The sequence below is a fragment of the Porites lutea genome, chromosome 2 (assembly GCF_958299795.1).
Source record: "Porites lutea chromosome 2, jaPorLute2.1, whole genome shotgun sequence".
In the NCBI taxonomy this organism is placed as follows: Eukaryota; Metazoa; Cnidaria; class Anthozoa; order Scleractinia; family Poritidae; genus Porites; species Porites lutea.
This window is the reverse complement of record NC_133202.1, coordinates 31654776-31725888: the sequence shown is the minus strand read 5'-3', so window position 1 is coordinate 31725888 and position 71113 is coordinate 31654776. Positions and strand designations below refer to the sequence as shown.

General features: G+C 39.2%; 5 protein-coding genes across 7 annotated transcripts in view; 3 read left to right on the top strand and 2 right to left on the bottom strand.

Moving 5' to 3' along the window:
* Positions 1-12056, top strand: part of LOC140926852 (organic cation transporter protein-like) — a 13093-nt gene extending 1037 nt beyond the window's left edge. Inside the window, exons 2-11 of the mRNA XM_073376530.1 lie at positions 2961-3222; positions 4289-4435; positions 5663-5943; positions 6793-7032; positions 7404-7538; positions 8435-8514; positions 8936-9044; positions 9942-10014; positions 10654-10862; positions 11912-12056. Coding sequence (XP_073232631.1) covers positions 2962-3222; positions 4289-4435; positions 5663-5943; positions 6793-7032; positions 7404-7538; positions 8435-8514; positions 8936-9044; positions 9942-10014; positions 10654-10862; positions 11912-12041 — 1665 coding nt within the window. The 5' untranslated portion in view covers position 2961 and the 3' untranslated portion in view covers positions 12042-12056. The remainder of the gene's footprint in view (positions 1-2960; positions 3223-4288; positions 4436-5662; positions 5944-6792; positions 7033-7403; positions 7539-8434; positions 8515-8935; positions 9045-9941; positions 10015-10653; positions 10863-11911) is intronic.
* Positions 12057-13713: 1657 nt separating this feature from the next.
* LOC140928324 (uncharacterized protein KIAA0513-like) lies at positions 13714-33576 on the bottom strand. Of its 2 annotated transcripts, none has more exons than XM_073378062.1 (11): positions 33416-33576; positions 28013-28109; positions 26451-26499; positions 26283-26327; positions 24733-24806; positions 19035-19114; positions 17907-17964; positions 17338-17412; positions 16397-16477; positions 14795-14889; positions 13714-14105 (listed from the first exon to the last, which is right to left on the bottom strand). In XM_073378062.1, the coding sequence occupies exons 1-11, from the start codon at positions 33471-33473 to the stop codon at positions 14044-14046; spliced, it is 774 nt and encodes a 257-aa protein (XP_073234163.1). In that variant the 5' UTR covers positions 33474-33576; the 3' UTR covers positions 13714-14043. The 2 variants fall into 2 exon arrangements, with proteins under 2 accessions (XP_073234163.1, XP_073234164.1); XM_073378063.1 differs by lacking the exon at positions 33416-33576 and adding an exon at positions 29596-29751.
* LOC140928165 (uncharacterized) lies at positions 20655-24053 on the top strand. The gene is made up of 4 exons (XM_073377873.1): positions 20655-21321; positions 21705-21746; positions 23849-23887; positions 23973-24053. Exons 1-4 carry the CDS (start codon positions 21115-21117, stop codon positions 24051-24053), a joined length of 369 nt encoding a protein of 122 aa, XP_073233974.1. The 5' UTR covers positions 20655-21114.
* A 125-nt stretch (positions 33577-33701) lies between the features above and the next one.
* Positions 33702-37169, top strand: LOC140928326 (dynein light chain roadblock-type 2). Its single transcript, XM_073378064.1, has 5 exons — positions 33702-33785; positions 33866-33941; positions 34094-34203; positions 36344-36401; positions 36849-37169. Exons 1-5 carry the CDS (start codon positions 33783-33785, stop codon positions 36893-36895), a joined length of 294 nt encoding a protein of 97 aa, XP_073234165.1. The 5' UTR covers positions 33702-33782; the 3' UTR covers positions 36896-37169.
* A 2051-nt stretch (positions 37170-39220) lies between these two features.
* On the bottom strand, positions 39221-48711 carry LOC140928323 (transmembrane protein 198-like). Of its 2 annotated transcripts, XM_073378060.1 has the most exons (6): positions 48572-48691; positions 47524-47585; positions 46171-46335; positions 45831-46068; positions 43110-43679; positions 39221-41132 (listed from the first exon to the last, which is right to left on the bottom strand). In XM_073378060.1, the coding sequence occupies exons 3-6, from the start codon at positions 46171-46173 to the stop codon at positions 40966-40968; spliced, it is 978 nt and encodes a 325-aa protein (XP_073234161.1). In that variant the 5' UTR covers positions 46174-46335; positions 47524-47585; positions 48572-48691; the 3' UTR covers positions 39221-40965. The 2 variants fall into 2 exon arrangements, with proteins under 2 accessions (XP_073234161.1, XP_073234162.1); XM_073378061.1 differs by lacking the exon at positions 47524-47585 and having other exon boundaries at positions 48572-48711.
* Positions 48712-71113: the final 22402 nt, after the last annotated feature.

Here is a 71113-nt window from a genome sequence, read left to right as displayed (position 1 = left end):
GTTTGCTGCACCTAAGTTATGGAATGCTGTGCCAAGACTTATTAGGGAATCCATTTCAATTGACAATTTTAAGAAAAAGGTGAAGACTCACCTTTTTAAAAAAGTATTTTGTTCCTCTTAGATTGAAAGATTGTATTTGTAGCTTACTAGATCATAAATAATTTTCAGCTTATGATTTTTAAGATTTTGCTAACAGATTCTATCGTTTTAACTTTTAGCCATTAGTTCTTCTATTCCATATCTATATTATCATCTTATTTTATCATTTTTGTTATCATAATTATTCATAATTTTTATTATTAGTAGTATTATTGTTTTGTTTTGTTTTGCCTTTTTCCCTGCGGCGCATTTGAATATATTTATATAGATATTTGCGCCTTATAAGTTTTGAAATTAAATTAAATTAAATTAAATTTTGTGATAAAAGTACGCTTGAATTTCTAAGCTTTTGCGTGACGTGGCATTTACATGAAGGCTGAGAGACAGGGGCACCCAACGACAGTTTTCGGAAAATTATCTGTTCGGAAGACGATTTGAGGTCTAGAATTTTCGGATCATTTTCTGAAAAATTTCTTGCTTGCCTGCCTCTCCTAGGATTTTCGAGCTTCAAAAAAATCGTGTAATTGCCCATTTTTAAGGGATTTTTACCCTAAAAAGGTCACCTAGAATTTTCGGGAGCCTTTTTTCTGGCTGAAATTTTCGAAAAGGTAAATTTTGATCCCTATAATTTTCGGATCACTATACTTTCAGCTAGGAAATCCGAACAGACAAAAAAATTTTAGGGGATAAAAATAAGCCTTTATCTACCGTTTAAATACTAAAGTACGTTCAACAATGCTATGTTTATGTGGTTTTGAACTATATTCTCGTTGGGTGCCCCTGGAGAGAGCTGTCAGGTAGGTTGAAAAAGTGTCTTATTTGGGGGAAATTTTTCTATCTAAACTGTTCATGTATAAGAAAAAGGATTACTTCAATGTTTATGAGTTCCTCGAGGAATAATCTCACGCTCTTGTAGAAAAACTCGCTAACAGATGTTTCTGTTGGTTTCCGTCTTCCATCTTGGTGCCCATCCGGATGGGCCCCAGCATGGCGTCTCCATACAAATCTCTATAAATTTGAGTTAAACATTTCTTCGGATATCTCTTATACGAGTCTTGGCCAGGGTCTTTGCATATTTACCTCCATTCATTTCCCAGATTCAGGACTTTGTCTTTGAACGGTTTTGATTTTTAATTTTGATCTATTTTGAATGGCGTGACTCTGAAAACCAGCAATAAAATGATCGTTGGAAACGAGAGGGGCCGGAACTGCAATATTGCCCGCTCAGAGATTTAAGCGGGAAACAGTGTCATTGTTAGATTTCATGTGACCTCAAAGTAAACACCAATGAGAGCACCTGCTGCTGGGAAAAAATTTCCAGCTATACCGTATTTATTCGATTAAATGCCGCCCTCGAATACACGCCGCGGCCTAACGAGAAGAATACGGTGTTTACTCGAGGATGATAAGAAAAACTTCGGTACAACTTGGTAATTTACACCATCCAGACATTTACGATTCTATCTCAGCAAAATAACAGTGACAATGGAACCTTTAAATTACATAATATTAATAAACGATTTACAGTAACTGTTGTCAGTGATTAAAAAAAGGGATTTCGAAATAAACGCCGCCCTTGAATAAACGACGCATTGGAAACGCTAAAAATTCAATAAACACCGCGGCGTTTAATCGAATAAATTCGGCATAACAAAATTCTTATTACCATGTTCCACTGTTTCAGTCATTCAACCCTGCATTTCCCCCTAAGGCCAAATACAAATTAGATATATGAATTTGGTAGACTGAATGTTTACCAGTTCTCAAGGTCCTTGCATGTCATTAAATTTGTGCATTCAATTGGTCAATACTGAAGCTATGCTGTCCATGCTTTCCATTATCCAAAGCCGACCGATCAGAGACCGGTGCAACTGTAAGAGGAAAAACGGAACGACATTGTTAGATTAAAGTAAAGGTTCCCAACGGATGAAAGGGTTCCATTTAGGATTCGACCAAATTTTGACAACTTTTAAGGGAATTGGGACTGGAAGCGGCAAGTTTCGGTCGGACACTAGGAACGGTCAAAGAGGAATATCTAAGGAGGAGGATAACTTTTTCCCGAAAATTTGCCCATGGACCGAGGCGTTCCATTTCTATTTCTACCGAAATTTCAAGAAATCTTGGCACAATGGAAAGCATTCTATAAGTCTTTCAAGTCACGATATAACAAACCCGAGAAAAGATGGTTCTTTTCTAGATCAAAAAAAAAAAAGAACTTTATTGAGACCCCCTTCAACAGGGCGTTTCAGTCACAGTGTTAATTAAAACACCGAGGAGAGATTTGTAAGATACGCCGAAGAGTATTTTTGCATAGAGCTTTGAGGTGTATGATATAGTGATGAAATACTGAGTCGAATGTTTGACACTCGGCTACATCTCAGACAATATGATTTTAGAATAAGGAATTATAGATACACTTATTAAACGTTAGCTTTCTTCCAATACATACTGACATTACACGTAGCAATAGACCCTTCTTCGGTTTTTTTAAACTTTTGACGTGGACGAATAAGGGAAAATCCGTCGACACCATTGGAAATAGCTCCTTAAAATAAACAAACTGCCCACTTTCAAGATGATACGTCTTAAGCGAGCGAAGATAGCACCGCAAAGTTTGCAGATAATGGTAAAGAAAATTTGCAGATGTGGTGGGGTGCACAAACTTGTTCCCCCCCGTCTGTAAAGTGTCGCGACTTGAGGAGCCATATTCTTCACAAAGCACTTTCAAACTTGGCAATTTTACTAAATTTAATGCGCTTTTTTCAGCAGAATTGACGGATTTTCTCTAATTTGTCCATGTCAAAAGTTGAAAAAAAAAAAAAAAAAAAAACGCGGCAAGTTCTATTTTTTTTTTTACATAGGATGTCTCGACAAGCTGATCAACATTTTGACGATATTTTGCGATATGTTGGCGAGTTTGGATTATGGCAGAAATTTCTGTACTTCTCTTCCTGTTTTTTGGTCATTGTATCCAGCGCCATACAAATAGCTTCACTGGTCTTCGCTACTGGCACGCCTAAATTTCATTGCGTGACTCCCAACGTCACGTGTGACGAGAACAAATGCTGTGCCGAATGTACAAGCTACGCTTTCGACCAGTCATTTACTAGCACCGTGACTCAGGTGAGAATTGGTTTCATTTCTTGTTTTGTTACAGTATCTGCGGTTTGGACTTGGAAACGAGGCGGACGAGTTCAGTTCTAAATACGCCATTTCCATGGTGATGACAGTCAACAGTAGTATAGAAGGGACCGGCTAGACCCCTTTTTTGCGGAGAAATCTCATTAACTTACAGTGGAATACATTTAGGACTTCAAGATCCAACGACGCGACGGCAACGAGAACGTAAATTATAGGTTTAATAAGCAAAACAACAACTGTACACGTGCAGCAAGTTTTGAACATTTTCTTTGCCGTTTTTGAACGACTGCGACGTAAAAATGCCTAATTTCGTGTTTTATGTAAAACGTAAACAAGCAACGACGAAATGTTATTTCTCTTTCTGAACTTGAAGGATGACCAAGTAAGTGGGTAGGAACAATCGCGATTAAAACTGAAAGAACGCAAATCCACTTTTTAAGCGACGTTCTCGTTGCCGTCGCGTCGTTGGATCTTAAAGTCCTTATTAACGCACATGACGTCGTAGCCTTTTGTATTAATCTCATTAATAGAATGCGGTGAAATCTCATTAGGATTAAGCCGTTCGGTATTTTTAGATGGTTGAAGCGGATTGACAGGTTTTAGATGGATGATGTCATAGCCTTTTTTGCCTTTGTTGTTATCTTATGAATAAAATGTGGTTAATGTTAAGGAGACTCCTATGCAGGAAATGTTAACGAGATTCCTCCGCAAGAATGGAGTCTAACCAGTCCCTACCATACTACTCTCAACTGCCAGAATTAATATAGTTTTTGCTATCCTTGTTTATTTCTTAAATCCCAGTGAGAGTTATAAAACAATTGCCCTGATTTGCACATGAAAACATAAAAACAGACAGACTGATAGACAAACGGAATCTGAGAATGTAAGATGCTATCCAAGATGCCGGCCTGCTTCTTTATATGACGTCACATTATGCATGAGCTTACTATTAATGAACAAGTTGTCTCGTTTTCAAAAAAAACGTCGTTTGCTGTTTTTGTTCGAAAACGTCCTTTTTGTTTTTATCTTTGCTTTGTTGTTGTTTTAGTGGAACCTTATATGCGAAAAGGCGAACATTGCTGCCACAGTGCAGTCGCTATTTGTTGGAGGTATGATGGCAGGTTCTCTCTTTTTTGGAGCAGTATCTGATTTCTTTGGGCGAAGGTTCTGTCTATTCTTATGCAGTGCGCTGGCGGTAGGTTTATCTATTACAGTATTGGAATCTATTTATACTGATATTTACGATTACGCTTTAAGTGCAACGATCTATTCCAGAGTACAGGAGCTCGTTACCTAGTTCAGAAAGTCAACTGTCAGATGTACAACGGCTTACAGTTATTATCAAATTTTTCCTCAGTAAATTTGATGTAAATCAAATTTTAAGTGCCGTGATACACAGACATTGTTTTCGGCGACAACGCCCTGAAGCCGGTCTCAGATAACAACAATCTTCGACTAAAAGTGTTAAGAATTTTGCACTTTATTTCTCATAGGAGGCCCACCCTGTGAATTTGGCAACATGGTGACCTCCCCCCCACCCCCTTCGTGGTCAATGATGTTTAATCGGGAACAAAAATGTTCCGGCCACCCTTCAACATTGTTTTTTTGAGGGGGAAGCGGAAGTATCTTGAGTGAACGGGGTTTAGAGGGAAGTATTCTAAAATTAGACATACAACGTGCATTTTTCTTAACATTTTTGTCCAAGATTGAAGGTTGGCGCAGTGATGAGAGCACTCGCTTCACACCGATGTGGCCTGGATTTGAATATCTGAGTTTACGCCATTCCTCGTTTGGTTTTATGGTCTCCCCAGAGAGAATATTTCCCAATGTCGTGGATGCACTACCACTAAATCTTTGTTTGTTTGTTTGTTTGTTTGTTTATTTAATCCTTATTTCCTTCCGTCTGTCCCTCCTTCATTAATGAAGGAGGGACATTAACTGACTCATTAATCAGTTCGCTACAATGTCATCCACCTGTTCTTATTAAGCATGGATACAGCAACAAGACAGATAAGTCTGCTGTTCGTCTTAAAAATGGAGGATTCACTAATGTCCGCCATATTGTTTTTGTGTGCAGGATATAGAGGAGCAGTACTGGGGAGAACAATTTTGTCAGGAACATTTCGGTCCGACTGGTAGGACCGGTCAAAGTACACCCAAAACTTCTGCTAGGACCAAACAGAAATGGTCCGTTCCATTTGATCTCTAACCGAACCTTCCGGCATTTTAGGCTTAATGGAAAGCGCCCCATATTTCAACTCAGAATCTCTACGTCAGGCCTTGGTTGTTCAAAGGCTGGATAAATCACTTTCCTGTGGATAGTGCAATTAGTTTCCCCCAATAGCGCTATCCAACGTTTGAACAACCGGGGCCAGATCGAAAGACTGTGCTATTATATGTAACATACGCTTTTATTTCCTAGTTTGGGTTTAGTTTAGCATCCAGTTTTGTGGACTGCCTGTCGTTCTTTACATTCCTGCGGTTTTGCTCGGCTGCGGCAATCACAGGCCTGTTTGTTGGTCATTATGTATATATTCTGGAACTAGTTGGGGCTTCATACCGAACCCTGGCAGGCAAAGTGCAGGATATCTTTTGGGTGTTAGGCGCTTGTATCACGATCATGATTGCGTACCTCGTAAGGGACTGGAGACATGTACTTCTTATCGCCAGTTTTCCACCTGGACTCTTCTATCTTTTGTGGAGGTAAGCATGTATATAACTTATGAGGGTTTCAATAGGGTGGTGTCTTACACCTAACTTTTCACCTTTTGCGGCTTAGAAGGATATTAGCCCTTGGGGCAGGTATGGTGAATCAATCGCCTATTAGTTAGGACTCTCCAGCCAGATCAGTCGATTCCTAAATAGCTGAGCCCGAAAGTTTCAAGATGATCGGCCAAGCAGGTCAGTTCCGACATTTGGCAAGCCCTTAGTAACTTGAAAGTCGTCTCTTCCTGATTGAACAAATTAGCACTAGTTGACACGTGGCCACCTGTAAAATGTTTCATAATTTCGTGAGATGCCAGTATTGTTTGTCTGACTGGATTCCACAAGATTGGCTGATAAAAGCCATAAAATCTAGCTTTTCTTCCGAACTATTATTTTCAAGCCAGGAGTATATATCACACCAGGAGCCATACGGAAAACATGCACAACAATTCCTTTTTAAGGGCAAATGTTGTTAAAAGAATCGAGGCCTTCCCCAGATATTAGTTAAACTGACAACCTGTTGACATTCGAGCAAGGTGGGTGGAAGGTCTTTCCAGATGCCCCACGTTCTTTTGACCTACGTTGCAGAAAAACGGGCGCCAGCCTGCTCTTCTGGTAACGGCCACTTAATTACGTCCTAGCTGCCAGAATAATCACCTATCCACGACAGCCATCCAGAAGCGACAAACTATATATAAACTGATTTATTTACTATCATTTCTTTATCTCAAGGAAGACCGCGTAGGTGAGTTTTGACTTCATATCAAGTCTCAAACAAGAATAATCATTTCTCCAATAATTGTTTTCTTTTACCATGCTAACACATTTCATATAAATTTTAATTAGAATGTTTCCAGAGTCTTTGCGGTGGCTGGTGGCTCAAGGCCGTTTAAAGGATGCACATGCCCTTCTTAAGACATACGCTGAAAAGAGCTCTGTGAACGTGGACTCAGATGCTCTCAGCTCCATTCTGGATAGATGCAGAGCAGCGGAAAGCGAACTAAAGACTGGGATCAAGAGATCCCCGCTCGATCTCGTGCGAACGTCGAGAATGAGAAAAAGAACGGTGATTCTTTGCTATAACTGGTAAGCCTGTGTTGGAATTGTATTGTTTATGCTGAGGCTTCGGCGTCTTAAAAAATCATTCCTCGCTCGGGCAGGAAGAAATCGCAAAAGCCGGTGCCAAAACCATTAACATCCCAAAACGTGACGAGGTTGTGACGTGGAGTCACAAATCTTTTTGATCACAAAATTTAACTCCCTGCAGGACGGTCAGCAATGATTTCTCCAAGAACAGAAGGGAAAATTGGGTTGCTTAGCATTGCGAATCTGGAACATCTGTATGCTGTGAACTGACTCTGTGATCTGAATTTTCTGTAATTTGTCCTAAGCTATGCTTGCGGCCTTACCCAATCTCATTCCTATATCATCTGCGTCCTTCACCCTTGTCTCCTCAGGCTTGTGCTGAATATGATTTTCTACGGAATCATGTTGTATGTTCCTGGTCTGGCTGGCAACCTTTACCTGAACCTGTTTTTGATGTTCCTGACTGACTTGCCTCACACTCCAATTGCATGGATTGTCTTCAGATAGTAAGTCTGGGAGGGCATCGGCGGCACAGCGGAGAGAGCACTAGGCTCGGTCTCCATCCGTGGATGTCTTACAGGCCCAATGGGCCGGCATCAAGACACCGACGGCAGCAAACCGAGCCCATGAGAGCACTTGCCTCCCACTAAGGTGGCCCATGGTCATATCCTGAAGTGAAGGCGAGGCCATGTTAAGTTCTCGTTTGATGAGGGATAGTTTTAGCCTGTAAATATAGCCGCCTTTCATCGCTACCTGCCGCCAGAGATATTCAACGAGAGGGTATCTCAACATGTCTCTAGCAGCGAGGTGAGTGGAGAGGCGGCGGTACTGACAAGCAACAATACGGTAGACATGAAGTCGTTAGGTGAATGCCGGTTGCCACTTAATCATTAAGCAGGAGATAGAAACTATTTTATAGGCTTGGGCCACACTCTGACCATTTGCTGTTCCTAAATAAGATGCCTATTTAAAAGGTTCTTGACGCGGTCAATTTTCCTGTTACAACGACCTTGTCAATCCATAGAGACAGCTTTTCTTAATGCATGCGCAACCATGCGCAAGACTTTGTCTGTCATGTTGTTTTCGTATAGCAAAGCTTTGAAGTACTTGTTGCTGCTGCAGCGTTGTACATAGTTGAAGTGTTGAGATTGATCAACGAGATGCGTCCGTCAAAACTCAAACATCCCACGACTCTTGAAAATACCAGTCAAGTAAGAGCTATGCAGATTAGATCGCAGATTTTACAATTTATTAACAAACTCAACAACTTTGCTCCTTAACTATCTACCCGTAACTTGTCTGACTACACTTGAAGTTTTGAAACGGTCGGCCTGACATAAGAGCAGAATTCTTGACATAACTGATTATTTTGTGTTGATTAATAATCTTTTACCTTTTTCAGTTTCGGCCGCCGTGTCCCATACTGCTTGTTCATGGTAGCCAGTGGCCTCTCTTTTTTGCTTGTGCTTGCTGTCCCAGAAGGTTAGGGCATGTAGCGTAGTACTTAATCTTACACCCAGCATAGCAATACAGCAAATGTAGGATGCTTTCCATTTTGCCAAACCGACCGGTCATAAATCAGACGAACTACACAACCAATAGATAATGAAACGACATTGCTCGTTTGAAACAAAAGTTTCCAACCGGGTCCACGCGTTTTAGCTACGTTTCAATCGAAATTTTTCAGTATTATTTCTCAGCAAAATGTAACTGGAAACGGGATTTTTCGAGACCGTCCAATCAAAATGAAACGCCTCTGGGGGTGAGCCACTTTTTTCGATGAATTTCCACTTGGAATGAAGCGTTCCGTTCATGTTTCGCCCGAAATTTCCGAGACTTTTTGACACAACGTAAAGCACCCGTTATGTGATCTAACATTACTTGCTTTTAATCTTTTATACAGGTATGAAAGGACTCATGACTGCTTTAGCGATGATTGGAAGGTTCTTTGGATCAGCTTCCTTCTCCAACATCTACCTTTACAGCACTGAACTGTATCCGACCACTGTAAGGTAAGACACGCTCTACGTCTTAGCAACAATAACTATCACATTCCATCACATAAGAGAGTGCAGCCATTGTCTGTAGACGTTACATGTCAAACACTCTGGCTGCCTCACACGCGGTAGCACAACAGGAAGTTGGACATAATTCGTAAAGTGGCAGAGTGAATAAAATCGTTCATTTTGAAACCAAGAAAATGTGAGCATTGAAAGGTCAGAAATCTGAATATGCAGACCCACCGCGCAAGGGATTATATCTTACGCGTGGCGTTTAACTGCGTAGCTGGTGGGATTGCTCTGCACGGGATACTTTCTTTGGGGCGGATCCGCGAGGGACTTTTTGTCAAAAGATTACAACAATCCGCCTGCTAATCCCGCCAGCTGCGCAGACTAGTGTGACGTTTGCTTGTATGAGACCAGGTGAGGTAGTTAACCATACTTGGTAGTGTGGATATGGGTCGCAAACGCACGGTGTCTGAGGAAGTAGCCATACTGTGGAAAGTAGGAATTAGAAGTTTCCCGTGGAAGATTTTGCTACGAGAGGTGAAAACTGCATCAGGGCCAATTAGGTGGTCGGTGCAGTCAAACCTTCGAAAGTGCTTCGTAAATGAAATGATCGGAGTGAGAAAAATTCAAAGAGCCCTATCAGACAGATGAGAAATTCTTTGCAGCACTACGGCCGGAATTTGGAGTAAGCCATGTGGAGGTGTCATTTTCTCTGGCAATGATTTCAACACTTACAACTACAACATGGATGAAATTCGATGATCGTCCGAGTATAGAAAACTTACATCTATATTTTCTTTAGTTATCTTCCGTCTTATTCTAAATAACACTAGGTTGTGAACTAGAATCACTCATTGTGTCAAGATGTTGCGACTTGTTTAAGGTTTGATTTTACTTTAGGAATATGGCACTTGGTGCATGTTCCACATTTTCCCGTATAGGAGGAATGGTGGTTCCGTTTCTTATTGCATTGGTAAGTTGCTTTATATTCTATAGGTCAGTCCTAAATATTAATTCGCACCGATCACATATCTACCAGTTAACATACCTATTTTGATATGTAGGTGAACACGATCTTCGCAGTAGAATGAACCTAAGCGGTTGAAAAAGATCCTGAAAAAATTCAGGCTTGACCGGGAATCAAACCCTGATCTTTGCGATTGACCAGACATAACGCTTTATCCATTTAGCTAAATCAAGCCAACTAGAACTCAGAATGGCCTGCCCTCCAGTTAGGTGGATTAGCTCAATGCAGTGGCAGATCCAGGACTTCCGATAAAGGGAGGGCCCGGTCATCCAGACCCTGCGATAAGGGGCAGGAGGAGGAGCTCCCCTGGATCCGTCACTGCAATGGATAAAGGGTTGCCTCCGATCAATTGCAAAGATCAGGGTTTGATTCCCGGTCAAGCCTGAATTTTTTCAGGATCTTTTTCAACCGTTTAGGTTGTTCATTCTAATGAGGTCATGTTCACTGTCATATCTTTATTCGCAGTTCAAAATATTATCCATTTCATATATCTCAATTCATACATATTTTGAATTACGAAAAAGATTGGAAACCCAATCTATTGAGTTGTTGTAATTGTGAGTTTTGTTTGTCTATCGTCTATAGGGTCAATCTCCTAGCGTGCCTATCACCCTGCCTCTGATTATCATTGGTGTCATGACACTCATTGCTGGTATTATGTCCCTGTGGTTACCCGAGACCCTTTTGTCAAACATGTATGAGACTGTAGAAGACGTTGAGACGTCCACAGAAAATTATGGCATCATTTGGATGGGGAAGCCACAACCATGTCCATTACGCCTGCCGTTCTGCGGGTGAGAACGTTTCCTCAATAAAAGTCTTGAACCTAGTCGTAATGAGAAACTAGACGTCCATCCTACTGGAAAAAGCAGTGGGGAAGGGTGTGGGGGTGATCTGGATAATCTGATCAGGGGTAGCAACAGTGGCGCAGACTAGTGAAACCACTCGCCTCCCATCAATGTAGCCATCCTACTGGAAAGAGCAGTGGGGAAGGGTGTGGGTAGTGATCTGCATAATCTGATCGGGGGCAGCAAAAGAGGTGCAGACTGGTGAGAGCGCTCGTCTACCATCAATGTAGCCATCCTACTGGAGAGAGCAGTGGGGAGAGTGGGGAGGGGCTATCTGCTTAATCAGATCAGGGGGACCAAGAGTGGCGCAGTGGTGCAAGCACTTAGCTCCTGTCAATGTAGCCATCCTACTGGAAAGAGCAGTAGGGAAGCGGGGGCGGGGGAAAGGGCTATCTGCATAATCAGATCAGGAAAGAGCACGGGCGGCGCAGTGATATAGGTACTAGCTCCCACCAATGTGGCCCGGGTTCAACTCCCGGCGTCGACGCCATATGTGGGTTGAGTTTGTTGTTGGTTCTCTCCCTCGCTCCGAGAAGATTTTTCTCCGGGTACTTCGGTTTTCTCCTCTCCTCAAAAACCAACAATGACAAACTCTTATTCGATTTGGAACGCACGGACGCGTTTAAATGAGTTCTTAATGACAAGTCTTAGGGCCCTTTCCATATGTCAGAACTGATCATGACTTGCCTAGACCATTCCCATCGTTACGAGAGTATTTCACTCTTAATCAAAACTGTTTAGCCTGAGATCAGTCAAATTCTTAATAGTATGCACGAAGGAGATGATTTTCAGCCAACTTTCTCGGTAAAAGCCCATTTCATTTTCAAAATGACTGGTTTGGCCGGCCAGTTCTGACAAATGGAAAGCGCCCTTACCCATGTTGAATCATTTGTTCTAGGCCTGTAACTTATGAAGTACATAAATTGATAGCTTCAGGATGGGATTTCGTTCATTTTGACAGTTTAACTAAACATGCGTCTGTTTTCTATCAATAGCTGTAAAGATGCCGATGCAGCCAAAAAGGAAATGTACGTTTTAGCGGAGCATTCCAGGAACAACCGTGTAAACGACGTAGAGAAGGCGAATGAAAATGAAACTGTCGCTGACGTTTCTAATAATGCGTAGAGCCTCTGTGTCACGAGTACAACAGTACATTTTATACACTCGCTACGTTTTAAGACATGGACATTTAGCTCCTATTTATTCTAGCCAGCAGACCTAAGGGGCCGACCATTTGACTTTTGAGGGGAGAGGGAGGGGGAGGGGGGGGGGTATGGGTGATTTGGTCTACGTACGATTTTTTTATCCCGAAACCTCTCGTGACAGCAAAAAGCCATTGTATGGCAGGTATTTCCTTGCAAGATTTTTTTTCGCTCGAAATCAGTCTGCAGGATATTTTTTTCTGAAACATCCATACCGCCCCCCTCCCCCTACAAAAGTCAAATGGTCGGCCCCTAACAGACCACTTCAGCAGCTTTTGAAACTCAGTTTTTTGTGTTCGTTTACGATCGTCATGCTAGAGGCGGCTTTTGCCTTTGATTGAAGGGATATAGTCCAGTTTTGGCCCTCTCCCTAGGGAGATGATGGTCCTAGGGACAATTGTTCTAGGCAATCACTATTGCGTATTTATCTTTGTACTGACGCGTTTAAAATGCGGTGAATGTTTCACAAGTGTTGAGCGCTTCTGACGGTGACAAACGGCGAAAAAATTCCCTAAATGTATTACACATTAATTTTAACATATCTCCATCAGCTTCGCGCCAGTTTTGGAATTACCATCAACTGTGATTTAATTTTCTCTACGTAGGAAGAGTATAGTACCTCGCCTTCCTCTGGAAGAAGGCGGCGTTGTGTGACAAACAGGAATTAAAAAGGAATCAAAGCAGATCAAAGTGCTTGCTTGGCTTTGGCTCCTCAGTCACGATTAGGGCATTTGTTTTGCAAATTACTGTCATCACATTATATGATTATGACGATGAAGTCGCATTTTTACCATTTGAGTTTTTTTTTTCTAGACTGCAAAACAGTCCGTATTTTTGCCTAGATTAAGAACTCGTGCACGAAAGCGGTCCAAGAAAAGGTCTGGGTGAAACTGGGGAGGTTTTGACCACACACGCTCTACGGCGTTGCGCAAACTTCGCGCCTTGTAAAATCGATTTGAGGAGAAAAAGCAACGACTGTTTTACAGTCTAGTTTTGTTCTTTTGGGTTAGTGGAAATGTTACGAAGGCTTTGAAATGGTCAGTGGCACCGACAAAAAAGTCATTTAAAGTATTAGTTGCATTTAACTTTATTGCCACCTACATAAATGGCGTGGTGTCTTTTTAATAATTCTTTCTGTGATGCTGAGTCGCAACTGCAAAACTAAATAACTTACGCAAGTTGCTTGTTACCAATAAATAATTTACATTTGTTTCGTTCATAGCTGTGTTACAAATACTTTAAGAGTGAAATAAATGGAATAAAATGATTAAAAAATAGTTGGTACAACTCTCAAATACATTAATTTAGTTCAAACTTCGTCAATTGAGGTTTTTTCTATATAAAATTTTAAAACTATTGAGGATTAAAGGCCATCAAAGAAATCTGTTTACGTTTAAACTGGAAGAAAGCCCGGACCACTACGCTACGTTCTACATTTAAAGCACGATGTCAGGCCCAGGATCGAGTGCTTGATTTGGTGCTATCAATCTCAACTACAATCACAGACTAAAGTTCTGGGGCTTTTTAAACCGCCCCCTTTCCCCACCCCACAAACAACGTCGGTCGCCTCTATCCAAAATTTGTCCCGAGTTTCAACATTGTATAAGGTGGAAGGGGGAGGGAGAACTGCAAGATATTTTCCAAAAGTTAGCACCATTTTATGAGGGCACCCAGAAATTACAGACAATTACGAGTATTGCATCACTGTTCCAAGGACTTTAGGATTGTAGAAGGCGATCCAGATACTTTGAAGTATAAATTGGTCTTTCTTATGATGTTTCAGCGTAATATTCATCGGTGCAGTAGTTCGGGTAGAAACACTCAGTTTGCGATTACTTTTGACAGCTTTAGCCACCCAAAACATTCTTTCTAGTGTAAATTAACATAGTTAACAGAAATTGAAAATACTGTCGGTGGGTGTTGTGTCACCGCCTCCGTTCGTCCTCAGTTGCTTGATCCAAGCTTTTCTCCAAAAGTAAAATTTGTTCTGTAAAACGAAACAACATTACTTTAAGCTCGATCATCAGCCCCGCGCTCCACCCTTAAACTCAATCAAAGTCCAAACTCCAGAAAACTCGAGCGAACCTAGGAAAGACTGGAAACCCTTGAATGAGGTAGAAAGTAGCCAGCCTTGGAGGGCGTGTAAAGAAATTTATCGAACTTCAAACAGTGAGAACGGCCACAACGTAAAGTGAAACATAAAAATAACTGCTTAAAACAGTAATAGAAGGCATAAACTCACAAAAAGGCACAGATTGACAAATTTGAAGAAGACAAACACGGATTACAATTGTGATTTTTGAAAACGTCTTTTTGCTGTTTGTAGCGTCTGATATAATGCATGGAAGATATTTTTTCGGGTCAATTAGGTTTCTTGGAAAGAGCCCGCCTACCCCTTCCCTAACCCAACATTTTGCCCTAAGTGAGCAGTAAGTGTTAATGCTGGCTTGAGGGTGGGGTAGGCGGGCAGTTTCCCAGAAACCTAACTTGATCCATTTTTTCTTGACAAGAAGCTGACTTTTTTCATTTGCAAGTAATTTCTTTGCTAACGTTAAGTTCCATAACAAATAAGAAAGTGTATTTGTTTATTGTGTTTTTAACAAAATGAACTAGACTGCCGAGACACAACCCCTTTTATGAGTCCGCTTCAGCGCACGTGTTGCTATGGCAACCTACCTTGTTTAAGTTCCCCAATGGTGCTCATTTTCAGGAGGAATTCTTTGCAGATGTCCTTGCTCAAGCCAAAAGCTTTCATGTTACTCAGAAATGTGCTGATAGTGGGAAAAAAATAAACAAATAAAAACCTGCGACAGTTGTGGCATGATTATAAAATCACAGACCCCTGGAATGATATCTGTTACTGTGAAACTAAAAAGCCTTGAAAACCAGACATAGTTCTGGAATGCTATCGTATTGTCAGGAAAAGGTAATTTAAAATTAGACGTGAGAAAACTAAAGCGTAAGTGGCTTTGTGATCTACATGTCTGTCCTGGTCTTTATTCTGATTGGCAATAAGCAGTCAACATTCCTACAATGTTTCAGATGTTAATGGTTTTCCCACTTTGACAGTCAGTGCAAAACTTATAGTAACGAAATCCTTAGGCCTCAAAAGGATCGCCATCTAGAACCCTATTGCAGGTAGTTTTAGCACAAGATTACTAACAGGAAAACTCCGCATTACGCTGAACGGTAGAAGTAGTATAGTAGGGATGAAATGAACCTCTTTTCAGGGGAGAATCTCATTAACGTGAGGGAAAATACATGAACGCCGATGACCTCATAGCCTACGTCAATATCTTAAGCGCTAAAGAGGCTAAAAAGGTTAATTTCATCCCTACTATTACACTACACGCAGTGAAGTCAACTTCAGATTCGACTACGAATACGACGTAGCCAGTTTTTTCAAAGAGGGCGAACATAAATGGACGTAAATTGACTGAGGCACATCAAATTCGTCGCAAAACTCCTACTCAATCCAGTCTAAAGATCTAATATGTTCGCAGTTGTACCTTCATCCCCCAACCCTCCATCCCAGTACCACTTTTCAATCTACCTGGTAAAACACCCTCGGCAATGTTTATAGCAAAGGCTAGTGTGGTCGAAAAAAATCAGTAACATGTTAAATCAGTGGCAGTTCCAGGGGAGGGGCCCGACCCCCCTTATTTTTAGAACAAACTGAGGCCCAAAGGGCCGAAAAAAAATTGAGACCGCCACCCCCCTTATCTCAGGGTCTGGATGACCGGCCCCCTAACCCCCCCCCTCCCGCCTCCCCGCTTAACTGAAGGTCTGGATCGGCCACTGCAAATGGCAGCCGTCTGATCTCGGGAGCGAGGAGAGACGGCTGTATTCGCAAACTAGACAACTGAGTTTGAGGTCCATACTGTTAGATCAAATCCTTATTTCTAGGATCTGTAACTTGCAATTTGCAGTATGGACCCAGAAAACGAGGTTAGTAAGATGTACATATCTCCGAGGTTAATTGGGCGCACAGTAGACTGATTCTCAGACATCTGAGGTGCGATCGCGGCCCCTTCGCTTCTTTTCGGAAGGGGCCGCGATCAAACCTCGGACGGACGTCTGAAAATCAGGCTGCGCGCCCAATTAACCTCGGAGATATATATATATCTTACTAACCTCATTTTCACGGTCCGTACTGAAATTTGCAAGTGTGTCTTATAGTAACATTGACCAACCCCGGCGCAACAGGAACTGGGTGAGAGATATAATACTGAAAAGTATTGCGGTAGGCAAAGCTAAGAGAGGGGCTCTGCTACGCACCCTAGTTTGCCAAACATGCTGTTCTTGTCACATTCCTCATACTCCATTTGTTCTTCTGGAGACCAGCTGTGCCACAAGTCACTATAAATAAGAAGTAAATGTAAATATAAAAATAAAAATAAAAATGCCAACCGGCGACAGCTAACTATGATATCAGGAATTTTGAAATGAAATCTAAGCAACTAATTGTCATATTTGCTCTTGTGTATTTTCAACCGAATAAGTCCCGGTAAACGATTTGAAAGTTCCAAATAACAAAGAGAAAAATGGACAGGCTGAACAGTTGACAAAAGCCTCATATTCAGTCTTTTTTATACTATATACACTATATACTCATTTGCTTCGCTAGTGGCGAAAGTTGGTTACACAGGTCTCCATGTAAAGCCCCGTGCAAACAGACGCAACATTTTTGAGTGTTATATGTTGCGTCTGCTTGAACATCCCGTTGCTTGTCATTGCATGTTGTTGGGAGTTGTTGCATCCGTTTGCACACCACTGCCAACATGGACGCAACAAAATCCAACATTTTTGGCCAACAGTGTTGGGGGCTGTTGCGTCCGTTTGTCGGTAGCTTAAGGGAATACCAGAAAGTTTTGATTCTGGAATCCAGAATCCTGGGATTTGGAATCCGAAATACAGCTTAAGCAATCAGGAATCCCACTTATGATTGAAATCGGGAATCCAAGCTCCACTGACGAAGAACCCGAATCCAGTAGCTGGAATCCGAAATCAAAGGCGTGGGATCCAGAACCCAAGTCTAACTTGGGTTCCCTTACTCGAGGCGACACAATCCTCGCTATCGGTGGCCAAACGGTATTCCTTAACTAACTGAGGCATTTTTTGAATGTTTCTTCTGTTGCAAATACTTTTTTTCAAATGATCGTGCCCCTCAAAAGTAAGCACCTATAAATATTCTCTACCACCCAGCTGAATCTACAAACCTCGGAATGGCTGGAAGTTCTTTTTCGCCGTGGACTGCATCGAAGAATGCTGCGTTCCAAAACCGGAGTGATTTCCTATATTTAAAACTCATATTAGCGATGGACTCGAGACACTAAAAATAAGACCCTGTTCAGCGGCACATACCGGACTAGGGGCCCGTTTCTCAAAAGGTCCGGAAACTTTTTGGACCCGAAGGAAAATTTTAAAATCAAAACCTGTTGAATAGTAACACAGTTCATAACTCACAAGCCAGTCAATTTTGCTTTGTTAACTGATAGTTCTATCGTATTATTTTCAAAATTATTGAAACTTTGATCGTGAATGTAAACACGGCGAACACAAAACAGATTTCCGGGCGCGAAACGTTACAGGGACTTTCGAGCAACGGGCCCTAGGCCGGATAAAGAGGCAACGGACTAACAAGAATACGAACAAGAAATTGTTTTAAATTGGCGTTTCTAAAAGAATTGGTCTGCCTGGATAAATGGTTCAACATGAAGGTATGGTATTGTATTTCAAGAGGGAGACCAACCAAACCAACAGAAAGATACAAAAAATATATTCTCACCAAATAGGCTGATCTCTCAAATACGGAACAATGAACTGTTTGGTCGATTCTTCACTACCTGAGGAAAATTTTGTATATCCTTTACAAAGCAAATTTTAACAAGAGAAGAGGAGATTCCTTGCCCCCTAAATCTACTTTGAGAAGGATACAGCTTTCCTTTATAAAGTAAAAGAACCACAGATAACAGAAAATAGCAGGCACAATTTTCTAAGTTTTCTTTTACCACAAAACTGCCTTTTTAATAGTTTTACAGGTCTGATCACCCAACGTTTCACTTTCAGTAAGCGTAACCCCCGGGACTACTTCTGGGAATTCTTGGTGGGGGTGTGCCGCCCGGTTCTCCAAATCCTGACCCTATTTCAGACCAAAAAAGGACATTTTTCTCACCCGTTTTCAGACCTGGCCTCTAAGAAATAAGGTCATCATTACTTAGACTAGAACAGCAACAATAAAGTTAAAATCCATTTTGGATTTGCATATCTCTCTTTCTTTCTTACTCATTTGGAATTGAAACGATAAGTAAGTTCATACACTCCCGTAGTTCCCTCGAAAACCATACCCGATTCCAGACCAAAACGGGCGAAGTCTATTCCAATTTTCACACCAAAACGGCTCAAAATCCGTACCCTTTGGGTGGCACATACCTATATGGCTTATATAAGGGATTACCCCGAAGATACTAAGATTACAAAAGTACAAAGAAAAGCTTACAATAACACTTAGTAACGCCAAATACAGAAAACACTAACAAAAGAAACCCCCCCCCACCCCCAACACGTCTTCCGTTTTCCGGTGAGTATAATGAAAACCGATAAGTAAAGAAAATAAACGAAACCTAAAATAGGAAACACACGTCCGCACCTGCTACCGACCGAGCGGTCCTGGGTCTAAGAAAAAAATACCGCTGGCCACGTAAATTAAACAGAGAAAAAAATAAGGAAAAACAGAAAAACAGGAACAACAGTGATTGACAGTTAGCCAAAATGTTGGTCCAATGTTGTGGATGTCCTGTTGGGAATATTGATTCTCTAAGCAGAGCTTACTTCTAAAACGTCATATGGGATCGTTAATCGATAAAAACGCATATCGTTTATATACATATATCCAGAGATAAAAAGATAGACAAACCTTTGTTAACTTCAAGAAAGAACGTAAAACACATGTTCATCAAAATCTTAGCAGGTTCAAAGTCATCAGCTTGATTACACCTTAGATAAAAACAATATCGTTAAAAATAAAACAATGAAAATAATGAGAACAACAATTAGAATCAAGGAATTAAAATACTTCTGGTAGGAACTAGTACCTAGTCTGGAAATAGTAACTGCCCCAGGACGCTCCCGTTCAAGTTGTAAACTTTGACTGCAACGATCGTGAATATTCGTTAAGGATTAGTTGCCCCTGGGCCTCCAAGGACTTCCAAATTTCAAAATGTCTAAAAATCATTCAGATTCAAGGCGCCGATCGAAGTTTTGTCTCGTCCATTTTATTCCTTAAATTGCATTTAATTAAAACAACTGTTCATAGTGGAAGTGTACTTAGCTACTGTGGCTAGTTTGTAAAACCATTCCCCTTAAAAATTCGCACACACACACAAAAAAACAACAACACAAATATAACATAACAGGATTTAAACACCCCAGGAGGCGAACAGATGACTATTTATAATCATGACCGAGGATTTGAACTCGGGACCAACGAGAGACAAATCCAGTGAGTGGTCAGAGAGTGACTCGAACTTAGGACCAAAGGGTTGAGAGTCCGATAACCTGACCACTCGCCCACGCTGCCACCATACCATATCATTTACTAAGGTGTTAATGAGGAGAGAGAGAGAGACATCTTATCATACTTAGTGATCGTTTCTAAATCCGTAAAGAAGTACAACCCCAATCCCATCTCCTACCCCCTCTGTAACAGAGGAATTATCTTACATAACTAAAGGAAATTTTGGAAGAAGAAGAAGAGTAAAACGCAAATCCCTTCTTATTCCAAATTTACTCAATAGATTTTCAAAACAAACAAACAAACAAAACAAAAAAACAAGCAAATATAATTGAAGTTTTAAAGAGCTAAGTGTCGTTTGATTTCTTGTGTAAGCACATGATAAGCAAGTACTTCTAGTAATTAGCAAAGGTAAAAAACGTCCCAATCGACGCGAATAAATATATGGTGTTTTATAAATACTTGTTGCAAATCACTTTGACAAACAATGGACAAGTTTTCGGCATTACTTATTAATGGTACTTGCCAACGATTTATATTTTTGCGAAAGTAAAAATTGTTTTCAGTGTGTAATTACACCAGGTGCCGAACACACTTAAAAAATTAAAACGATCCCGCTCAAGATATTCATCACTCTTGTTACAGATTTTTAGCAGACTATTTTGGCCTCAAGGTGAGTATTCACTACTTTTCGTGTTCGATAAATATTTTAAAACTTTCAGAGCTACTCAAATTGTTTTGCTACGCGCTAGGACATTTTCTGCGTTTTTCACTGCGAACCTCGATCGAAGATAACGACAACTTTCAGAACTAGAGTTGAGATTCTTGCAAAAACATGAAATTGCAAAATAAAATACTTCACTTGCTTCACTTTTTTTTACAATATGATTTCGAAAGATGAAATGAGACTTGGAATTATTACTGTACGCCTTGCGTTCCAAGACAATCAGAGCCTGTTAAGATCATTGATAATCAACAAAAACAAACAACACATTACTTCTCTTTTTAAGATAACAATCGGGGAAAATCCACCAAAGGACATGAACCTGGTGAGTGAAACCTTCGAGAGAATTTCTGATAGCATTTTAATTTTTGTATGTTTGCTTCTTTTACTTTTTCGTTGTGTTGGTTTACTATAAATCTTAAAATGACGTATATTTACCTCAACTTCTACATAAATTGTGTCAAATACCTGGACTGTGTAATTATCAAAAGACCGTGAGTATATTTTTGTGATTAATAATGAATTTAGTTTACATTTATTCGCTAATTAGGATCAGTGAAAGAAAAGCTAATTATCTCCCTGAAGGATTATAGACTCAAATCATAAAGGACTGTTATCAAAAATAGTCCCCATTTAGAGATAACGTGATTAATAATTAAACGACCAACTGTATGGGTATTTTTCTGCAGTTGATACTTTGTACAAAACATAATATAGCCGGGAATAAATCTTCTTCGTGTGTCAAAAGCATTGTCTAAAATGAGCCACTTGGGGAAGATAAAGCCGTCGTATTTGTATATTTACGATCGGTTAAACCAAAGAATTTCCGAGGACGATAATAGTGACATGGAACAGGCTCATTCATCCACGGACTTAATTCACGATTACAAGATACATCTAAAAGACGATGGGCTTGGAAAGTATAAAATAAGTCCTTTGGGACATCTTAAAGACCTCAAAGAGGCGGTAAGACAATGAATCTTCTGTCGCTTAGAAAGGAAGACAGCGTGATGTTTATACCGATGCAAAAAAATTCCGTCGTCCGATATTTATGCTTCATCTGGGAGAAATATTTTTCTAAAAAAAAGTATTTGAAAGGCAGGCACAAATTAAAGAATAGGAAGAGATGTAACACCTTTCAAATAAATGAAAACTACATTTTGTCCAACTGGGTATTCCATACTACATTGACGAACAAAAAAAGTTATCTTTGTTTGGCAAACTGCCGCAAAAGGTGGGACTGTGGGGTAGGCTTTTGGACAACATCATCATCCCATTTATTCAAACACTTGACTAGTTTTCATACTAAAACGACGCAGGTTAACTTACTGTTGTGGTATTATTTTTAGGAAACCAGCGCTACAAGAGTAGGAGTTCGTACCAGCAACGGGGTAAGTATTAAAGAACTAGCAGATTTAATACAAAAATGCCCATCTTATGAATAAGGAATGAACTGATCCTTGTAATTTTTTTCCCTTGCCTTTTTTCAAGCAAAAACAGAGCTTTACTTTCTTCTATATTGCGGCACTTTTCAGTTTGTATAATTCAACAAAAACGAAATTTAATAACAAAAAAAGAGCTACATTATATGGTAACAGCGGTCAAATCAAAATGAAAGAAATTTTTTTTAAGCTACGGTTATTTTCACTGTTGAATGTTGAAAAAATGACTTATACGTTGTTGATTTACTAAACTTTTTGAAGTTTAATAAAAATAGTTCCAATTGCTTGAAAACTGAAAATGGTGTTATTGTCGGCGCAAATTGCCAGCGTAATTTCACTCGGTCTCGAAGCGTTTTCAACGCAAAGGAAACTCAATATTTTAAGAAAAATGAAAATAGAGTACGTCAAGTAATTATTCTGAACATTTTTGCCCAAATTTCCTCTTAATGGTTAATGGAATTCCAGCCATTAAAACAAAAAAACAAAAACAACCCAAAATGTAGACGTTTAACCGCGCTGATCGCACCTTCTACTCTCCCTAGTCCTCCACTGTTCGGTGAGCAAAATGCCAGAAGACTCTGACGGAATAACGATACCGCTGGCCGAAGAAAACACCAGCACTGCAGGCTAATTACAGGATATCAAAAGGTTTTCGACAGATTTCAAACGTAACCGATTTATGTAATTTGTTCGTTAAAGTACCAGTCACAAACCAGACATAACCACTTTTCCGCTGTAAGGCAGACTACGAGCGCGGAAAAAGGCATAAGTGATCCCCACAAAAATTTTGGGATTAAAACTCTCACAAATGCTGGGCGCTTTCCATTTAGTCAAAATTTCCGGAATTTCCGGTTCGGCAGTAAATGGAACACGTTTCGTCGGTTCGTCCCACTGCAAAATTCCCAGAAAAAGTGGAAAATCTAAAAAGGTGGGCCCGTTTTCCCGGTCGGAATTTCCGAACGGAATGTCGTGTTCCATTTACGTTTCTCTTAGTTTGTACCAGTTCCAGGTCCACGGTCGGGCACTGCGACGTACAGGGGTCCCGGGGGGGGGGGGCACTTTAGGAATTTCTGGGTGGGGATGTGCCGCTGGGACCCTGGAACCCTTGACCTATACCAGAGTTAGTTCAGCTGAATTTTGCTACCCTATACTAGAGTAAACTCCCAAAATACCCTATCCTAGAGTAGCTGTTTTCCCAGTCTAGATGAAATCTTCAACCAACTGATCAGTTTCCTGAAAAATGATACCCTATTCTAGACCCAAACGCTCTGATTTATATATCCTATCCTAGAGTAAACTGCTTGAAAACCATACCCTTCACAGCGGCACATACCCGCATAGCCCATATATGGCAGTACCCCCCCGGGACAGGGGTTTACCACCAAATGGAGCAACTTTTTACCAATCGGAAATTCCACTTCTGCTCCCACCGAAATTTCCGGTTTTTTTCCTAAATGGAAAGCGCCCGCTGTTTCCACAATTTTAGAGACAGGAGATTTGTTTCTTGATTTTCGAATAATTAGGGTAAAGTTTTAGCGGTTAACGCTTTGTTTTAGCGTTGTTATTCCTAAGACAAACGCTTCATGGCTAAGTAAAAAAATCTTAAGTAAAAACAAACAAACAAACAAACAAACAGAAACAAAAACGGACACATGCAAAATGGCATCAAAGTACCGGACATTGCCTGGTAAACAACCAGACGAAACGTCCGACCTCCGGCCTTAAATGGAAACCCCGATATCCTCACGCGGGTTTGCAGGAAGGTACTCAGTAACAAAAAAAATACACACGAAAAACGTGCTACAAAGTACAGTATCGGCGCATAAAGCGTTTTGTAACGGCGGTATCAAAATACAAGATAGTTGTTCAATTTTAAGAGCTGTTTTTCCAAAAAGCCGATTCAGCCTCTTGGCCCTGGTTTAACTATAAATACTCGCTTCTCTAGATATTTGCCATGCTGCTTCCAATTTTCGTTCAGAAGAGAGAGAGGTTAAACTAACGGTCTACGTAATTTAAATTTCCTCTTGTTCACCTAAAAATTAATTTTTCAGGAAAAGAAGTCGACTACAAACAGTATCGCAAAGAAAAAGGTGAGACCAACTATTTTTTCTATACGTAAAGTACAGCACCTATATATTTTATCTGTACAGTAAATAAAAATTCTTGAATAATCAGTTAACCTTCGAAAACAGCCGTCTCTCCTGGCTTCTGGCCGCTAAGGACGTGCCGTCAGCGTCAGCTGTTTTCGCAGGCTAATAAATAAGCGCCAACCCCCCCCCCCCCCCTTAACGGCTCCACTTTCCCTTAAAGTTCGTACCCTTCTCCTCATCCTACAACACAAATTAGCCGTAAGTAAAAACCTGCCTGCCCACCCCTTTTTTATAGAACACAGAGAGATTATATACTCTGGGAAGGTACTCTACTTTTATTACTAGACGAGGGTTCGGGCCAATAGAATTTTTCAATTCGGTCATCCAGACTGACTTTTCATTCAGTTCCGTGAGTCCGAGGATGTTCATCGGCTAAACCCGATTCTAAAACACTTCAGTGTTCAAAAACAAATTTTCAGTACAGGCGCCCGCAAAACACGCTGCTCGCGGAAAGTTTGTGTTCAGTCGAAAAAAGAAATCGCAGCTCTAGAAAACAACACTTCCCGATTCGCGCAACATAAAATCGCCAATTCCCGTGTCCCGCTCATAATGCCAATCCCAAATTTCGTAAGGGGTGGAGGTGGTAAACATTTTTGACTATTAAAATTTTGTTTCCCATTTTGGAATCCTCAAATACTTAGTTAGAGACTCTAAGTAGAAAGTTAATCAACAAAAAAGTACTTCTGAGGGATCTTTTGATGACCTCAACAAGCTAGGCTTTTTGGAGGCACAATCAAAGATTTTGTAGTTGTAAAGTTGTAGTACAATCCATGTCATATACTTACTCAAATAAGACAATTGCAAAGTACTGCACAAGCCTGAAGAAAACGGTTTCTGGAACGCTCTTGAAATATACTCTCTGTTTGGAAAAGATAATATTTTGGTTGCATATTAGTAAACCAGACAGGAAATTCTCAGGAATGTACCGGTGCGGTGTCATAAACAAAAGCAAAGTTCCTCTAAAAATCGAACTTGACAACATGATTTTGCCATTATTGACAGCTCTCTCCAGTCTTACAGAAAATAGCTCTTGACTAATGAAAGTGAAAAAAATTTGGTAACATTTCTTAAGCTGGAGTTAAATATTGGATTCCTCATGAGCGTTTAATAAAGTTAGGATCGCTGAAAAAAAAATCAGTGATTGTAGCTATTGCAAAGAAACAGCTGTGACGATTGTACATGTACATTATGGTGATGGCAGGATTATATTTTTATATTTGTATCAAAGATCACTCTAATAGGACTCAATAAAAACTTGAATCCCAGCTTGTCCTTTGGAAAATCAGCTCTCTCATTTTGCTCAGACCATGGCTTGCTTGTCTTATTGAAAAGTATTTTAGTTACGAGATGACTTGACTTGGACCCTCGCCCGTTGGAAGGGCACTTATTACTTGACCAGCAAGAAAGTCTACATGTATTTGTCCCAGAGAAATGGATGGGTCTTTTTTGGGTCCAGAAAACATGGTCCATCTTTTGAAAAACGGGGACCTGAAGGCTATCATTCTATGAAGCCTGAAGTAAAGGCAAAGGTCCCTTTTTTATGTCTACTCGGTAAATCATAACAGTACACATTACACTGACAAAACTGAGGCTGGCAGTGTGCTCACCCCCCCCTCCTCCTCCAACCTTACCCCACCCCTTTTCTCCCTGTCCATCAGTGCCCTGTTTTACAGGAAAATACTTAATGCTACACAAAAAGGAGAAAAGCCGAAATAAGAGCTCGAAGTCACACATGGGAAAAAAAAAAGCACTTTATTTGAGTGTCAATGTATTTAGCACGAAAGTGCCAATTGGGGACACTATTTTTATGTCTCCTAATGGAGACGGAACCACCATTTTACATGGTCATCCGAGCCACGCGCAGGTCCAGCTGCTTGCAGTGCAAAGGAAGTACCTTCATTTCTCAGTCATTTTAAGACCCTGAGTAATGGTCCGGCCCCGCGAATCGAACCCACGACCTCCCACTCTGCAGTCAAACGCTCTACCAACTGAGCTAATCCTGCCACGGTGGATGAAGCCCGTTTCCATAACCTCCCACATGGAAGGCCATTCGTGAACTGATAATCCTTGTTAACTATTAAACATGTTAACAGGTACACTTCAGGACCCTATTCTTCATAAGTTGGATAACACTATTATACTTGTATCCAGTGAAAAGTGCCATCCAACTTTAGAACAACAAGAGCCAGTCCCTTACATGTTGCACTTGCTTCCCCCTGATCACTACCAGCATGTACAATTGGTGTGACCTTTCAGATCACTGGACTGTTTTAAAATACCCAAGCAATCAAAGTAACAATCAGTATGAAAACGGGCTTCAGACATAAGAACTTACTTGGTTGTCAACATGCTTAGCAAATGAAAGACGCCCAGCACTATGCTACAAAGGAACAAAAAACATGAAATTAGTAAATTTGTATTACAGGGGAAAAACGTGAAAAAAACATTGAAAAGTATGCTCTGCAGGTAATAAATATCATAAATTTCAATGATAATGAAAAACCTGATTTAGTATTCCAAACTTCAGTTTATCTTCCTGAGAAATATCACTCCTGCAAACCAAATGATAACAGCTTTAATTCTAAATTCAGAGAATCAGTTCACTTTTTCAGTGGTTTTCCAAGGAAATGATTAGTCTCGAGAAGGTTAAGCAAAAAAATTATTAAGAAACTTTCCATCAAATATTCTGTGCTGCATAATATCATATTAGTTACTATAGGGTATTATTTTTATAGTCAGGGACACAAGCAAATCAGAAAAAACATCTGAGCTCTCCCAGCAAGAGTTGAACCTAACCTGCATCAGGGTTGTCAGAAAGGTTTGAACTAGATAGCTGAGTTGTCAAAGAAGTGTCCAGTCCAGGGATATTTTATTTAAAAAACACCATCCGTAATGAAATGCCAAGCAGAGTAGCTGGTCAATACTAACCAAATAGGCGGCGATTTCTTCAGCAGCCGGCTACTTTTGACAACCCTGCTGTATGATCTACTGTTTTACATCCTCTACCACTGATCTGAGCTACATACAGAAGACTACAATCCTGGACAAAAGTCCTCGGAACGGTACTGCTTATTCATATTTTTCTCTCATTTCTCTGTACCCTCTTAAAACAGTGCATCCTTTTCAAAGTTGAAACTCGGAAAAAATTCTGGATACACGCGTCCAACATTGTTTGTGGGGTGAGGGGGAGGGGTTGGACCTGTGTGAATTGGAGAACCCCCCAGAAATGCAAAAGTGTCCCTAGACTTTTGTCCATGATTGTAGTTATGGACCTAAGTATTAAAGACCAATAAAGAAGAAGACTAGATATAGAGCTTGGACCATTTAACAAGGTTCATGTTACAAACATCCTGCATGCTCATTGGACTGGAATGGGCGATTCCAGAAAATATCCATACTATACCACAGACGGCTTTTAGGATTTCCGAAGGGGAGGGGGGGTTCACGATTATGGAATTCTGAGGGCATGGGGGATATTTACGGTTGGAAATCCGAAGGCATGGAGGAATTTCTGGACAAGAAAGTGTAGAGTGAGTTCCTTGAAAACGCTACTGTTGTGGTCGAAACATTTTAACAGTCTGAATTTGAGCTATTTTGCTTTGTAAACGTCAAAACAGCACAAGAAAACAAAGAGGAGTAAAATTACCGTAATTGATGTTTATTTTTTCGCCAAATTCGGACTTAAAAAGGAGTTTGCACAGCTTCGCCACTAGCGGTAGGTTTTTTTTGTCGCTGAACTGAAGAGTAAAGCTTGTCTCCTGGCGCCACTAGATCACAGCCTTGAGGAGGCATAAATTCATGTTCGTTTGTTCATATAGGTGTTGCTAAGTCGAAAATGTTCTTTCAAAAAAAAAGGGAAATTCTGAAGGGGAGGGGGGGGTTCAAGATTATGGAATTCTGAGGGCATGGGGGGTAACGCATCTTGGAATTTCCGAAGGCAAGGGGGGGTTAAAACATGGTAGCCGTCCGTGGTTGGGTATGGATATTTTCTGGAATTGCCCAATGTCAATATATGTGACTCAGAAAAAATATCCTTGCGAGTTACATGGAAGATAAGTAACTTACTTGATTAAGAAGATTTTTGCCACAAAATCCTTCATAAAGACATCACATTCCTGCTCAAAAAGCTCACTTTCTTCATCATACTCAGCATCAGATCCACCTATTTGCACAAAATAAAAATAAATTCTTGAAATTGAATATAATAATATAACCCACACAACTGTATTAACTTTGAGCTGTCAGTGATTTAATTTTTTGACTGCTGAATTACAATCATGAGTGCAAATTAAAATACACAGAAAAGGTTTTCACAAAAAGTGGATTCAGAGACTGACTTCTTCTCCGTTCTGAATCCTGTTCTATTTGAGAGGGTCAAAAGAACTTAGTACAGAAAAAACCCTTCCAAAAACGTTTTACAAAGGACTCTGCTCTGGCCTACATGTTGTAATGTTTTGATCAGCTTTGGGACTATCCCTTTGTTACCCCTCCCCCCACCCCCCCAGCAATGTTGTGCACAAAAAAGGACTCATTTCCATCCATTTCGTTCACAAGTCAACATTGTTTGTGGTGGGAGTCACTTAAGTTTTACTGATCAATATCACTGGAGAGTTCCCAACACTTCTGACCTTCTATGCAGTTTGAGTTCAACATTGAAGTCAAACATTTTTATGCTGTCAATGAAATGGAGTTAATCTACAGGCCATATTCCAACAATTGTTTTGAAACTATTGTATATACAAAAGTGACACTGCAGTAGCTGAACAGTGCCAAAATCAATGTATAGCACTGACAAACTTAAGTGACAAGATAAAACTGGTCAATGGATTAATTTTTCAATTAAACATGACAGATTAGACAGGCTTCGAGTTGGCAAGTATTTCAAATAATATTATAATACATATATAAGAAACAGCTCAGTCTGCTTTAAAACAAAAATATTTTTTTTATTACTTATTGCTCTGCCAAAAGGCTACTCTTAGAAAAATAAAGCTTCAGTTGTAACTTTTCATTTTCAAAGTCTATGGTAACATTTCAACTCAAAGGTACTGGTTCCTGGTGAAATACATTGTAACCACGCAGTGTAAGCAATAAATTTAGTTCTAATGAAAAAAATACATTATTTCCCAATTTCACAGTTGCCCTTATAACAGTCTTAATTTGGTGCTTAAAGAGAATCTTTTCTCACTTGATTACATAAAAATTAAAGTTAGTAAACAAACTTCAAATGAAGTTCGAAATTTATAATTTATCCATTTAAGAATAATGACGGTTTACCAGGATGAAGCAAATACAAGTTAACACAGATTAGAAATGAAAACTCAAAAAATTTATGACAAAGAAATGATGATGTAGTTCCTTAAAAGAACAAAACAACATTTAATGTACCCTCAGCTTTATCAAATGATATAAATTCTGCTGCAAAGAAATAATTCGTAATTTTGATCTTCCTATAACAAGAGATTAATTATGATGACCACGCTAATTTAAACAGATTAGTAAAACAAAATAAAGCCTTTGAGTCAAGAATTCAGATACCACAAAAGCACATACAGTACTTACTGCACCACTCACTAGTTTTTTCTCCTTAAACATAACAATATACGAAAATATATTATTATTCAGTATTTTCTAGACATTTTTGTTACCTTTTTTATGCTTCCCTTTTGTGTTATGATATTTGTGCTTATACATCACTTATTATAAACCACTTTGATCCAGTTATTGGAACATATAACATTCAGAACGTTTTAAAATAAGCCAAGCATAATCAGTGAAACTGCTTAGTTCATTGTTGTGACCACATGTTGGCTGTGTTTCAAAAAAAATTATTCCAAAACTGATTTTAATGGCTGACTGGAGATCATTATTCAGTAAACTGAGTATTTAAATATTTTACAGTTACAATGTACATACATAACTGTTAAGTGTCATGTGATAGGCCCAAAATTGTTTGCTGAAAGCTACAGTAATATAACTAAATCAGCTTTAATTTTGTTTCCACGACATCAGTTCATGTCTGAGAAGAATGCACTTGACAAATTTGCATTAAATTGAAACAGTTCTTCAATAACTTTTACATACAGATGGTACATATTATTTGGAAGTTGTGCAATAAACGAACATATAATTTATAACGCCAGTAAACTTGAGGTAAAGACAAAATCTGTATCATACATAAATAAATATTTAAATTTCCCATTTTCAATTTGTAACAAAAATAAAAAAGGAAGGAGACTGCTTTCACAAATAAGCAAGACTCTGATGTTTTAAAAACTTGCAATAGAAAATTTTGATCATTTTGTTAAAACGTCTGTCATAGTGAACCACGTTCCTTTGTTACTCAGCTGACAATCCTGAGACTCTTCCGGTACCATACATGTAGGTATCTATATTTTGGAGAGTAATGGGTTCTTGGCCAAATCAGAGTAATGCCATTATTAGAGCGGTTTTCATTTGAGTGTCGAAAAGTAATTGGTTTTGCACTTTCTACACGATGCGATTGGCTTAAAAGATTCGCGCCACCTTTTCATCCAATCAGAAGTAAAACCAAAGCCAATGGTGACGCGCTCGCATGCATTTTCCCGCGCTTTGCGTCAGCCACATGTAATTACTTCGAGTTTTGATTGGTTCAAGGTATTGTCTGTGTCCTATGAGATTGGCCAGAGTAATTACTTTGGTTTTGGTTTTACGACACTCAAACGAAAACCACTCTAACTGCATAAGGTACAGTAAGAACAAGGCTCACTATGAGATAAAATATATTTTCCTGGTATGGCCTGAATTCTTCAAGGAATACCTTTTGGTTGGAGTTAAAATTTATGCTGCATGGCATAGAGTTGTCATGAGGATGATGATGAAATCAGATAATGATGAAGAAAATGGACCTTTAAATGATTCTTAGAATGAACAACGTATGCCAATCATTAATGAATGGTTATAAAACCATTTGAACAGATGTTAAGGAAGTGGAAACAGATAACCATTCTAACCAACTGAACTCCTTGTCAAACGCTTTGCATGGATTTTCAATAGCTTTCAAATGGATGATGAATAGTTATCTCCCTAAAATGGATAACCATTAGTACTAGTGTCTGTGTTGTCGTTAATGGTGTTCAAAATCTTTCATAGTCTCATACAGTAGACAGGCCATACCCTTGATTTTAATTCTAAACTTTGAGCAGAAAGGTGTGCTCATACACCATTTTTTACCTTAATTTCCCAACATTTTGTGCGCTCTAACATTTTGTACGTTTGGTGGATTTCACTGTAGAAAAAAATGTCACCTTTGATTTCTCAGAAGCTTGCCGTTTTGGGCACACTGTTGATTTTGACTATGAAGATTTTTTAAGCTTTGCTTCACACTCTTTATTCTAACCTCTCAATGCAGGGAAGTTATGAGAAATGCTGTAATGGAATAAAGTCATGCAATGTGCTTTAAGACGATATACACATAACTTGATCTCTCTGGTATTTTTTTTGTCACCTACAAATAATAGGAGACATTTGATTGACAGAAAAACTTGCATTTAGCATTGACATGTTTCAATATAAGGCACAATTCTTTCTGAGACAGCACATTTTTGATTAATGTTGAACATCTGTAAGCTTAAGTAAATAAAGCAGTGTGCTTGCGTGTTCAATAATAAATATCATTATTCATTCAAAACATTCCTCCATTTCTGATTAGCTAAAATGCCATGCATAATTCAACACAACCAGCTATTGTCAACCAAATTTGGAAGAATTTTGTGATATGTGAAAAATGACGTCAATCGTGCAACAAAATTGCCAGATTATTGAACCGTTAACCAAGATAGACCCTGGGACAAGGTTGAGTTGTTTTGATGGTGACTACAAAACGGCAAAACATTTCGCCCATTTCACGAGGAAGAAGCACTTGCAGGCAAACTATTGGCTAAAAACATACCAAGAACAGCAAGAAGACAACTCAACGGACGACATCTGCTATTTGCAGGGCTGTCAACCCCGGACGTATTCAAATATTGAGAATTGATAGGGGAGGGATGGTAGATGACGTCACAATGCATGGCACATGATGTCATTTGAACTTAAAATACTCTCCAATTATCAGAAATTTGCAGTGAGCCAAAACAGGCGAAAAAGATGTTTTTGCCTTGTAACATATGACCTGATTGGCTTACTTCCCACCAATCATATTACTGTCATGGCATACCGGAGGTGTTTATGAGGAAATGCTTAATGTTAACATTAAAACAGCTCAAACAATGCAAAAGAGTTGAAAATTTATAGCCGGAAAGTCGAGTCTACTGAAGATCACTGAAGAAATGGCAAAATTGGGCGATTATCCGGGAGATTTCAAACTCTAATCTAGAGACCGGGAGATACACTCCAGAAGCTGGAGTCTCCCAGATTATCCAGGAGAGTTGACAGCACTGTATTTGGAAAATAATTGCAGACCTGAACAACCCTATCTCCTAAATTTGCCTGTAAACATCAGGAATGTAGCTAGGGGGGGAGGGGGTCCTGGGGTGCCCGTGACCCCCCCTTGGTAGGCCTTCTTTTTAGCAAACAACCCACAATATTCAGGTGGCGAAAACGCCATGACAATATCTTGGCCGTAAAAGCCATTGTTGAAAAGCCCACTTTTTTAAAAATTTTTTTGTTAAGTATTTTCGTCAACGGCTCTTGTCTTTAGTTAATATGGGCCTTTGTGCCGCGACAATACGACTGCTGGCTAGAAGCTATTTTGTAGGCTTGTCCTGCCCACTATACTCTCACTGCTCATCCCAAAACTGTAACATTAAGTAAAACATGGATGGCGTGGAGGTTGACATGACAATCTGGTGAGTAGCCTCTGTGACCCCCCCCCCCCCCCCCCCCTTTGAAAAATCCTGGCTATGCCCCTGAACATGTACTATCGAAGATGAACTTAACATCAATGGAGGCAAGCATGTTTTAGCTTGTTTTTAAACTAGGAATTATTTTGAATGATAAATAATATAGCAATCATCGAATTCGGCTTTTGTATCAACCAAAGAATTATGGAGATCTCAGAGGGTGTTATAACATTACAACAGCTACATTACCTTAAGGTTAGGGTTAAAATATTACATGTAGTACTGTAAGTTTGTAAGGGTAGGGTAGGGTTGTGAGGCTGTCATTGAAATACTTCTGTTTATTTACCTGTGTATAAACCCCATTAATGACTAAATTCACCACTTTTAAAATAAAAAAAAGTCGAGGTTGATTAGAACAGTGTAAGATGAATTTGTGGTTTCAATGACAAAGACTTATGCTCAACTCATGATCAGCTCATCAGTTGGGTTATGTCTTAATATTATTTCATTGACTTAAGAGGTATTTTTTAGACAGTTAGGCCTAGTACGTATACTTTACATTCATTAGCTTTAATTGAATGTGAAAAATTAGATCGTAGTTAAAATGAAAAAGTCAAACGTCATTAAGATTGGGCCATCAATTTACCACTGTGATTTGACCATTCCTGTCCATCAGTTAAGATATCCACCGTCATAATGAACATCCACACATTGCTTCTTTCCCCAAAGTGTCAGAAAACTCAACGAAAACCAGAATATCATCAACTGTAGTCAAAAACAACATTTCACATTCCACAACAATATCCCCTCAACATATTCCGGCATTTTGTTTTGAACGTAGGAGCCCGCACTTTCGAGGTCAGCAGGAAAGTTTTATTCAAGGGCGATTGAGTGCGCATACTCTTTTATATATACTGCTGTTTAGTCTGTAAGAAGGCTCAATATAGTCCCATAGTTCCTAGCGTTTCACTGTTCCGTGGCAACGTTCCCAAAAAACAAGAGAAGAAGTCAAAATGGTTGGCATCTTGATTCACTTTTTGAACTTTTTGTGTCTTTGTAGTCATAGTTTATCGTGAATTTTTTTATCCCTTTGCAGTCTGAAGTCGAAGAATCGCTTAAGAGAATCCAGGGCCATAAAGGCGTTGTCGGAATAGTCATCGTCAATCAGGAAGGTAGAGAAACTCAGCTAGCTGTTTTGATCTATTCAGATCTATTTTGATGGCTTATCAAAATACGCGAAGCACTATCTCGCTTAAGGCGTATTCGGGTAGATTACTTAGCTTCCTAAGTACTTATTTCGTTCTTTGGTTCGTTAATACTGCAGGAATTCCTATAAGAACGACTATGGATAATTCAACGACAGTTCAGTACGCTGGATTAATTCATCAATTGACAGCGAAAGCTCGCAGCACTGTTCGCGACATCGATCCTCAGGTGAGCTTTGTAAACTGTAAGAAAGTTCGCCCCAAGGAATGACAAAAGTATTTATTTGAAGAAGTACTGAAGTTACTTTTGTGATAAATTGATAAACAAATGGTACCATAAACCATACGAAAGTACTCCTGAACATAAGAGCAACATACAGTTTCAGCTACATGTACAGGCTAAGCTTGCAAAGGTTGAACCAGTTTATACGGCATAAGAATAGTAACATGTGAAAGTACTACTGAAAAATGATCGTATATAGTCGCTTCAATGTTTATCCCAACATTTCCGCCGCATATAGCTGGTCATCATCAAATCAGGTGAGCAGGCCCCAGTTGTTCAAAAGATGAATAGCACTATCGAAAATCCACTGGATAAGTCACTATCCAGCGAATTCGTGTAAACGAAACCAGTTGCGTCATCCAGTGGGTAGTGATATTTATCCAGTTGAACAACTGGGGCCAGAGCTATCAGCAGCACCATCGTGTTGTGATGGTGTATCATGAACCTAAATCATGGCTGGTGGATTTTGATTCAAAGCATTGTTGGCAGTGTAAGCAACTATCTCCTTAGCATCCAATTTGCTACTGTGTTACTTAGAGTCTTGGCCAGTGAGGGCTGGTTTTCAGTAGAGTAAGAGTCATCTTAAGGTCCCAGTCGTTCAAATGTTAAAGGAACAGTGTCCCGATTCTGCGCACGCGTGAGCGTTATCTGTTTTTCCTTCAAAAGACAATAGACCTGTCAAAGTGACTTGACAAGATTTCCTTCCAGACCGCACCGTCGACGGAGATTTGTTGTTTACATTCTCAAGTGACATTTTAGACTTTCGAAGAAGTGTTTCGTGTTATTTAAAATTTGGTTCGAGGCACGCAGACTCATCCCAATTTTGTCGCTAGCAGGGCTGCCTCACGGCCCCAAAAATCTCGTTCCGCTCCCTTTAAAAACAGCTTTTCTAATGTGAAACTCATGTCAGAGGTCAATTGTTCCAAGTCCAGTAATATTTGGCTGATTTGCTTGCGTTCTAGCCTCAAACATTTGTAAGATATAAATAAAAATGCAATCTCAACGCGATGAATTATCGCAAAGGTTAGTCAAAAATTATGTTATGATTTCATTGCACTAGTTTTTCTAAACATGTAGCACCTGTTTGTTTGATTTTGTCGGCCATACAGAGATTCATTTAAAAGTTTACGAATGCGTCGTTGCAAAACATTCTGCTTCACGAAGCTTAATTTCACAAGATCTTCTCAGTCACATCCATGTCTCAATGGTTTCTTTCTTACAGTCCCTATTGTTGCTGTTTCATTTCTGCGTATTCCTTTTACAATTATCTGAGCTTGTATGGAACCTGGCAGAAGAAATAAGCCTCCGGCCAATGGCAATAAAAGTAACGCCAAAAAATCCCTATTTCGCCCAAATCGAAACTCAATGGGAACAATATATCATTGATCTGTAATCCTGAGAAGTTTTAGTATAGTATCAAACTCGGCTAAGCGCGATGCAAACAGATTTTTCAAGGTTCTCTTACTCTCCTCACATCTTTTGATTTCGCGACATCCTGTCCAAAAATCAAAGTTTCTTGCATGCACAGTAACGGGATACTGTTCCTTTAAATACTGCTATCCACTGGATAAATCACTCTCAGGTGGATAAGTACTAGGGAAACCACTTGAGCTATCGACTGGATAGAGATTTATCCCATGGATATTGTTATCCAACCCTTGAACAAGTCAGAAGTATAGAGCATTTTGATCTAATAAAACAGCATTCTGATTCCACTTACAACTCCGAAGCCTCCAATCCTGCAATGTAGTAAAACTGTGTAGTCTGCACGTAGAAGCAGACGAACTTAACCAATCTTTTTGCAAAGCTTTGGAACAAGCATTGTAATTGGGTTTTCCTTTTGCTTCTGTTTGAATTCCGACTCTCACAATCTGGTTTTCACTAGAATGTACATGTAAGCAACAGAGTCATGAGGGAAGTCAAAAGAAAATGGAAATGTTCTAATTCTTCCAATTCCGATTCTGTCAAGCTTACTATGACTTGTTAAAAATAATTTATTATTTTTTACCATGTACCAAAGAAGTACTTTCAAGAAAGATGACCAAAGTGCGGGGCAAGTTGACAGGGTCTATCATTTTTCTTCCAGAACGATCTAACTTTCCTCAGAATCCGATCAAAAAAGCATGAAATCATGGTTGCTCCCGGTGAGTTCCTAGAATTTTTGTCTTGAATCATGAGTTAGAAGGGGTACATGCAATGACTTTTTATCTCTCCCTCAGACATGCCACTGATGTGAGCAGTGGCAGTCACAGCAATGGATCTTAGTGTTGTACACATTTTTAATTCTCTGAAAATAAAGCCTAGCTTAATCATGTAATTTGATGTAGTGATTTACATGTACTTTACATGCTGTGTCTCTGATGCCAAGAAATTGGAATTGGTGCATATATTATATAGTGCAGATTATTTCTGTATGCAGAAGAGGTCCCATTATTATTTTATTACAGTGTACATGTACATATTGTCATGTTGAATGAGCTAATGCATGCCATCTCTTGAATGAACTCATTGTCTAATAAACGTCCCCTACTCTCTATGCTTTTAAGCATTTTTTTTCTAGCAAATGTCAATTTTTTTCTTTTTATTTTTAGACAAAGAATACCTGATGATTGTCATTCAAGATCCATCACGGCCATGAAGCAAAACTTTTGTACCCCTATGTGACTGTAAATATAAAATACACTAATTACAGGTGCATTTTTTTGAAGTTGGTTTCTGGTGGAATTTTACATGTATTATTATTTAACCAAAAACATTTATCTTATTTTGTGGCTTAGTTTGATGCCATAAACCTGGTGTAATTGTAGAGATGATTTCGATTATCATGAGAAGCCAATCCTAGAGTAAACTGCCTTTGTAATATGGAGTTTCCCTTTTGATTTAATTTCAAATAAATGTTTTTGGTAGTCACATATCTGTATGAGTTGGTTTAATGGGAATGTATATTTACTTGACTAGCCCGCGTGGATTTTTTCGATGTTAGGTTAACCCCCCTAAAGACACTTATAAAAAATTTGGTACTTTTTCATGTCGCCACTCTGAGTAGCGCCCAGAGGAAAAGTCGCCGGAAGCTCAAACTTGGACCACATGTTCTCCATTCCACCTGCAAGGAAGGGGAAGGGAACTAGGGCACAAGACCACGCGCGAGGGAGGAGGGAGGAGGGGAACGCCTGCAAGGAAGCCATTGTTTTAGCCATCCGACCTACTAATTAAAAAAATAACAAAAATAAAGCAACTGTGAATAACTAGCTGTCAAATAAGTCTGGCCGCAATGTAGGTATTCTAGTCATATTTCTCACACTGTTTTTCTTTTGTTTTCCTAAAACAAGAAATCTAAAGTAAAGGTCAGGGTTGTCACTAAGATTTCAAGTTGCCGGGTAGATACAACAAGTAGGCGGGGAATCAAATGGCTAGGGATTTCTTTTGGTTCTATTTTTCTTCTATTTTCCAATAAAAGTAGCCGGGGAAAATCGCCGGACCCCGGCTCTTAATTATGACAACCCTGAAGGTACAATAAAAAAAGTTAAAATGCGGTCGTCCATCGAAGGAATCTTCCTTGAAAGTTGCAATGATGCATGCCAAGTTACATAAAATCCAGCATAAATCTATTCAAGTTGTTGCTGAAGGAATCAGGCTGGAAAACTATTTATAATAAGAAATGTAGCAGCTCTTCACAACTTTCAATGCAATGCTTGTCTAAGAAAAATTAAAACACTTTTCCGTCATGCACTCTTTGAATTTCTATCAGGACGAATTGGATCCATTGGATCACGAACGCTCGTAGTGGGGATAGAAGAGCTGAACTTCGAAGATCTGCAAGAAGGCAAAAATTTATTATTAAAGTAAGTTCCTGGCAGTTTTATAACCAGCGAGAAGAAGTCCTCTACCAAAAACCGCCAAAAGTTAGATCACTTTGTCTTCAATTATCTTGCCCGTTGATAACGCGGGTCAAACAGCAGATAACAAGCAAACGGGGGCATGATTTTTCCTTTCTTTCTTCTGGTGAGTAAAATCGACAAGCCGTTGGGAAATGATACTTTCCTTCATACGGTTCTTTAACTGCTTTTTTCTATTCTCCTTTTAAGCTGAAATTGATGGCTTCTAACGATGAATTCCCGTAGTGAAATCTCATCATGCTTCACTGATGACATATGTTTAGCTACTAAAATGGCATGACGTTAACGTTGATGTAAGCCAATCAGAAAAAGGTATTAAGTCAAAGATTGACATTTAATTAATTCTGACCAATCACTATTTTCACGCTCAGAATCTGAGCCTGAAAAATGGAGAAAACAATGGCGTCCTTGCAGGCGTTCCTTTCCTTTCTCCCTTGCGCGCCCCATGCACTCTCGCACGCCCAAATTCCTCCTTCCCCTTCCCCTTTTAACACCTGCCACGCTGGCTATTACTTGACAGAATGCAAGTACATGTAATAGATAAGAAAACCAAAATAAATGTTTTTACATTGCCTCATGAAGACCAGTAGTGAGAGGCTGAAACGATTAAAACTGAAGTAGTTGGTTTGGGTCAAACGATTTAAAGTGTAATTCAGCGATAGGGTTAGAAAAAAGACCCATCCAGAAAGAGTGGATTTTCTTGTGGGCAAGCAACTTTTTAACTTATTTGCCCAATGAACAAGGATCCCAATAACTCATTCTCTAACAAATTATTAACTTTCACAAGCAAGAAGTGGTCCTGGGCAAGCAAATATGAGAGCAGTTTGCCCAAAGGACAGACTGGAATTCAAGGTTTTTTCCCCCACTGGAGATATTGGATATATTGTTATTTTCACCTGATTCTTTCTCCCTCAGTTTCAGGCCACCATACAATGCACTTCAATAGAAGCTTGGGTACTATGAAGTGAATATCACTTGAGCTTATGAAAGCTAACTTTTCACTAGCAGTCCTAAAGCTTCTACTTTGTTTCAGACTGTGTTTAAAAAGTTAACCAGGAGAGATAAAGTAGACTGTACAAAGGTTCTTTTTATTTGTGACAATACACGAATGTTGCTCAAAATTGTAAACTCAATAAATAATACATTACTTTAGCCTTCTATGTCATAATAAAATTATTACAAACAACTTTAATAATATACCAGTAATATTTTATTATCATTATAGTATTTCATTTTTTTATTCATAAAATAATGTTAATCGTTCTTGTTCTTGAACACCTGAATTAACTAAATTAACGGTGTACTAAACATTCTTTTCTTATAAATAATTATGATTTAGCCTTTTGTTCCTTTGTAAAACTATCAATAAATTATTTGCAAGGATGACTTATTTTCAGCATTTCATAGTTCTTTTTTTTCTCTGTCTAGTTACACTAACCCTGTAGTTTCAGAAGTAATATTTTTAAAACTGTTAAGATTTTATTATCAAGAATTTTCCAAGGAATTCTTTCTTTCCTTCTTAGATAATAATGATATAAAAAATTCCCACACAGGCATTAATTTTAGTGTCCACTTTATAAAATATGTACTTATGTGGTGGTTTCTGGCTATTGGCTTTTTGCATAAGCATTTTTATTTTACAATGAGTATTTATTGGTTGAAGTAATGATTTACCACTTCTTTTACATGTATACTGGTCACATTAATGTTATTATATGAGTATTAATTTTTGTTGATGGAAAAGCAATATTAACTAGCTATATTATATTATGTGTTTAGTTTTATAGTTACAGTGTGAATCAGAAAAGGATAATGAGGACTGTAGCCAGGCCAGATGTTTTTTTCTAAAAAACATTATTTTCTCAACTCTCCCCATTGCCGAAAACACTTTTTCAAACTAACTGGCTGATGCATTTGGAAATATAATCAGTAATTATGTATGCTGGCTGTTTTGGTGAATAATTTTTTATTTACAAAATTGAGTGCCTTTGGTTAAAAAAAGACCTATTATTAAATTTTGGGATTATTCTCCATTTGGCTCAAAATAAATTATTATGTTGTTATATTTACATGTTACCTTAATTGACTCAAAGAACATTGTTTCATTTCTCTCCTTGTATTTTTGTATTTGAAGTGCAAAGCCAAAACATTAAGTTGTCATCCTTTTTAAACCTGGGAAAACAAAATATAGTTTAAATTGTGTTTTTGTCTCGTCTCAAACTACTTTTATGGCCTTGAAGTTTTCCAGAACAAGAGTTAACACAAGAAAAAATGTTGAGTTAAGCCCTTTGAGTTCACTCCGAAGGTCAAACCAGCCAATTTTGAGGGGGTTCTGGCTAGCTGGTTACTTGCCTCTTTTGACAAAGACTTTTTTATAGTAATTTGATATTTTTTTCTGATCCACATTAATGTACATGTTTTGAACTTTTACCTTAAAACAATCACTACTTTACAGTACAGATTTCAATTTTTACATACGAATTTTATGTTAGTGGTAATTAACTATTAATGGTATAACTAAGGCTTTATTCTGACAAGTATATGGTTAAAAGCAGTCCAGAGAAATTTCTCTAAACTTTCTAAAAAGGACCACTATTGACTTCCACTAAACTTCCAGTTAGTGTGAACTCTACATATTCAGAGGGAATGCAGAATCCAATACCTTGGTAAAAACTGTTTAGTTCCTTTTGTGAATAGAGTCCTAAGTTTTTTAGTCATTGTGATGACAGTGATGATCATGATAAAAAGGCAAAAATAACTTTGTGCCCAACAAAAAATTATGATGGTTCATGATTTCTGTCCATGTGATACATTAGTCATCCTTGCCCATTAGTAAAGGTGACCTTAGTGGGGTGTGGTCCATATTCAGGGATGGGGTTGGAGGTACTTGGTCTTGCTCCACAAGGCGTTCAGTCATTTCTATGTCATCAGGTGCCGAGTAAAATGGAGATCCCATTGAATAATGCTTGTTGTGAAAGTCTGCGCATGGATGTAAGGATAAAAATATGAGTGATATTAATAGAACTTATTCATGATACACCCCATCTGACATGTTTTAGAATTGATGGCTTAAAAGCAATGTCACATGGTAATTCAGGGGGCAAACAAGTGATAAATTAGGCCAATATGAGTAATGGCAGTCAATTTTGTGTATTCTCTGAAGACAAAACAACAATAATTATTTTAGTCATGCAAAATGTACAGTTCGAGTTCGAGCATGTTTTACATCATTATTTCTAGCTGTGAGGACATCTATGGTCACTACTATTGTGTCCCAAAAAAATAAATTTATAAATAAAATTTCCCATTATTGTTTTTAAGGTAAAGAGTTCTTCATTTCCTGTTATGTAGAATAAAATAATAAACTCATCAGTGATTTCTTAAATTTGGAGATTTTATCAGTCTTGTTTGCCCCCTGAGTAACACAGTGGCATTGGTTTTATCCTACCAGTCCTTAAGTGTGAGCAAAGATTGCAGGTATCGTGAATAAGATCTATTTACTGTTTAAAATGAAGTTTCGCAAATGAAAAAAAAAGATAGTTCTCAACATTGTTAAATCATTTATTGCCAAAAAATCTTCATTACCTTGCCCTGTCAAACAGCATTACATGGTTCCTAGATTCAAAAACTTCTAAAATGGTACTTAAGTTAAAAAGTTCAACTTTTGACATATTATAACAGATATTACTGCTGGCAACAGTATAATAAAGTAGTGCAGTTGTTCACTGCTTTCAACTGGAAAGGATATACAAGTACATACTTGTACCTTCCCAAATGTAAAGGCTTTGGGGGGTCCTCCTTGATCTGGAAAGTCAGTTAGATAATTTATGCTTTTCATTATACACCTGCAAACTTTGAATTTTGAACCCCCTTATGAAAGCTTTGAACACAACAGGTTTAAAAATATTTCACACAAATCTTGTAGTTCTGTCAGGAATAATCCACTCAAGTGCTATAAAATGTTCTATTTACAGTAACTTAAATGATAGTTAGTAATAGTGGGTGGGTGCCTGGAATAAAGTACCAAGTGACCACTGATCTGAAATCAATCCTCCGTTTGATTAACACATAAGCAAAACAGAATGAGAAAGAATTTAGCAGTTCATTAGAAGTCACTGGGGAGTTAATCCAGGCACCCCTTTAGTCTGTCTGTTGAATGTAAGTATAGTTTAACAGTACTGATGCCATTAGAAACTAAACAATTAAAAATAATATTTTAAATAATTATTAATTTACTGATACAGTATTCATAAGTCCACACAATGTATTTTATTTATGCTCAAACCTTCCGATCCGCATTTACTTAATGCAAGCATAAAGAATCTACATGTTATTTAAATAAAACACATTATTTACATACAAATAAAAAAATTCAGGAGCATTACTTATAGTGTCAATCATGTTAAAACATAATATGGCTATACATTTTTGATGAAGACAGTAACTCGCTGTAAAAAGTTGTTGCCATGTGTACTGCTGTCAGAAGTTACTATATACGGACCACTTGGTTAAATCTACCATTTCTAATATAAGTGACAGGTACAAGTTGTCAAGTACTATGCGAACCACAAAAATGAAGTGTTTGTATGGAAAATTAAAGTTGCAGTTTGTCCTGGCTGTTCTCGTTCAAATTGTTGGATAGCACTATCCGCCAAATTACTATCCAGCAGAAAAGGACAAGCAAAGGGGAAACAAACAAGTTTTAAAATGATAGATTTATGGGTCTGTTACATGCTATTTGTTTCTTAATAAAATTTATGCTTAAATTTGGTGATACTATGTACAAATGAAAATGAGAATGACAACGAGAAAGTCATGTTTAAAACACTTTTGTAAAATCCCTCAGCTATTCTTTTTTTCAGACAAATATTCTATAAAATATCATTACAAAGCACCTTTAAACAAGCTGGAAACTTTGGTCATTTTGACTTGAATGATTTCTACGATGATTCTCACCCTTTGCTGGTTTTGGAGGCTTCTTTCCTGTCTTAAGGAACTGGACTAACAAACCAACAAGCACCATAAGAGGCCAAACTCCAAGAATGATCCAAGAGAAAAAGCAAGGTTTTCCTGTGTCTTGCTTTATAAAAACTTTGTCCCAAGCATGGTGGACCAACCGCAAGTCCTCAATAAAGTAGTCTATCCCTCCCATTATCAGTACACCCCCATAAATTGATGATGAAATGATCAGAAGAACACGCTTCCACCAAACGCTAGCCCCTGCCAATAAAACGCTCACACTTACGAGTACACCAATGGGTATTGAGAGTGTAGTGTACTGGTACAGTGATGCCAAGCCAAAAAGGAAGACCATTGATAAGCTAAACCCAGCGACAATTCCACTGGTAAATAGTCCACAGAAAATCACTGTTGTGCAGAGGATTCCTCCAAAGATGCCCACAGCAGCTGTTATGAGAAGGATGTACTGAATATGAAGAGAACTTCTGATTAAGCATATCATGTATGTAAGAAATGCTGCAGATGAAAATCCAGTCAGGAATAGAGTGGCTCTTTGCTTTTTGAATCCTACAAAACAACAACAACCCCATAGTCACTTGCCTTTAAGGAGTAGTACAGCAGTAGCGGGACATTTGAAACCAAGTCAAGCTACCGCCATGTAGCACAGCAAAGCTGCAGTAGCATGACTTGGTTTCAAACGTCCCGCTACTGTGTTGTAAAGTCAATTTATTTTGATCATTTGATTTCCTCAGGGCAGTAGCACAGCGTTTGAAACTGGCCTAATAAAGCTAAATTAATGCAATTGAGCAGTGTCAATAATTTGTTTGCTGTAAAAATAAATTTGAACCACACCCCCTCCGCCCCAAAATAAAAACAAAACAAACCAATTAGGTTTTTTGAGGGAAAAGTAGTCTGAAATGTCATCCCTCTCCTCCCCAGGAGAAGATGGCTGACATTTTGGACTAAGGGAAAAGTGAGAATAATAAGTTCATAATGATATGATAGGAAGCTGAAAGCAATAAAGAGTTAATAAAACTGACAGAGGATGTTTAAATAAAAAATTACTGGATGAAAAAAAGAAGAAGAATTATTTTTAAATGCAAAAAAGCAAACATAGATTAAATATTAATGATTTTTTGAAAGATAACCCACTGCCCTGAATACACAAACAAAAGATGTCTAATGGATCACATTGATCTTAAGGTTAAGATACAATTTCCATGACTAATCTGATAAAAATACAACTAGTCATTGGCCAGATTAAGAAGAGCAAGGTCCCTGCCATTTTAATTTAGGAATGACAATAAAAGCACAGGTTAAAAAGGCTGACAGTAGAATGCCTGCTTTGTCTTCTTGGCAGCTCATGAGAAGCCCAAAGTCAATTGGACAAAGTCCCTGCATGTATGTGTGCTGTCAGGCCATGCATGCATTCAACTGAAACCTCCCTTTGGCAGTAATTTGCATTATTTTACAAAATTTGAAGATGAGATTAGATTTGGAACTCAATCCTTTGATTTAGGTTAATATTGACTCTGCATATGCATATACGGATTAAATATCTTTTAGTGTGTGTGTGTGTGTGTGTGGGGGGGGGGGGCGATGAGATTTTGTGCCCTAAAAAATGGCTCTTGTGATTCATTTTGAAGGGCCCCCCACTGGGTTCTCCACTCTCTTTGACTTTGCTTTCCTTTGTTCACTTTACTTAGCATATATATGGCGGGTCTGTATGCAGTACGAATTAGCTAAAATTGTTTCAACCCGAAGTGGACGACAACAGATGTTTAACTGGGGCTCCAGAAATAGACCACACAAACTCGAGTTGCTTAGAGATTGTCTTGTTTAGTAAACTGTGAGCAATAGAGCAGAAAGCTAATAAACGATCGCAAAGCCAGTGTGTTCTAGTTCTAAGGCGACGATATCGTGTACAACAGCTGACTTTTAGAATTTAAGTACGGCAAGTGATCCCTTATATGACAAACAGATGGAATCACGTCGACGGAAGTGGGTGAAAACCTCTCTTTTGTTCTGACGCATGCACATAAAATGCTAATGAAACGAAAATTAGCCCATCTCCCAATTTAGCTATGGACGATATAGTCCATGGCGATGAATAAAGAAGTACGTTTGGTCTTTATAAAACGGTAATCGGCATATCACTGTACTCGCTGTAACCGTGTTTACCACAGGTACAATGAAAGCATTTAAAAACCATTTACATCTACATGCCTCTTCAGAACTTTCTTGACGTGTGAAAACGTGTAAACAGCTTAAACCCGATCGCGCTCACATTAAAAACAAAGGGCTTTTAAAATAATACTGTTTCACGATAAAAGTGCTATCGTTTTCGAGATAATGTCAAAGCTTACAAATGCAGGGAGACATGTCTGTCGCTGTTTTACAATGTAAGGCCGGTAATTTTACCGAACTTTTAGTTTTCAATGCTAGCGTATCCGTATTCTTCTCAGCCACAAATATATTCAACATTTACTTTTCATATTTCTCCATTATTGTCTCGTTTCCTGTAAACCCGCTTTCCACCGGTTGTTTTTATTGTCTCTGAACTATTCGATTCAAAATTTGGTTTAGCGAATGTTTGAAAGAAGCGCCAAAAAAAACTTTGTCAGTGATCCATGCATGCGTGCAGATTGAAAGATTCTATCGGCCGCAGCTGAAAAGCAATCGAGAAAATATATAGACATCTATCTATTTTATCCTCACCAAAAATCAAGTGGAATCCACCTATTAGCACGCACAGCGATGCAGCAATTCCTGGTCCATAAGTGATAGGGAACTCCAAATCTTTCCACTCGCAACTGAAACTCTTAAGAGCATTTCCGTTTGGTGTCGCGGTCGTCTTGGTAGAGTTCGTGTTCGCGGTGATAGAAGACACCGAGCAAAGAGCCAGCACACTGAACGCTCGAAGTAGCGACAAATAAAAACGTCTAGACCTCTCAATCTATAGTTCAACAGTCATTAAGAATTGTAATTAGCAAGTGAACAAAGAAAATTTTTTTACAAGCTGAACTCAGAGAATATGCCAAATCATGTAGCTACTTACCATGTTCGCGTGTTGTTCGGTCTTTGTCTAGGAAAATTTTTTAAGTTTATCTCTCTGATTGGATTTTCATCTGTCCTAATCAGATGTTATCATCAGAAACGTGGCAGGGATTTTCTTCTCTGGTGTGTTTACCGTAACCACGAGGTGATCTGTAAGTCAAACAACCTATATTGAAACACAGCAAGAACGATCAGGTCGTCAAACGAAGAATCTTTGTTCGTAACCTTGGGGTATACTACAGTATTGCATTACCGTGAAATCTATTCTAAATTAATTTTGCAATTCATGAATAATTAACGTCGTAGGTCACACATTCTCTAAAGAATAAACTAACTCCAGCAGTCTATAACTTTTTCCAAACCGACCAAGTTTTATGTTATTAGTTTCGATTGAAATACCCTGCGAGCAGTGGTTTCTCCAGGCCTGATCGCAGGGTACGATTGAAACATAGCATAAAACTTGTAAGAGATTTCGTGATACATTACTAATTGTTAACGATTTTATCCTTTTACGATAAGTAATTTCTTATAAACCGTGCAATTCATATGAAAGTGGTAACCGCAAAATTAGATACCCATAAAGCCATAAAGGTTAAAAGGGGAATAAACAAAATGAATATGAATAGAATTTGTAATTAAATTTCATAAGAAGGTAAATGCATCAGTCAACTCCAGGTGCGCCCAACGCCCCTAGGCTACTGGGGGGCATTTGCCCGCCTTTTCAGTCCCGGGTGGGGCATTTGCAACAATTTGCGCTGCCCGGGGGCCGGGCATCTGCCAACCTTTTGACACGCGCGCGGTTTCCTATCAGAATATAACTACACAGAGGAGGAGAGGATATTACTGGAAAACAGAAGATTGGCTCATCTGTCAAGGACAGGTTCCTTCATTGTAAAGGCATGTTCTCGATCTTAAGCATGCATTTCTTCAGTGCTTATCAAGCCAGAATTTCATGGCGAAACTCCGGAGCTATCGACGTGAATCTACGTTTTTTGGTTGGTGAATCAAATTTCTGTTGATATTATTTGAAGAACATTCTTTCATAGTTTAATATAACTTTACAGTGCTCTATTAATTTCAATGTCGATAATTTTCTAAAACCATAAACTGACGGGGCATTTGTCCTCTATTTTTGTCCCCGCCTCGGGGGATTTGACAGCTCAAGAGTCCCCACCCCCGGGGATTTGCCATCCAAGGTAATGCCCGGGGGTCAGCCCGTTGGGGGGGGGGGGGGCTGGGCGCGGCTGGAATTGACCGATGCATAATTCTTAACATGGACTAAAAATAACAATGATGATAAAACAAGAGAGAATTCTCTCTTGTGATATAAAAACATTTTGATTTTATCACTTACTTTATAGAGTCAGATAGGAAAAGAAAGGAAACAAAAACACTTTTGAACAATCTGAATCATGTCTGAAAAACAAACAAACAAACAAACAAAAATAAACTTACTTGGCTAATTTTTTTTACGTAGTTGATGCCACAAAAACTGAATAGATATCACTTCGCTGTCGTTTACTGTCTTTTTTGTCATGAGGTGCCTAAAATTAGTCTTGACTATAGAATTTTATATGCATAAAACAGGTAGCCATGTATTTGCATAAAAATTTTTCAAAGGTGAACTGTTTTCGTGTTTACCGAGACTCTGGCTTCTACTAAACTAACAAGCCAAATTTACCGTATAAAATACTGGCATATCTCCGAGTCCTCCCGTTTTACATTATATTTGTAAATGCGTGTTTGCAGAAAAATAATTTTATGTTGCTTTTCGTGATAGTATGATATCTATTTGCCAAATTTTATAATTATGGTTTTATAAAAACACTTTCAAATAATAAGGCGATAGAAAACAAACTCCAAGTCTCTCAGTTGGCCGCGTAGTATCAGTTTATCTTATTTTCTTTGTTATTTATTTTTTTGCCTTTGCAGACTGAGGATATGCCGTTTTTCGTAGCAAAGATATCCTTTTGAAAGTTACATAATTAGTACGAAAGAAATTCAACTCAGAAAAATTCGTTAAGAACGAACGGCCGGGATACGGCTATTTTTTCGCTCTCTCAATCTGATAACGAGTCCACGTCTGCTTGAGCAGTTTTCATAGCAAATGACGCACCAAATCATGACTTTTTATACCGTTCAGTAAACTGACAAAAAAGTCGATACTACTGAGGACAGATAGAAATACGATAACGTGACATATGTTATCAAAAATCGGTGCTATCTGTAACATGCGGCCTTTCAGGGCTGAAGGCGTTTTTTGCCATCAAATAAACAGCTTAATGAGAGCACCTTTAAGATAAAATAACGGGTCGAGATCCCGTCGGCAGCGGCACATGTCATAAATTAATATCCTTCATATCATAGTTTTTTGAGAAGATAATAAAAACCCTTCGTCCTACCTCCATTTTCTGTCTCGGGAAGTTAATGTTTTAAAATGTACCAACTGTTGTTCTCAACTGATGACTTCAATCTAGACCGTGTTGTGTTGATAACCTACGATAGAAAATTAATGACGTGTTCTTAGTTATCCTAATGTACTATAGGTGGTCACATGCAGGATGTTTATAGAGAATAAATTAAAAGTATATGTAAATTTAAGGACTTTAAAATTGGGAAAACACAGCCGGTTACCAGCTGGCATGGCAACAGCAAAAGAAATAAAAATAAACTGCAGAGACTTTACCTTTTCCTATATCAAGAGACATTTATAGAATAAGAACCGTTTCAGTTTTTATATATAGCAATCATGGAGGAAGGTTCATTTTCACTTGAGCTTCAGTGAAACAAGGAGCCTGCAGTGAGACTAATATTATAGCCGCACAAATCTATTTTCTGAGTGACATTTTAAATTCAGCGAAGCAGTTTGATCATTTCTGAACGTGATGAGCATAAATAAATTTCAGAATAATTTGGGCAGCGTGTTTTGCGAGCAGGAGCCTTTAATGATCCACAATACAGCTGAATACTACTCGGCATACGTAACAGTTATGGACCTAGGTACTATCTACCACTTGTTGTCCTCAGATTTCATACCGTTTTTATTTAAAAAAACTCCTACTTCTCAGGCGAGGTGAAAATCCCACGTACCTCTTTTATGACCAAAAATTAACCACTACATTTGCCAAAAAATCAACAGATCGGTGAAAAAATCTCTTCTTTTAGATACTTAATGCATAGTTCGTCTTTTATGTGGTATAAAGTTTCATTTCCACTGACACTAATCCGGACATTTGACCATAATGTGCAAGAGGCCTTAAACTACTCTGGGGAGTGCTTTTAAAATTAAACAGTGCGGTTTGGTGAGCGGATTCACTGGTTTCGTGTGTACGGAAGGCCTATTCATGTAAAAAAAACTATGCTGTTTCAAAAATATCCGCATTCGTGTGGAAGTTATCCAAACTTCGGTCGGGTCTCTTCAGGTCAAATTTTACGCTAATGGTTTATCGCAAGAGGTTATCATGATCTTTTGTGAGAGTTACAAATACAAAGAATTTCATAGTTACTTCAGTTCACTTAGGCTATGTTCACACTAGCTGATAAGGTGACACTCCCTAAAGGACACTGATCAAAAAGTGTCAAATGTTTTCAAAAAACACAAACGTTTCGGGTTTATGATCCTTCTTCATTGTGAGAAAAAACCGTTGTACAGTACTATGCAATTTCATATGCAGCATAAAAATGATCGATGTACGCGCGCATATAATAGCCAACCTCGTCCCCAGGGCTTTTCCCTCAAAAAATGGGTGGGGCGGGAAAAGGCCCTTTTCCCGCCCCACCCCTTTTTTTTGAGGGAAAAGCACTGGGGACGAGGTTGTATGATAGCGTGCGGAGGATGAACATAACGTCCCAATTCAAATGAAACTGAAATTGATATTCAGTCCTTTCGGCTGAACGGTACCTAGCTGAAAAGTCAGCCGCATCTCACGTTGCTTTCGTTGAATGTTAGTACCACTGCATAATGCCACACCATGCCACGCACCTGGACATCAGAAATACTGTGGCCAGTGGAGTTGAAATGTTGGGCCAAAGGACACCCAGGAGTGTTGTTGCTTATTCTTCGCAGATGTTCGCTGAAGCGACTCCTGAGGTTTCTTCCAGTCTCACCGGTGTAAAGAATTCGAAGTGGGTATCGGCGGCAGGATATGGAATAGACAAGATTCTCGGAATGACAAGTGAAATGGTTCTCACTCTATACAGGATAGCTTTCGCGCTAGCACGAAAACCATGGGCGCGATCCATTGAAACAAAATTCCAACCGGTCCGACCGGGAAAAGAGGACCACCTCAAAAGGGGCGTTTTCTCGAAACTTTTCCGGTTGGACCGAACCGATCCATTGAGTTTTGGACCGAAATTTCCGGAAAAGTTTGGTTGAATGGATCGCGCCCCATACCGCCTAAGGAGCTGCGAAGCTGCTCATTAGTATCAGGAAAAATTTCTGCACTTGTTTCACAGACTTGTCAGACGTCGTTTCGCGGTGAAACTCCCCAGCAGTGTTGGCTAGCCTGAAAAAGAAAATTCGCGACACAGGCACTGATTTCCCCTGGAAATGACGTCTGAGAAGTGAGGATCGAGCTCAGAAATTCCATATCGATGACCTTGTCACTACCCACATATGGTTATTGGTTCTGATTGGTTGAAAATTTACAGAAACCGTCTAGATCTTGGTTGACGGGTCATCAGGATGGAATATATTTCTGCGCTCTTTCCTCAGACGTCATTTGGCGGGAAAACCCGTGACGGCGATATCCTCGGGGAATATCAGCTGTTTACATGGTTTACATCATGTTACCGAGCCAACATGGAACGCGAGAGCCAATAACAGACTCCATAATTTAAAGAAATTACAGACCTGCAGGGAGATCCATACATTTCTTAGTAAATTCTCAAGTTTTTGAACGGTTGTAGATAATTGGCTCGATCAACACCAAACCTGAGGATTTGCGAAGCCTGGCCTTGATGATCTCATAAAATACGGGGCTCGATCAATTCAACCCAGGGTTAAAGTTTAACCCAGGTTTCTTTTTCGTTTGTTCAAAAGCATTTTCCTGGATTATTTTCTCTATCCTTTTTTAGGCTATCCAATCATTAAACTGTAGACAAAAATAATAACACTGATTTTGCTTTTTAAGCTTTGATATCTAAATTCAAATTTTGCATTAACCCTGGGTTATCTTAACCTTGCTTAACCTTAATCGCCCGGGGAGGGGGTACTCCCATACATTACCTATACTGGTATGTGCCGCCCAACGGGGTCGTGATTTTGAAGCTCCTGATTTAGAACGGGGTATCCATTTCAGAGGCGTTTTCTAGAACGGGGTATAATATTTCGAACGTACCAAAGATCCAGTTTTGTAAGCAGCCATTTCACTTTTTTTATTCAAGGACAGATTGCTTTTAAAAATACCGTTCAATGCGTTAACAAGCAAACTGTTGTACTCTTGTTGCACCCTAGAACGGGGTATAAAAAATTGGCCCATTTCTAGAACGGGGTAACAATTTTAGGTGAAATTTTTTTAGAACGGGGTGCCAATTTGGAGTCCCGGGCGGCACATACCCACCCAAAAAATTCCCAAGTGCCCCCCCTCCCGGGCTTAATCGTAACCCTTCTTTGAACAACCCGGCCCAGGAGCCCAATCCCCCACCGTGTGAAACTGCTTTCGCACCGTTAGTTTTGTATTACATGAAGTAGTATTGCGTTTGCTGCAGGAAGTGAATGGCGATCGCGATCGGTCGAAGATGTGCAGATGAAAAAAAGAGGAAGATAAAGGAAATCGGTAACGTCGATAGTACTTTTTTTTCAATTGCCTGTTTACCACAACAGTAGTGCAAATAATTTGTAATTTTTAGAATCATTTCAACTACTTTATGCACTAGACGAAAAGCTAAACACAGGCAGAATTACCCGAAAAATGCCCATGGGAATTGTGATGCTTTGAGTCGCGCGTTCTATTGTGTGAAGTTTATTGTGTTATTGTGTAAGGGCTGGGGATCATTGTTCAGATTGTTGTGTTCTTTATAACGTAACTCGAATCTTGCTATTCACTTTGGTTTATGCGGCTGGTTTTTTGCTGCACTAACCCAGGGGAATATCGAATTGTCATGCTCTTGAGGTTAACTGATAAATACTGGTTTACCCTGAGAATGACTTGCCCCTTTAGGTAGATATCTTAATCATATAAATATTTGACAACCAGCGCTCCAAGCTGCGACCATTTTGGTCGTCATGGCCAGTAAAAAAAAAATTGGCGACTAAACTCGCAACAAAAGTCGCCAATTGGTGACCTGTGTTCGGCAGTCATGTGCCAAAGTGTACAAAGTTCCTTTATCAGCTAGTGTTAATGGTCTCTCCGAAGTTAAATTGAGATAAACATCTGCAAGAAATATTATTTACACTCAACCTGGTTGTCCCGGTGTGAAGCATTGAGATGCCATTGATTTCGATCTAAATGTTACTAGTCTCCCTCGCAGCCATTTTTTGGATGTCACGCAACGTTCCCCCAAGAGCGTTGCGTGACATGCAAAAAACGGCTGCGAGGGAGACTAAAGTGTTACAGGTCAAATTTGATTTCAGGTTAATTTTGATTTAACCTAGGCTGATTCTCAGTTTCCTTTGTTTTTTAGCCCTAATTCATCAATAATTAGAGCTAGGAGACAAAGGAAATTGAGAAACAACCTTATGTTAAAAAAAGTTAACCTGAAATCAAATTGACCTGTAACATAGGCATGATAGTTGGGCAACCCTTTTGATAAGACGAGTGGGAACTGGGTCAGATGACAACAAAAATGGAGGTATCTTGAAGTTAGGTTAACATGTTTTGAAGAAACCGTTTACTAGCTACTGCTCTCTGGGTTTTTGCAACTGACAACACTTTAGACATCAAGAGAGTTAAAAACAAGTTAGAATCAAAGGCTATACTCAAATCACATGGTCAAAAATTTGTTTGACAAATGAGTTTTACGCAAAAACGGATTTCTCGTGAGAAAGATTGCAGTACAGTGCTCTGGTGAAAAACAAAGTCGATAAAATGTGTCCGTTCTAACAGACATCGACCAGACTCTGAAAAAAAAACTATGTTTAAAATTTTGTCGTTAGTTCTTTGTAATTGGTGAAAAAAGTATTAACAACTGCAAATTCAAACTTTTTACTAAGAAAAACATTCTTTTAAAAAATATATATAAAAGCTTACAAAAAGTTGGATATATGACCTTGAAATGTCCATAATTTTATGCTGGATTTAATTAAAGTTTTGAACCCTTATTGCACTTAGTAAATCTCAACGTCTGAAATTAGGAACAAGTCATGGAGTTTTCATTCAACCCACTTTATTGTTGTTTGCTTTCCTGTTAGGTTGTTAAGCAACGAGAATAGACATCACGAAAATTAAACAGGAAGTTTGATGTCTTGCTTGATGGACCTCTTCGGTCCTGAACTTCTATCTCACACAACACATCTGAATGCCTTTGTTTTAGAAATAGCCCCCGCTGTACGAATTTGTCCAGTCAGTGCAGTTTAAGAGAGAAAATATCAACTTCCGATTGCCAATTTTGACCTCCAGGATGTCAACGTTGTTTTCGGTTAAGGGGCTGGTCGTTTTTTACCCGTAAGGGGAGCTGGGGCCGGCCATTTTGATGGGGGGTCATTTTCAAAATCTTGCTTGGTTTTGAGGGATCGCTTTCAGATAGGGGAGCATCAGATGGGGGGTCATTAAATAAATTTCATGAAAGTAGTACAAAGCAATGACAGCGATGTAGGTAATATTGATTTTTAGGAAAGCTAAGACTAACCTACCCTTGGACTAACCTGCGAACTTTGGCACAATTTGTAGCGAGGATATTGGCCCGCATAGCAGGTGCTTGGAAATATTTTATATTTGCAACCAGTTCTTTCCAGTGCCCATCAGTTTCCACAGCAGTCGGGTATGGGGGGGGGGGGGGGCAGTTATTTCTAAAAAGCTTGGATAAATTGGGGGGTTGGTTTGACACTCTTTTAAGCTCTCTCAAAATGGCCAGCCCGGCCTCAAAGATAAAAAATGACCAGCCTCTAAGGTCCCTAATAATTCCCAAAAAAGAACTTCCATCTTGGCTAAATTAGACCTTGGATGGTGCACTCATTATGTAACAGTATTATTTTTTCTTTTGTATTCTTTTATTGTTTGTTGTTTGAATTTTTGTTTACTTTTATACTTTTTTACACAGCGTGAAAGATCCAAGAAAGGCTAATTACACTATTCGCACATAGGATGGCTTGGGCTGATGAGTTGTTATGTGCGGTGCATTTTGGTAACCATGATGAGGCTCTGCATTTGTTACAGCAAGGTTATCCTCCAGATGGGAAATCAAATGTCACCATATCACCCTTACATGGTGCAGTAGAGAACAATGATCTTCAAATGTGTAAACTTTTGTTAGACTACAATGCTGATATTAATTGGTGTGAATCTGATGGTCAGTCACCATTATTCACTTCTGCCGGAAGTGAAATTAGTTATGAAATATTTGATTTCCTCTTAATGTCAGGAGGGAAAGTGGGCATATGTGACGTGTTTGGCAGGACACCACTTCATTACGTAGTCAGTTATGGAGAAGCTGACAAAGTAAAACGTCTTCTTCAAGTGCCGGGCATTCTAGTGAATGCTACTGATCATGACAGTTTCTCATCTTTGCATCATGCCATAACTGCAATTGATATTGACACTGAATTTGATGACCTTAAGAGCATAATAAACTTGCTTTTAGATGCTGGTGCTGATCCAAATCTACAAGATGATCGTGGCTTTACTGCACTTCATTTGGCTGTCATGCATGAGTTATATTTTGTTGAACTCACCAAATTGTTGCTTTCTTCATGTAAGAACATTGATTTTACAGGCCAGAGTCTACATGGAGATAATTTTCTGCATCTTCTTTTCAACAAGCCACTCTATGAAGAAGCCGCTGTCCAATTGTTAGAAGATCTTTTATGGGGCAAAATTGTTTCAGAGTCTGTTTTTCCTTTGCTACTAAACATGCAAAATGCTGGTGGTCTTACGCCTTTCTGCCTCTACATGTCCAATCCGTTTGAAGAGGAGAGGATGTTTAAAAAACTTTTGTCCTTAGGTGCAGATGTGATGATTGGGGACAATATTGGACAGACACCGCTTATGATGGCATGTTTTTTAAACAACCCAGACTATGCTGTTGCATTGATTGATCATGGTGCAAATGTTAACTCCCAGGATATTTTTGGCCAAAGCACAGTGTATATGGCGAGAAGCATTGAAACTGTTTCTTTACTACTGCAACATGGTGGAGATTTGCAGACTGTGGATAGATTCGGGAGATCTTGTCTTTGCCAAAATCTCCTTGTCTCTGACTTAGACTGTGTGGAATATCTCATCCACAACGGGGGAGATGTTAACCAACAAGACAAATATGGTTCCAGTCCTCTTCATTATGCAGCATATGCTGATAATGGTGATTTAATCAAACTCTTGTTGGAACATAAAGCAGACCTTTGTTTACAGGATGAAGAGGGTCATACTGTAAAAGATGTTGCCAGGATTCATAACTGCAAGTATGCTTTGCAAGTTTTTCAAGGTGATGAGAATATGGAGCCTCCCCTTGGTTGCCCGAGTGCACGTGACCAACTTTGGTGTGGTGTATATGAGCTTAGACATCCAAAGGAAGCCAGTGATACTAATGCACAGAAAAAGTTAAAGGTGAGCAGAGATGTTCTTGGTGGTTGTGAGGAACTGCTTAAAGAAAAGAGTATGCTTTTGTCGACCCATCATGAGGATAATGCTAGAGTCTGTAAGGGCGTGCTAAGTCTCATGGAGACTGTTTCAAAGAGAATGGGAGAGATGGAAGAGCTTTTCACCACTTCGTTGCTTTCAGCTGGCAGTATTGCTGAAGGCACAAAGACCGGAAAGCCAGATGAGTTTGATTTTCTATTCTGTTTGACCAAATTTACCGATTCTTGTGATGTTATAGAAAGCGAGATCTCCAAAACTAGCGGACTGGTAAAGGCAAGGTCCAAAATGAAACCACCACCTAAAGCATTTTCCCAATTCTTTGATGATACAGGCTTCCTACTTACGCAAAACGTGCGACTTGCTTTTAATCAACTCTTGAGTACGGTCATTCGAGAGAAAGCAACATGGGAAAACAGCAACTTTGTGTTGAATGGTATCAGTGATGGATCAGAAGACACTGAAAGACCGGCGTTTACTCTGCAGGTTTTATGGATGTCGTGTTGTCACAAGTATCTACATGTTAGTGTTGATATTGTGCCAGCGATATACCCGTCAAGCTGGTGGCCAAAGCACATCCTGAACCCCATAGCACTGCCCCTGATGACAGAAACGATAAAGAAGGAGGGATGTTTGTTATTGGTCCTTTCACAAGAAGAACGGGGTCCTGGAGAAGATTCCGAGTTCAATCTGAGGATATCGTGTGTTCCTGCTGAGAGGTGGGTCACGGCAAAATTACCACAGGAGGTTAAGAATGCCTATGTGCTCGCTAAAGCGTTGATCAAAGATGGCGTGTGCCCGGTTGTCAATTTCACTGGTGATGGAGTTACTACTAAAGATCATCCTGTCCATCCATCATCCACGATCAAGAGTTACAAGTTGAAAAACTGTTTATTTCATGTCTTAAGTGGAGATTCAAGTCTGACGACAGGATGCGCAGGAGAAACACCATGTGAAAGGAATTACACCAAATTCACTGTAAACTTAACCATGAAAATTTTCCAGAAACTTCAGCAGTTAGCTGTTCAGGAAAAAATGCTGCCTGTATACTTTTTTCCGAATCAAAACATCTTAAATTATGAGGATTCAGTTATATATAACAATGACCCTGAGGAGATAGAGAATGAAACTCATCAACTCGCCACTGAAATTGGTGTCTTCTGCTCACTAATTCTTGATTGCCTTACAGCGTCGTTGTGACACTTTAAATTGTAATAATTTAAAATTCTTTTTATATGGACAGCTAAGTGGGTCTTCAGACCCAAGCTTACCCCTGTTTTCATAACACGAAGCTGTAGTTGTATCGCTTGACCCACTGGTAGACTTCCAATCCATCTTATGGACACCTCGGCCTGTAGACTTAGTATTTTGTTGTTAGCTTTATTCTGACAATTTGCTGGTGTTGTGCGAGTGAAGTGACTGGACCAGGAACACAACACAGTCACCTGTGACTCAGGCCTATAATAGTCTGCTCGAAGCGGAGTTCAGCGTTGTCCGTTAATGCAACCGTTTGGCCATCGCGTCTTCTGTAGAACAGTGACATAGTGGTATTGCCAAAGTTGTAATAAGATACTATTAATTTTCAGTGGACAAAAACCTTGTACCAGAATAATTTAAGCAATATCACATTTTTTTTTACCTTTTTCAAGGGCTATAGATGAATTTAGTTATCTGTATTAACACCAAAGAAATTCCTTATGAGAGCCCGAGAAAATAAATGTCAAATTTCACAAAATGACATCTTACACGTGAAATTTCAGAATTTTAGCTGTGTTTTCACGATTCTTGTGAAATTTGACATTTACGTTCTCGGGCTCCCTTGAGAAATAGTCTTTGGTGTTATTACAGATAATCAATTATATCTATAGCCCTTGAAAAATGTAAAAAAAAAAAAGATGCGGTATTGTTTGAACTATCCTGGTACAAGGTTTTTGTCGACTAAAAATTGAAATTCCTCAATTTCCTGATGGCCGGCTTCCGTCTTAAAACAAAAAAAAGACAATCACAGTAATAGTCTTGGAAAATAATTCCTACCCATTCGTGTGCATCACTTCCCCTCCCCATACCCCTTTGAGAAATGAAATTAAGACGGAATCCACCAGGAAATTGAACCCTGGTGGACTCCGCCTTATATGTTTTATAAAGGCTGGTTGGCATTCACGAAACTCTTTGGCTGCGTCTAGTTCACAGTTCATGTTTATACGTCAATCTTTCGGTCTCAAAGGGATTCTACCCAAATGGTAAATTACGCCGATTTTTGTGTTTAGAATAATTGTGGTTTCTTTGCAAAGTCGGGCCGACAAACCGGGTTTGCAAACTACCTTTTGCTACTGATACTCAGTAACCTGTTGGGAAAGTTAAGTTTCTTCAGGCGAAAAAACCCAGGAAGGTTGATAATGTACTTAACATTCCCCCCTATGAATAACCATAATTTTGTTGTCTACACAAACTGCCCTTTGCGTGTTGTGTATTTTGAAATGCGGCTAAATGTGTCCTAGACTTAATAAACTACAGCAAAGTTACGAGTTTGTCGGTAAAATAATCGACAAACCTTGTATGTAATTTCTTTTCGGCGAGATTGAACCATGAACACAGGCTCAAATCACACGCCATGCTTAAACCATTTTCAGACATTCACACGTCATTCTGATACGGTCCGCGAAAGGAAAAAAAGCTGCATAACACCTTGCAAAATTATGGCTGACAATCAAAACTTGAATAAAACTTCAATGAAAGATGTACAGCAACAACACGTTTTATTTAAGAGAGCAAATAGAGTGGCTGAAATGTTTCGGCTAACTACCTTTACTTTTTATCGGCGCAACCACTAGAACTGGGTATTCTTTAAAACCTTCCTCTTTCCATTTGCGACCGGTTGTAGACTGCAGACTGTTTGCAGACTGTTATTGTGTGACACTGATTGTAAAGGAATACACATTGAAAACATACTAATAAAGGTGACGTCATCATCAATAAAGCCTTCAAGAAAGTAAGAAAGTAGCCTGGTCCTGAGTACGAGGTTGATATATTTCCCGCGTAAAGTTAGATCAGCCTCGTTCCCAAGTTGCTTTTGGCTGTCAAGTTCCAGAAGAACGACAAAACGATTTCTTCGGATCCCAGGTTAGTCTATATCACAGCCGTGCTTTAGGATGTCGCGCAACTTTCCCCCGTGTACAGCCGAGGGAGACTAATTCCAGGTACGATTCTTTCTCTTTCTTCTTAATAGGTTATCGTTGTATGATAATAACAAGTAGCCGACTAATACTTGTCTAAGTAGTATTCTTCAGCATAAAAAGTTTTAGATGCGGTGGGATATTGCACAGGAACGTTGTCTTATACTTTGTTTGTACGGCGCGCGGGAAGCGAATATTGCAATAAACATGCGATTTGTTTGAGCAATTTGTCTGTGGAATGTTAGAATATACCTGAAATGAACTTAACCCTGGAAAACCGGAAATAAACTATCTGCCGTATTTGTGATGTGGAAGGAATCTACATCCCGTCAATGAGAAACCACGTGTAATAGACGCTAACGCTTGACACGCAATTTATGGAATGAACACCCCTCGAGGAACCATTACGTGTAAACACGCACCAAACCAATCTTATCGGGAAGGAAAAAGCATCATGTAAAGGCTCTAGTGGGTAGCTCTGGTATAATTCTTAAAATAATGCCTGTTAAGTAATACGCGTATTCAGTGTGAGAACCAAAATCTTCTTAAGCTTATATCTCGGCCCTGGATGAATTTTTGGTGTCCGAACAAGATTTTTGGCCAGGTCTGAGAATTTTCCTCAATGTTAGTTTAGTCTTACCACTGAGAAATCAGGATATGGGATATGGGATATGGTAGAATGGAAAATGTTTCATTTTCCCGCCCTTTGCAGGGGATTTTTGGCCAATTTTATCTGGGAATGCGAGCAATTTTCACAGGATCGAAAATTCTCTCAAAATGTTGCTAAATATAGTGACCATGTTCGTGTCGTAAAGTCTGGCTCCTGATGAATTCGTAGAATTCGTATAGAATTGATAGCAAAGGGATTATAGATGACGTCATAACGCGCGGCGCATGACGTCATTTGTGCAAAAAATACCTGTTGACTCCGATCGCCACGAATTTGCGATGACGCAAAACGCGTGAAAAAGATGTTATTGGCATTGTAACATTTAACTTGATTGGTTTACTTCCCACCAGTCACATTACTGCTTATATTACAATGGCGTACTGGAGTTTATGAAGAAACGTTCGATTTTAAAAATATAAAAATAGCTCAAACAACGTAAAATATTTGAACTTTTATTGTCGGAAGTCTAATCTACAAGAAATGGCAAAATTTGGCGATTATCCAGGAGATTTCATACTCAAATCTGGAGACCGGGACATACGGCCCAAAATCTGGAGTCTCTTGGATTATCCGGGAGAGCTGACAGCACTGAAATACTGTTAATACTTTTTGTTCCTATTGTAACCAGCGTTAAGCTTGTGTCTTGTGTGAATTAAACGCTAAGCCATTGAAAGCGTCCGGCTATGTCATGACATGAAATAAAACAGAATAATCTCTCTTGCATGAAATAATTACGCCTGACTTTACAACAAAACTAAAAGAGACAAAAACTGTAATAATTACTCAGGCTCACCTTGGATGCAGCTTCTGAAAGAGAGTAAGTGAGCATGTTCAACTTTCACTTTCGTTGGATCCCGGCGTGGCAAGGCTTCCCTCAGCCCAAAAACCAAATAAACAATTAAACCAGTTTCGAATAACAGAAAAATCTTGAAAGCAGCTGTATTCATTTTAAGGCGACTTTGGAAGAACACGAAGACTAAAAATTTGAAATTTTGAAATATTTTTCCTTTAGTCCGCCGTAAGAGCCTTCATGAACTATCTAACGCAGCCATCGATAAATCCCTTTGTGACACTTCCCTCTACAAAAAAACAAATAAACGATTCAATTTAGTTTGAAAAAAAGAAACTTCGCAGCAGCTGTATGTCATTTTGTGGCGGCAGTACAGGGACATGATAATTTTAAAACTTAACTGAAATGAAAAATAGGCTTCACATGTCCGCATGTGAAGCCAGCAAACAAATTTATAGATGTTGCAAAAGTTTGTTACTCATGAGTTCACCTGTCACCAAGCCGGGGAAAAAGCCAGGAAAAAAGCAAAGCAAAGCCTCGTAAAGTAAACAAGTTTTTGAAAGCGACGATAATGACCACGCGATTTCTTGCGCGATTTCCCGCCTAGAAAAACGAGGGTTGCACAAATGCATCGCACGATTTCCAGTCAAGAAATTATAACATACTCCCCCAGATGGGCTGACTTCTGACTCCCTTCCTCACCCCCAAAGAATCTACGGACGGTCAGCGTACGCTGATGTCAGAACAAAAATTTCTTGAATGGATAGATTACCAAATTTTCTTAGCAATGGGGCTCCGCTCGCGCACGTGGAGCTCCGCTATAAAGAAGAAGAGTTTTATAAAAAAAAATCCAAAGTAAAAGTACAAAAAAGTGCACAGTGAGGAAAACGGAACAGCATCGCCTCTTGTTTTCGTGGTAACCTGTTGTTTTCAAATTCCAACTTCGCCTTCCTTAATCGCACCTATATATGCTCGTTAGGCTCTTTGCTGCCCTCCTGTTCTTGCTTTTTATTTAAATCGTTCAATATTTGGTAAGAATCTCAAGAGAATGTGATACCATTGAGTTTAGTGGCGTGCTTAGTGACAAGCCCGCGTGGAGAGGTATCGTGAATGAAAGAACATGCACAAGATAAACCATTCAAGAGCGCACGAAATTTTTATGATTAAATACGTTTTTGATTGGGAAAAGTAGGGAAACGGCATGGACAGTGACGTAACACTGCGTCTTTTAACTCAAGAATATCAAGAATAATGCATTATCCTGTCCTTTACTATATTTTAAATGTTTTATCTATTCAATACTGACATGCAAATCGTACTGGTATCTAATGGTACATCAAAACCCTGTTATTAGGATAGCAACTGGTATGTGCTACATGTAAATGTCACAAAGTGGCCCACTAAGTAACTAACTGTCACTTTGCTGTAAGTCGCGTTAATGATATTTTCTTTAGCTTTGTATCCATGTCGCTCTACCCACTTAGATTACCCCTGATTCTTTGAGGTTAGAACAGTATCTCAATTTTCGTTTTGGATTTTTTCAGAATAAAGTTGGACAACATCTTCAGGATTCTGCGTTACGTTCAGTGAGAGCTGGTTGAATTTCCCACGGTTCTTGTTAAGTTCCTCCTTCAAAGCTTCATAGGTGATAATAAGGTGTTGCCAGATGGGGGCATTACAGGTTGTGGCCGTTTTTTCCAGGCATGCGAAATACGCGTCAAACAAACTTGCGAGGGAGGTAGGCCAGTTCTTTTTCCCAAAACCGGTACAATTTAAGAGGGCTTCTTGAGCGCACGGGTTCATGTCGTCCTCCTCTGTATGATTAACAAAGAAAAAATTGGAAAGGATCAAATGGTCAATAACAGAGGAAACTTTATCTGATTGGTTAATCCACTGACTGATCATGCCGAATTGCCAAAGATGACAGACAGCTTTGTGAGACTTCCATGAACATTTCTCTCATTGAGTTTTACTGCTTTTATTATCGTTATTTTTTTATTTTATTTTTTTTTATTGCGAAAATAACGCTCTCTGAATGAATACGTCTTCGTTTATGAGAACTTTGGCTACCACCTTTTTTTATGGTCGAGATTTTACAGTTCTTAAGTAAAATCGTGGCGGGTGCTCAGGAAACCAAGGCAACTTGAGGAGCCAAAACCTGCAGCATTCTGTGGTTCGAAACCTCTGAAACGGGGAGGAAAATTTGGCCTTCCTGGCGCTGTCCTTCGTTAGTACCACAGTTGTAAATGCAGGAATGTTTTGCTTTTCAATTATTTAGATTGAGCTATTGTATCTTATTGTGAAAATGTGTGCCCTTAAAAGTCACACATTAGATGAAGCTTGAACGCATATAAAATAAGCACAGATTCGGCAATATCTTATTTCATTAAAGTTATGTCTAATGCGTGCAAAAAATTATTAAAGGATTAAAAGGGGCAACGCAAAGGCAAGAGAGAACTTTGAAAGTTTTTTCTGAGGGAATTATGGAGATTCACATAGTCCTGATAGAAAACTATTTACAGTATTTATCTAAGGTGACAGGGAATTACAAGATCATATGTAATAGAGAAAAGAAAACAGTTTTTGAAAAGATATGCTTCCAAAATACGAGACTTTTGTGGTGGGCTTTGCTGATTGTTTATTTATCGAGGAATCAAATACTGGCTTTGCATTCCGCTGGTCAGGGTCGACAATAAGTGATCCATGCTAGTTTTACGGACTTTCTCCCTTTAGAACAATGCGTCATTTAGTTAAAGAGACTACTATAGAAGTGACAATCTCTGTGGCAATGGATACGTCTGTCAAGAATTTCAGGTCTTTTGGAGTTCCTTTCTGGTGCCAGCTCGTCCGCCGCTGCTTTCCTTCTCTTCCTGCGCCTTGAGTTGTCGATAAAGAGCACTTCACCTCGTGCGTTCAATTGGCGCCAGGACTGAGTATCCATGTCGAATGCTTTCTCTTGCTCTTTCTTGGAAACCGCTAGCGCAGCCTGTGTAGTCGGAGTAGGGTGTGTAAATGCTAGAAAGGCCAACGCGGGAAAGGGCCTCGATGTCGGACACTTTGTCTCACCAGATTTGTGCTCCAAGGTGGCTGGATGCTTCTGAGGTAGAGAGTGTTGAGTCTTTTAACTTTATGGTGTGATCCACGTCTATCTGTTGTATAGCAATGTGCTGATGACACAGGCTTTGTACACTGCCATCCCTTTTACCGTCATCCTGGGTTGATCCTCCATTCGATCTCGTAGAGAGAAAGTATTTGAACTGATGGACGATAACCGATGATGCCACCGACATGACGGAAGACGTTCTTCATTCTCAGACTGATGATCATGATCTGTGGGCAGATCAAGATGATCCAAGCAAATACTTTTTCGGCGATGACGAGAAAGGAGATGCCTTTGCAGTTGTTGCCGTTATTATTGAGGGTTATGATCTTCGCGTCCCTGAAGTCTTGCGGCACTATGCAGAGGAAGCAGTAGGGTATCTCATCGGTGCCTGTAGTTTTGCCTGAGGCCATGCTGTTGACGGCCTAAAGCAGAGCTTTAGCAGTCGGCTCCAGCGTCTAGCTCATCCATGTTCGGCAGGCAGTCGATCGTGTCAATGGCTGAGTGGGACTGATCCAGTCATCTACGAATCTTCTGCCCTTTGCTTGTTATTACTTCCCCATTGTCGCATTTGAGGGGCTCATCATGGTCTGAGCTGGTCCTTGTGTCTTCTTGATGTTTCCTTATACGCCGGACGTGTGGGTGTTTTGCTGAGCCCTGGCCTTCCTGGCGCTGTCCTTCGTTAGTACCAGAGTTGTAAGTGCTTTTCAATTATTTAGATTGAGCTATTGTGAAAATGTGTGCTCTTAAAAGTCACACGTTAGATGAAGCTTGAACGCATATAAAATAAGCACAGATTCGGCAACAGCTTATTTAATTAAAGTGGGACACTGAGTGGGACATTTTGTTCTCTCTGGAGTAGAGATCAAATTAGTGCTCCAGTAATCTACGCATCTTCTGCCCTTTGCTTCTTATTACTTTCCTATTGGTGCATTTGAGGGGTTCGTCATACTCTGAGCTGGTCCTTGTGTCTTCTTGATGTTCCCCTTATACGCCGGACGTGTGGATGTTTTTGCTTAGCCCATTAGCGTAAACCAATGCAGTGTGCTGAACCTTGTTCGTGATAGCCCTGAGAATCTGCAGGTTTTTTTACTTGGCGGGTGACTGCTTGTACTCGGCAAGTACGTCGCATGGCTTTGTGGACGGGTGTCATGGGTCGACATAGCCACGAACCAGTCTTGTCCAAGGTTGGGCGTAGGTAGCCAGGGCTATGCAGTGCGCGAAAACCCCGAGAGCTTCCCACTTCGTGAACACTCCCCAGCCTTACATTCTATCAACTCCAATATTCAACAGCAACAGTTACCGGTAAGGAGATAACCTTACTGATTGGGGTAGACCGCGGTGCCATGGGGTCATAACGGATAGTTATTGCTCAGTTGAATTTAGACAGTGCCCATCAATTTGGGTGTTGTCCCGCCACATTCTTTTATTATCACTGGGTGCTGGGCAACTGAAACGTTCCGACTGTTAACAACAAAAGGACTCAACTAAGGAGACCATGTCCTTGTTATTCAGGTAATATTAAAATTAGATTTTCGACGCAAAGCACTGTCATCACTTGATGTTGACGCGCGTTTTTTCACTTATAAAACATCTGACCACCCATTTTCGTTATTGCCTTTTTAAAACACCGAGAAATATTAATTTCCTGTATCTATTTAAATCTCTCGAAGGAAGTATAATTAAAGCAAGGGAAGTGAAGTATAGAGCTTCTCTTCGGCTTTCATGTCAGTCTTTTGTGCCTGTATATAGGAGAGTTTTTTGACGCGCAGAATGGATGAGAAATGGATTAACCAATCCGACAAACGTGCAATGATTAAAAGTGCCCGAAAAAATTACTGAGAGGGAAATAAAGATATGACAGACAAACTGCAGTTGATGTTATTCACCAATACGTTGGAAACAAATGTTGTCGAGGACATCTTCCGAGGATAGTTGCCGGCAACATCAACAAATCGATAAGAGTTCCTGGTAGCTACCAGCATCTACCTTGCACTTAAGGCAAGACTACCTAATTAAATATGCATACTTTGTCGTAAAGTGCTATTTAAACCGGTTTGCTCCCATCAGTGATCCTGAAAAGTGAACTGCAAATTTGGCTTAATGCAAAAAACAGGTAAAACGTGATTTCAAATAACGCGTGACATTGCTTCGTCAGTGACGTCACAAAACACGTTTTCCTAAACGGGGAAGGGTTGCAAATCTTAATCTTACGAATTTTCACCACCAAACTGTTACACAAACAGTAAATTGTAAATTCGCCTTGTATGATTGGAAATGTTGTTTATCCTATTAGCTATTTAACTAATTAACAAGTCACGTGACACTTTTCCCTTTATTTACCGATTCCTGTGTAACGTCAACACACATACAAGGCGAATTTTCAGAACCTTATTAATAGCCTCTAAAAGTGTACCTAAAAGAAATTGTTGCTCTTTCATTATCCATTCCTCATTTTAGAGTAAATATTGTGACCGTTAATTCTCAATTATAAGTCACGTGACGAAGCTTCTAAAATGTCTCATATTGCTAAGGCCATTAAGATACATTAGTTGTCCAATTTTCAAGATCATTGATAGATTGAAGCAAACCGTTCTAAATTGCATTTTATCAAAATACGCATATTTAATCAGATAGTCATGCCTTAAGTGCCTGAGTTGATCACAATGTTGCTGCTGGTCTGTTATGAAAATACACGCAGTGTGTTTTTTATATTTCTCGGGGGTTTCACGGTTAAGGTTAATACTTAGATATAAATACACACCAATGCTGCGCAAGCTGCCAGTTGTGGTCAGTATACCTAAAACCGTAAACGACAATAAATGTTAGACAAATTGAACGAGATACCTGATCAGTAAAAACTGTTTTAAGATAAATAGCTCAGGAGCTTTTTCCGTCTTATTCCCAGGCGACACATCATAAAAAAGCTCTCAGCACTGCCGAGTCAACAAATCATTCTAGAGGAGCTTGTAAAGTAAGCAAGATCTTTTAAGGTGGCTGGACAACTGACAATGAATAAATTCATGAGACAAAATTTTGCCACGTGTATAGAACGGACTTAGGGATGTTTAAAGTTGATCTGGCTCAGACGTTACCGCAACATACGGGAAAGATGAGAGATTGCAACAAAAAATTATCTTTTCGTTCGGTTGGTCCGGCGTTTAATGGCAAAATTAGCCTTCGTTAGTGCTAAATTGGGGGAACGCACTCTGGTCAGCGTTTGTTCTTTTGAAAATGTACTCGTGACCCGTCCCCGCGACCTTTTAGTGGAAGAAGTTGAGGCAGCTGCAAAGACGATTCCCTTTTTGCTTTTGGTAGGATGCCACTGAACGTTGTATAACAAAGGTCATTGTAGATTGTTTTAAAACAATGATCAGTTACCTGATTTCAAAGCGTAATTTTTCAGCTCATCAGGCGATAAGTCCAGGCAAAGGCCCATTTTGTGAACAAGAGTGAGTTCCTGCCAAAAGGCAAATGTCATAGTGTCCAGCAAAGGCACTGTTCCCGGATGTACAACTTGCTCAAGGTTGATAAGACATGGATCCATCCACTGTGACAAGTAAGGAAGGAGCGAAAAGTTACACTCAGGGCTAATATTCTTAAAAGGAAAACAAATTTACTGACTATTCCAGGAATTTTCCCTGACGTCGACACAATTTTTGCTGATCTTATATTTCGCTATTTTTTAGTCTCTTGCCTTCTCTGGCTTCACTTTCGTTTTATTTATGTTGTCAGGATTCCTTGTAACGCAGCCTGAAGGTTCTATGTCAATTCTTTCCCCTTTCGTGACCCTTATCACTTGAGTATTGAAACAATATTCTCTGGGCACTTCAAGATGAGTGAACTTACCTTATATAAATAGCACATTGAGTCGGCATTTCCGCTTCCTTTAACCTTGTCCTTATATGAATTTTGAAACGCTTTTGTAATGCACCGCATTACTTTGCTGACTCCAGACTCACGCTTGACTAAATATCCACTTCCAAAGGAAATCAAACTCAGAGCGACGATGGCGATCACAAATCTTGAAACCATGGCGGGCTGTTTAAATAATAATTAACACTAATATTTATAAAACCATAATAATTTCATTCCTGCGAAAAAATTAAGTCGCAAATGAATTTGTAAACAACAGTTCTATCGCCATGATACTTCATATATGTAACTGACAAGTGTGAAAAGTCCGAACCCAGTTGAAGGGGACTAGCTCCGGGCCGACTTCACAGAAAAGACACACGTACTTTGATAATTCAGCAAACTTTGTATGTCTTCTAAAGCTTCAGCGTTGTTACAAGTCAGCTTAATCTCACACTAGCTTTTTCTATCTCTCCTGACAAAAGCCTGTTATAGCTCCTTTTATCTTGACTGGACACGACAGGTGCCAATCCTAATCATTTGAAATTTAGTCTTACATCAGTAAAAACCCGATTGGCTGTAAGGAATATTATCATATTTTCCTTCGAGGTTATGGCGTAACCGAAAATCAGCTTTGACTATAAAATTCACTTCAGTCCAGTTAATGTCCAGTCAAAACAAAATAAGGCAGAGAGATTTAAAGATCACATAAAATGTATTGATATATATAAATCGATGATTCTCACTATCGTTACTTCAAAAAGTACAACTAATCAACTTTTGTACATTACATAAGTTGTCGTTTAAAGTCTTCTTGTAGGAATAACTAACAATACTAATGATCACTAATTTGTCCTGCCTTTTCAATATATTAACTCGAAGTTGTTTGCGAGCTTTGCAATAAAACTAATTAGCGTATAAATATGATTACACGGATTATCCAACAAAAAGTGTTCACCTGACAGCCAGTGTCAAACAATTGTTCAGGGACCGACTGCACTTAATGAAGTATAACTAAATGATTTGATCAGGAGATTTCGATGCACAAGGTTTCTGTCACTAAAACGCAAGCCAACTCACATAAGATCTTGAAAACGAAAAAGACTAATAAAAAGAGTATGTTCCAGGCGAACCTTTTTTTCTGGAAAGGTTTTGTTTGGTCAAGTAAAAGTCAATTAAGGCCAACGGTACGTATCCTTCGTTTTACCAGCGCGTCAAATTAGTATGAACAAAAGACAGATTTCAACAAAAGATAGATCTTACTCTTAAAATCACTTTACGGCTGGCACGTGCGTTTTCGAAAACTTTCAACCAAAACAAACAGATAATAAACCTTGCACACTTTTGCGTAAATAAAATAACACTCAAAAGAATTCAAAATATTGGTTGTTTTTGAGTATATACTTTAACACCTGTACTTGCGAGTCTTATATAGAGTCTTAACTACCTACGTGGGGAAGGGTAGTTAGGTAGATTTTTTCATCTAAGTGGGAGTGTGAGGGTGGGATTTTTGACACGTGTTTCTGTCCATTTTCACGCGAATGCGAAACTACATTGTCATGTTAGTGAGCCAGATAAGAAAAAAAACTACTCACCGAAGACTTCATTTTTTAATGATGTTGTTTGTGCAACACGTCTCTGCAACACGACAGAATTAAAGGGACTTGTCAGAGGTGAATGAATACTGGGGATTCTTGGTGGGGGTATGCCGCCCGGTTCTTCAAATCCTGACCTTATTTCATACCCAAATTGCGGCAATACATTCACTAACGTGCCACTGTAATTCTATATGTTCTATATTTTACAGTTTCGAGTTCGGACATTTCACATTGGGATATTTTATTTCGTTTCGGATAGAAACACGAGTTAAAAATTCCACCCTTACACTTCCTTTTCCCACGCAGATGAAAAAACACTACCTAACCACCTTTCCCCACGTATTACAAAAACCGTGTTATAATTGCCCCGTCCCCTCCCGATGAAATACAGAGAGTCGAAGCGCGGGAACTTAAGCCCTCTTATGGTCGCAGCCTTTACGCGCTATAGTTTTCCAACACACAAACTGTATTTCAAGAGCTTCTAACAACTGGTGAAACAAGCGAACCGAAGCAAGACGAACCGAATCGATGCGAAACAAAGCTAAGCGATGTGAAGTATAGCGGTACTGAAAATTGGCAATTAAACAAATACAAATTCAAAATAAAATAACCTACAAACTGAACGAAAGCAATAACGCAAACTGGAAATGCGAAAGAAACGAACGAGGTACTTACAAGATGATAGCGAAATAAGGACGAAATACTAGGACGAGCAAAGACCCAAACACTCAATTGTAAACTGGACTAAGTACAACGAAGAACTAACGCGAAAATTACAGTCAAAGCTAAATATACGATATGCAAAAACCTAACACGAAGAACAAGGTACGCGAACAATGAACAACTAATGAACTAGAAAACTACACTAAAGGCGCGAACACGAACAGAACAAACGCGTCGAACATACATAAAAGCATGAGATTCCTGGCGCTTACACCGCCGGTTGCGTGGCAAGCGTTTCCGTTTGGTTTCGGAGAAGAGAAAGACCGAGAAACGATGAGGAATGGGATTTTCGGTTTTGGCCGCGCGAAAAATAGAACGAGAGCCAAAAAATGAAACAGGGGAGGGGGAGGGGAGGGGAAGGAAGGGAATGTTAGCAGACAGATCCCGGGATTTTGAAAACCCGCTCGCCAGCGAGCGGGGCGTCTGATTGGCTTGGCTAGTCGAACATTATTGAGATGTGTCGATCAAAAGTTTGTTTCATACTGAGAGGTCGTGACACGCATAATTTACTGCGGATATTGTTTATTCTGGTTAGCCTGTTCCAGGCTCCGAGATGGTGGTAAAAGTCGTTCGGTAAAATTAAAGAAATGCGAAAAACGCGCGAGAACTGGGGAGAGACACCGCCGTGACCGCCTACTTTTCCAAGTCGCGCGCGTCTTATTTTCGCTTTGCTCGTTTTAATACGTCCCCACCATTTGAGAGCCTGGCACAGGCTAATTCTGGTCGGCAACATTTGCCCTACAATGTTAGAGCTGTTTCTTTGACCTCTTTTGAAACGTAAAGCTCTTCTTTCAGTTAAATAAGGGTTTCAGGTTGTTTAATTTTTTTCAAAGTGCCTCCTGGATCTGAATACAGTGAAACCTGAAATTTATTTCCCTTATTTACTTTAAATGAAACCTTTATTAAGCGGACACCTAAAAAGTCCCTGAAATAGTCATTTCTATTCTTAATCAAATTCCACTAACCAGCATGCCAGACACCGGAAATGCGAAAGATTACCTCGAACTGCCACCTACAGATTTTCCGATTTTCACATTAAAAAGCGTGAATTGACGAACTTATTTGATTAGTTTCACAGTACAGTATTGTTTTCTATTTCGTTTTGTTTGAATAGAGCTTGTTTCACTCATCTGATTTCTTCAAATTTGAGTTGCAATCTATGTTTACGGTACTATGATCAATTGGTCCACTTTGATAAAGAAACTAATGCAAACGTATATGGTCAAAGTCTCTGGGATTGTACTAAACGTTTCCACTGTTCATTTGAATGGCATTTGACACCTCATATGACGTTATCTATCGAA

Coding starts and splice junctions, on each gene's coding strand:
- LOC140928165 (XM_073377873.1), top strand. CDS start 21,115: ATGAGCCACTTGGGGAAGATAAAGCCGTCGTATTTGTATATTTACGAT. Junction 21,322..21,704: donor TTAAAGACCTCAAAGAGGCG/GTAAGACAATGA, acceptor TATTATTTTTAG/GAAACCAGCGCTACAAGAGT. Junction 21,747..23,848: donor GAGTTCGTACCAGCAACGGG/GTAAGTATTAAA, acceptor TTAATTTTTCAG/GAAAAGAAGTCGACTACAAA.
- LOC140928326 (XM_073378064.1), top strand. Junction 33,942..34,093: donor AGTCATCGTCAATCAGGAAG/GTAGAGAAACTC, acceptor TTAATACTGCAG/GAATTCCTATAAGAACGACT. Junction 36,402..36,848: donor TGAAATCATGGTTGCTCCCG/GTGAGTTCCTAG, acceptor TTTTATTTTTAG/ACAAAGAATACCTGATGATT.
- LOC140928324 (XM_073378062.1), bottom strand. CDS start 33,473: ATGTTCATTATGACGGTGGATATCTTAACTGATGGACAGGAATGGTCA. Junction 28,110..33,415: donor GGAATGGTCAAATCACAGTG/GTAAATTGATGG, acceptor TTGTGCAAATAG/GTGGATCTGATGCTGAGTAT. Junction 17,413..17,906: donor TTGAGAGATCAGCCTATTTG/GTGAGAATATAT, acceptor TTTTAAATATAG/GAAATCACTCCGGTTTTGGA.
- LOC140928323 (XM_073378061.1), bottom strand. Junction 43,680..45,830: donor TGGATTCCACTTGATTTTTG/GTGAGGATAAAA, acceptor GTTGTTTTGTAG/GATTCAAAAAGCAAAGAGCC. Junction 41,133..43,109: donor GCCTCCAAAACCAGCAAAGG/GTGAGAATCATC, acceptor ATCCATGCGCAG/ACTTTCACAACAAGCATTAT.